The sequence below is a fragment of the Telmatherina bonti genome (genome assembly GCF_933228915.1).
Source record: "Telmatherina bonti genome assembly, chromosome: 3".
In the NCBI taxonomy this organism is placed as follows: Eukaryota; Metazoa; Chordata; class Actinopteri; order Atheriniformes; family Telmatherinidae; genus Telmatherina; species Telmatherina bonti.
This window is the reverse complement of record NC_136621.1, coordinates 30,223,549-30,280,230: the sequence shown is the minus strand read 5'-3', so window position 1 is coordinate 30,280,230 and position 56,682 is coordinate 30,223,549. Positions and strand designations below refer to the sequence as shown.

At 38.1% G+C, this 56,682-nt stretch overlaps 2 protein-coding genes across 2 annotated transcripts in view; one reads left to right on the top strand and one right to left on the bottom strand.

Annotated features, from left to right (window-relative positions):
- The window catches only part of aimp1a (aminoacyl tRNA synthetase complex interacting multifunctional protein 1a), a 10,590-nt gene extending 809 nt beyond the window's left edge, over nt 1–9,781 (top strand). Inside the window, exons 2-7 of the mRNA XM_079264822.1 lie at nt 2,044–2,174; nt 2,579–2,692; nt 4,483–4,644; nt 6,479–6,687; nt 7,922–8,090; nt 9,483–9,781. Of these exons, the coding sequence (XP_079120948.1) occupies nt 2,044–2,174; nt 2,579–2,692; nt 4,483–4,644; nt 6,479–6,687; nt 7,922–8,090; nt 9,483–9,649 (952 nt within the window). The 3' untranslated portion in view covers nt 9,650–9,781. The remainder of the gene's footprint in view (nt 1–2,043; nt 2,175–2,578; nt 2,693–4,482; nt 4,645–6,478; nt 6,688–7,921; nt 8,091–9,482) is intronic.
- Nucleotides 9,782–40,770: 30,989 nt separating this feature from the next.
- On the bottom strand, nt 40,771–56,462 carry dkk2 (dickkopf WNT signaling pathway inhibitor 2; the record flags this gene model as incomplete). Its single annotated transcript, XM_079264823.1, has 4 exons — nt 40,771–41,021; nt 42,603–42,734; nt 44,578–44,728; nt 56,271–56,462. 4 exons carry the CDS (start codon nt 56,460–56,462, stop codon nt 40,771–40,773), a joined length of 726 nt encoding a protein of 241 aa, XP_079120949.1.
- Between the last annotated feature and the right edge of the window lie 220 nt (nt 56,463–56,682).

Below are 56,682 nucleotides of genomic sequence, written 5' to 3'. Positions count from 1 at the left end.
TATAATGTTGCATGACTATGACAGGATTTCTGTCCTACATATCGTAGCTAAGTTTATGAATCAGATTGTTAGTAAAAACTGGGTAACATGTAGTCTCACCTCTGTTGTCCTTTCAGCTACTAAACTCTTTCCAGGTTGTATTGTTTAGAAATGTCTGTTTTTGCAGTGTAATCCCCCTTTCATCTTCTCTTTTTTTAAAAAATGAAATTAGAGGAAGATCATTAGATGTTATTTGGCTAAAATTGAAACAATATTGTTTTTTTATTTTTTATTTTTTGATTATATTTTCTTTTAGTTCTCGTACTATCTATTGTGTTATTTATATATCTCTTAATTGTTTTACTAACTGGTTGTTTTGGCTGATGGACAGCACTTTGTCCTGACTTGGTTTAAAGGGCTTTATAAATAAAGTTGAGTAAAATATAAAAGTCTTATTTCTTCCATATTAAAGCCTGTAGAGCCCTCTGATGCCTTCAGGTGGTGCTGGTACGCTGTACTCCTGTCTTGGAGTTTTTGAAAACGATGTTTTTGGCAGACTGGTTGGAAGATAATGTATATTTCTGCTGTGATGAATGAACCATTCAATGAGGAATTACTTGTCACTCAGTGGAAAATCTAGTGGCTAATTTGTATTTTAAATTCAAACTACTTGTGCATCTTCAGTCTAAACATTGGTATTTTGTTTGTTTAATTGAAAATTTTGTTAATTGTTGGCATGAATGAATTTGTGATATTGCCTTGCTAAGTTTGCGTAGATCTAAATTGGATATTAGAGTCCATCAAGCAATGATGGAAATGAAATGAGCAGACTTACTGCTGGTGAAAGGCCACACACTGTTAAATTTGTTAAAACATTCTGATATGTGCATCTAAAACCCAGTTCTGCCATGTATTCATGCTTCAAGCATAACTCATGGTCAATTTTCAGAGGAAAATCTGTTTTTTCATGGGCAGGTCTTGTTATTACTCCACCACTGGTGCTGTTTAAATCAACCCCCCCCCCCCCCCCCCCCCCCCCCCCCCCCCGAAAAAAAAAAAAAAAAAAAAAAAAAGAAAGAAAAAAACAATGCTTTGATCCTTAATTTTTTATCAACTCCAGCTCTTTTGTGTTTCTAATTTCCTCACTCGCCAACATTTTGTTTTCATCTTGGGCCAGCTGTTGTATTTCAGCGCCTCCTTATAATCTGTTTAAGAAGTTTTCTTCTTTTTGCCCCAGTCTTGTAAAAAAAAAAAAAAATCTTTTCTTTCTCCTCTTTTCTTCATGAAGTAATTTGTTGAGTCCAACGTAATAAAGGAGCATTAGTACGAAGTCAATCCGGTGTCCAGCTGAGAATAAAGTATTTCCTCACTACTGTAAAAGACAACACTTATCGCAGAATCTGTCAGCACTACACTGTTGCTGAAACTTTCATATTTGCCTGATAAAAATATTAGTAATTTGTAATCTGTGTTCCAATTTTTCTGAATATATATAGGCATCCCTGTCTCCTTCCATCTTGTGGACAGTGGAAGAATTTTACTTAGAAAGTATCTGAGTCAGGAAAGTGCACATTACAAAAAACTAATTATTGGAAACATTTTACAATCAATATTATGATTGTTATTTCTAGACCTAATACTGAAGATGATATAATCCTGGCACAGCACTCAGAACTGATGTGTTTCACCAAACACTATAATGTTCAGGATGCCATGTAGTCCTGCACACCAGACCTGTAACACATACCCCCACTGTGGAAATTATAGTGTTCCGTTTTTGTTGAGACTATGTGAGACCAGTTGACTGAACTCTGTGGTCATTTTGGAGGCTGTAGTTTGTGGTGGCGTTATACTGGAATGGCAACCTTGTAACTCAAATATATCTTTGTAAATGTTGACCTCTCTACTTTAGAGGATCATCCATTTTAACACTGTTGGTATTACACAAGATCCCTTACAGGAAGGAATAATGTCATTTCACTTGCATCACAATTTTACTCACTTTTCCACTCATAACATTCAAAATGCAGACAAAACACCTAATAAATGTATTTTTTTTGTCAGGTTTTTAGCTCGATCACTGGTCAAGATGTCAAGTCACAATCCCTTGTTAAGGCTGGAGCAGCGTGCAGCTGAGGCTGACCAGATCATCGAGTACCTCAAACAGCAAGTCCAGCTGCTAAAGGAGAAAGCCAGTAAGACGTGCACAGAAACAGTCATGTTTACATTTAATATAGCTGAATAGAAGACTTTAGTTTGATAAACTCCCAATGCAAAAAGTGTCTTTGCTTACTTGGAGTTTAATTTATTAAAAAAAAAAAAAAAAAAAAAAAAAAAAAAAAAAAAAATCAGATGATGTTTGGGGAAAAAATGGGAGTTCATGATTTCTTTTGAGTGAAAGAAAAAGGCTGTTTTCTCCTAATTTCTAGTTTGTTGTAAACTATCTGAAGTTTGTTTTTTTGACTTAGTGACCAACTATATTGTTTCTAGTTTTTTTTCCTGTCATTTGAAGTGAATTCTGAAGTAACGCCATGACACTGTGCTAGACTAGAAGCACTTTTAACATGGGCATTGGTAACGAACGTTTTCCTCATTACAGTTGCTCAGGCCTGCGTACGAGAGGAGAAGAAACTGATGATGGAGAACGCCAAACTAAAGAATGACATTGATGAGCTAAAAAGACAGCTGCTGGAGAAGGAAAAGCGGAGAGGAGGTATGTTCAGTTTTGTTCCAAGCAAAACATTTATTGCATCTTAATGAAGACTTTCAAAGTATACGTTGGACTATTTGATGTCATTTGTTGCTCATTAGTCTTCGTGTGGTTTATCTCATTAGTACTACGATTATGTACATTTTCAACTTTGCTCATTACAACCTGCTTTTTCTCATCTTTACTTAAATCAATCTTAGTGCTTCAGGATTCCCTGACAGGCTGAGCAGGACGAAATGAGAAAAACTTTTCATACCTCTACGAACCTTCGTACTGGCATTCAAGAGCAAACAGCTCATATCATTTTATGACTTATGGGAAGAAAAGGGAACTATTTTTCTTTGCTCTAACTGGAATGCTGTGGGAATGTGTTCCAGCACACTTGTGACAAAGTTTTTCCATACACTGTTCATCATTGTGATGTTTATTTTTGGGCTATCTTTTCAATTGCCTGAACATGGCTTAAAATAGCTGAATCCAGACATGGATAAATATGGGTGGGTTTCTCTTGATGTGTTAAAGATAAAAAGGATACGGCCATGTTGCCTTGGAGGGATTTAGAGAAACTGCCCTACAGCCAAGCGGTAAAGATGATTATCAGTTTTAAATAACGGCGGCTCCATCAGATTATGTTGTATGGAAGAGTGCTGTTCCAGTCCACAAGCTTAGAGCTGTATTAACGAGTATTTTTGCCTCCTTGAGTCGATCTTTTGTCATTTTACAAAGTTACTTATCCTATAGTGATTGGAAGTTTCCTACAGCTGCTGCAGCTTGATGTTTATTGGATGCAAGAGTTACACAGATGAAATTACACTTAAAAGACAAACTAAACACTGCCTCTGATGTTTCAAAGGTTCATTTGGTCGATAATATCATCAATAAATAAGTGTTCCTCCTATCAAAGGAAATACAATGTATATAAAACAAAGCCCTTTTTTTATTTTTTCACATAAAAAATGTTTGCTGGAAAACCAAACAAAAATGTAGCAACAAAAATGCTAAAAAAAAAAAAAATCTTTGCAGGTCTCGGAAATGTTTCACATTTATGAATCCTGTCTTTATGTCACTTCATAATGTTTCCAAATAGACAAATATGTGTATTGCCCAGCACCATGCCAAACTTCATTTCATGCGTTCTTGGACCCATTTTGTTTGCATTATATGTCATCTCAAAGAGAAAAAAAGAGCCTTAGTGTTAAAGAGAAAAATGCTTAAGAGGAAACTTAATGGGAATGTTGAGAGTTTTAAGAGCTTATTGCCTGCAATTTCAAGGTAAACTGGAAAGGTCCTGATCTCATGTCTCAACATAGAATTAAGGTAATTAAAAGCATTATGGCAACAGTGGTGTGCCTACAGACCGATGTTTGTCAGACACAGGCACTAGATTTTGTGGGAATTCAAACATCAGGCGCCTGAAATGAGGGGTTATTTTTCTCTACAGCCTTATTGTTCCCTGCTTTATGGTCCCATTTCCTCCTTTCCATCAACTTGGGACAGTGTGTCATTTTCCCATCAAAACTGTTTGGATCAGGGGAACAGTCCTCCCACTGGGTGTGTAAATAAAACTCCCCCTGTATTATTTTGTTGTGTGATGTTGAAGAGTTCACCTATGAGCAAGATGATGGGATAACAAAGATATCGTTTATGTTTTTTATTTGGAACGTCATGTTTTTCCCAGTTTTGCAGTGACGCTGTTGTCTTTCCTTTTATCCACACCAAATCAGGGATTTCTGTGCAAACATCAGAGTGCTTCATTGTTGATTAAGCTATGTCTTTTTTTGTTCCTTCTGCAGTACAAGATGTCGTCATGCCATCAGGTGATGCAAGTGTTGAAGTCTGTTCAAAACCCACCCCTCCAAAACCTTCTGGTCCGGAATCCCCTGCTACATCTGCTGCTGCTGTCCAGAGCCCCCCTCCCAAAGATGAGGGTAAAAAGAAGAAGCAAGACAAGAAAGGTGTGTGGTGTGGAAAAAATAAACTCAGAGCTACAATGATACTTATAAAGATTTTTAATATACAGTCATGGAAAAATATATTAGAATACCTTTGTTTTCCAAAATTTCATGTTCATTTTAATGTCTGGTAAAACTAAAGGTAAATTTGTTTGCAAAACAAGGATAATGTTCCATTTATAATGTTCTGACTTTGTGTAGTAGTAGTTTTATGCCCAACTACTTTCAGAATCCTGCAGAACAGTGTTGCAGCCCTTGCAATATCTATAGATATCATATGACTCTAGCATGTACCCAGTAATATTTCTTTGCTGTAGTATACTCTCCCACTGAAAGCAAAGTAATTTTATTTGTAAACAATAAGCCGTAAAAGTACAAGGTGCACAAAACACACCATAAAATCTGTTGTTTTTTGGGTTTTTTTTTTTCTCTCTTCTGAAAAAATCTGCAAAGTTGAAGAGGAAGGTCAATATTAAAGTTCATATTTTCAATTTCCTCTGTAACAAACATGCTGTATTTCTAATTGGGCAGCTTTATGGGATTTCACCACCAACTAAATCCATTTGGTGAATTGTGGAATGCTTTCAGCATTCTTTCAGCCAGTTTTGCATTAAAGCTATTATTCATTTGTGACCCATTTACCACACAGAACAGGAACATCCTCGGCATATAATTTAAATCACTTAATATGACATCCTGTTTTAGCCATATATATATTATTTATTGCTGATTAATATGCTTGCTGAGCTCATAAAGGCAACAGTCCATTCTGGATGTGTTTGTAAAGTTGTAATTCAGGAAGAGATTCTGACAGATTCATTGGACAGCGCGACAGTTCTCACATTCAGACAGCTAATGACAGACCCATCTGGCTTGCCATTAAATATCAACACCATGAAATATAGTGAAGGACAACGATATTGTGCTGCACTGATTTTTACCATGAGACATATGTGTTGTCATATTATCACAAATCCGGGGTCGGGTCGTGGGGGCAGCAGCCTAATCAAGGAAGCCCAGACTTCCCTTTCTCCAGCCACATTTGCCAACTCTGCGGGGGGGATCCTAAGGCGTTCCCAGGCCAGCCTAGCGATATAATCCCTCCAGCGTGTCCTGGGTTTCCCCCGGGTTCTCCTTCTGGAGGGACGTGCCTGGAACACCTTACCAAGGAGGCGTCCAGGAGGCATCCTGACCAGATGTCCGAGCCACCTCAACTGGCTCCTCTCAATGTGGAGGAGCGGCTGCTCTACTCTGAGCTCCTCCTGGATGACCGAGCTGCTCACCCTATCTCTAAGGGAGAGCCCAGCTACCCTGCGGAGGAAACTCATTTCAGCCGCCTGTATACGAGATCTTGTTCTTTCAGTCATGACCCACAGCTCATGCAGCAGAGGATGGATGAATGGATATTATCACAAATCCATCTGAAGCAATGCATGTTTATTTAGCTCATGTCTGGTTTAAAAATAATTTGTCTTTATTTTAATCACATGAAACCCTCATTTCTTTCATTCATGGAACAACATTAGATTCTTAATAGATGCCCTCTTTATAAGCTGACTTTAGTTTTTGTGATATTTGTTGCAAATGACAAATTATTTACAATTATTGCTTATTTCCGATATCACCAATAAACCCGTCGTGGATGTTTCTCTATGGGAAACTTTTTCCAGGCACAGGATGAGCTCTAACTGTTTGACTTCAACTGCCAAAAGTGCAACACTCCCGACTTTAATGTCAAGTTTTCATTCACCTGGACTGGAAAAATTTGAAAAAGTTCACAGCAAAGTCCATTTGCACACAAATATATGACCATTCCTTTTAATTTTTTTGGTGGCAGGAGGGGAGAAAGCAGAGAAGAAGCAGGCAGCACCCAGCCAAGAGGAAGCCAAGGTGGACGTGTCCCGTCTGGACTTGCGTGTCGGTCGTATAATCACAGCTGAGAAGCATCCAGATGCCGACAGCCTGTATGTGGAGCAGGTCGATGTGGGAGAAGCTGCTCCCAGGACGGTAGTCAGCGGACTAGTCAAGCACATACCTCTGGACCAGGTACACAGACTGAAATCCTAACAGGTTCAGACATAGGTTTTGTCAACAGATTGAATGAGTCTGTTCTTCTTACAGCTGACACTGATAGGTTTGGCATGTTTTATAAGGAAGAGAACTTTTAGGAGAAGTGGCCGTAGTGAAGAGGTCACGGTGGCATCCTGCAGCCAGCAGTACAAGCTGGCATTATATTCAAGCCATGGCTGAGAGGTGTTAACTGTGTATTTATGACCTCACTGATGGCTGGGTGCATTTCTCCACGAATCAAATGTTTTGGTACTCGCACAGTATTTACTTAGTGATATTTGTTCTGCTTTGGGACCTATATTGCGGCTTTCTGTGTCTAAGGCTTGACAGTAAGTCATGCACACTCCAAGTGCTCCAAGTCCAGTTTAAAATGCCTTTTCTGTGTCAGTATCAGCAACTCGGTCAATAAATCTATAATCAAATAGCTGTTTGACTTTCTGTTTGACTGTTTTAGATAAATAGTCTATTCATCTGTCAAGCAATGAGGAGTAAAATATGAGGTGATAAATCTTCGGTTTTATGTCTTCACAACTGAGTGTGGATAAATAATGAGTACAGTTACAAAAAAAAAACAAAACATAAGTCTTGGACTGGTTGATGATGGGATAATTGTTAGGACATGCTCCCACTGTGCAATTAAAAGATTGCTCAGATTGACCTATCAGAAATTATGTTCTTCCAGCTTGCCAAAACTGTCCAAAGTTGAAAAAAGAAAGCTGCTACCAAAAGGTTGTTGAGGAATTTTTCATTTATGTTGCAATGAAAGATGAGATTATTTTGTGATATCTGGAATACACGGTCTCCTGGAATGCTGAATTTTTCTTCTTCTTGGCTTTTAAAAATATGTTTATAAAGACTTGTCTTTGAAATGTGGGTGAGCCACGGAGGTTTGTGGGCCCAAAAGGCAAATGTTTTCCTGTTTGCTGCATGTAAATGAGTTGGATTCAGCATCGCTGTTGCTGATGAATTATGAAAAACTCAATCATTTCTTTTCTTTTAGTAGTTTAATGCTTGCACTTGAACTACATGTCAGCTTTCTCTTGAAACCTAATTATACATGCAGCCCTCGTAGATGTAAAGATACTTATTCTGGTATGTCATTTCCAACATGAGACTAAGAAAAAGAGCCTTGATAAATTGCTTCCTTCTCTGTTGATAAGAATTTATGAGTATCTAAAACAATTTGCCAAATTCTGTGTCTTCCATGCAGATGCAAAACCGCATGGCAGTCCTCCTTTGTAACCTCAAGCCAGCCAAGATGAGAGGCGTGGTTTCCCAGGCTATGGTCATGTGTGCAAGCTCGCCAGACAAGGTTGAAATCCTTGATCCTCCGAGTGGAACGTCACCAGGAGACAGAATTACTTTCCAGGGATTCCCAGGTGAGCTCCAACCTCGTCACCATCACTAACCTGTCAGAAACGTATTGATCAGTGGGATTAGAAGTATGCGTTGCTAAATGGACTCTTGGAAACTTCTTTCATTGTCACATTACTGCCAGTGACGATCTTTACTAGTCACTATGAATATTTTCCTCTGTTGTGTCCACAAAATGTCTCCATCTTTAAGAAATGAAGGAGGCCGTTGAGCTATTTCGCTGCCAGGAACAGCAGCAGCAGTTTGAGCATTCATGCCTCTGAAGACACCGATCATGACAGGTTTTTAGGTCCATCTCATCAGAGGACTCTTCACTCCTGGTTGCTGGTGGCTAAATGGACTGGGACTGCTGGTTTAGCTAGCTAATCAGCACTCATTGCTAAGAATGTAACCGAATCTTGCTGGAAAACGAAGTGCTCCAGTTGTCATCTAGCAGATGGAAGTTTGTGGGTGGAAAAAAAAGAACACAATTCAACTTTTTATTTCCTATCAAAATAGATATGAACCTGTTCAAATAAATGTCGTGGTCCTTTCCCATGAGGTATGGCAGTGGCCATATTGGAATTTCCTATAACAGCAGTGAAGAGGATGATATAATGTAGGCGAAACTCTGGTCCCACAGCAGAGCCTCCATCCCTCTGCGTTGCTGTTTGAGCCCAGAGCCCATTTTACCATTTGTTTTAAATACTGCTTTAAACTTTGAAAACAAAAAGATGGGAAGATGAAAAAAAAAGTAAGTCAAGCTGGAGGCACGCCAGGTTCTCTAGTTGTTTTTGTTGAAATGTGTTTCATTTTATTAAAACTGAGACTCTTTAAAAACCGAAGAATAAAAAGTGGGTGATGCACATATTTGTCATCCCCCCCCCCCCCCCCCCCCCCCCCCCCTTGCATTCAGGACATCTGCTGGAGTTTAGAATTGTACACAAGCTGTTCATTGAAGCCTCTTTCACACTTCTGATCTTAAGTGATTGTTGCCTCTTTTCTGTTGTAAAGCGGCAGAAATCCCAGCCTTGGGAAATGAAACACATTGGTGTCCCATGGACACATGTTCAGACTGCGAGAAGTGCATTTTTTAATGTTTTGAATTATGACAGAAGAACAAACAGCTGTATCAAAAGGCTGATGTTGTGATAAGACGCATTTTCATGTGGAAGACATAAAATTTTAAGTGTTGGTCTTTTTTTGTTTCGGATTTTGTATCGGCCTTGGAATTATTGCTTAATGGACTATTAAAAGCCAATGAGGAGGGACACGTGTTTTATCATCTGTGATTTACTGTGCAAGTTTATTAAAACTTCCACAGAAAGGAAAACCAGAACTGCATTTGGTTTAATGCAGCACATGCGACAACTAACAGAAGAAACGTGGAGCTTCTAATTTCCCTTTTTTACTTTCAGGTGAGCCAGACAAGGAGCTGAACCCCAAAAAGAAAGTGTGGGAGCAGGTTCAACCAGACCTGCGCACAGACGAACAGTGCGTTGCAACCTATAAAGGCGCTGCCTTTGAAGTCGCCGGCAAAGGAGTGTGCAAAGCCCAAACTATGAGCAACAGTGGGATTAAATAGAATAGCAGAGCTGCTTGAAATAGCTCAGCGTTTACTTGGCGGTTGTTTCCACTGATGACCATGATGCTGTTGAGCAATATGATGGCGATGAATGGAAGTAAATGTTGAAAAGATGTTCAATAAAGGTTGTGTCCCAAGAATCTGTTGGATGACTGTCACCTCTAAACTAGGACCAGTCACAGTCTATAAAGTGTAATCAGGACAGCTGGGTTGTGCTTTAATTCTCTGATTTAGTTTCTTCTCCTGAGGCACATTAGCTTGATTGTGCTTTGATTTTGAGGTTGTAACTGAAGGACATAACGAACTTGGTTCAAACAGCCCAACAAAAACATATCAAGTTCTCTGGCTCTTTGCGAAGATTATTTTGCTGGATCTGAGTCCAAGCCCTCAAATCTCCAGGCACACGGTCTTTATCTCCAAGCTTGTGCAGCGATCCTTCATTTTAGCATACTCTGGTAAAGAAAGCATTTTCTGAAAGCAGGAAACTATGCAGTAGAATGATAAATAAGGGTAATTGATACCGTCAAAACATGTCATCTCGCAGAACATCACACTGAATTCATCCTGAAAAGTTTGCACTTCAGTTCAAAGCAACATTCTTCTTGGATTGCTTTTAGTATTGCGGTGGGTAAGTGTATTCTTAAAACAAAATAAGGTTAATAAGAATGACAAATCAATCCTTTTCTGTGTTAAATGTCCTTCGTGACCTTTAACCAGTGAATGATGGGTTTACTACACAAAACAAACACTTATGTTTTATGATGGTGGAGACAAAAAATGAACTGGTAAGTTTAAAAGTAAACCAGGATATTTATAAGAGTTCATGCTGATTTGAAGCAATATGGTGAGGAAGCTCAAGCGAATGTTTTATCTGCATGTGGTATACAGGAAAGGCTAAGGAAGATGTTGCCATGGAGACTCATGTTTGCAGAATCATTCAAAGATAAAGTTTATGGGTATTAGCAAATATAACAAATAACTATCCTTTTTTGTTTTAAGTGCTTTTCTTGGTCTTTGAAGTAAGAAGTGAATAATCCTGCATTGAGCATCCATCCATGCTTGCTTCAAGCTATGATGCCTGTAGAACAAAAAGGAAGAAATATTCCACAAAAAGCATCCAGATACTTTGTCTTAATGTGTTACTCAGCAGCTCCATCCTGACAATCTGCTAGAACATAAAATCATGCAGCTTTTTGGCTTCACAAGAACAGAAAAAGGGCACAAATGTTCTGCTAACACCCACTCTCCTGTCTTGTTCTTTCCATCCAGTTAGTTTAACTGGATCAAAGTAAGCAACCATCACTTTGACATTTTTGAGGCCAAAAGGAATTGTGGGAAGGAATTATGTCACTTGTTTTGCTTCTGTGTATACAGTTCTAGATAATAAAGAAATCATTGGAGCTAGTATTACACCATTCAGATATTGTGATGGATACTATTAGTCATTTCACCCAGTTAGCCTACCTGAGTTGGTGCATGAACACCTGCCCGATAAGCAATGTTATCTGGAGTAAAAGTCACTGCAAAAAAAGCAGGAGAGGAAAAAAAAAAAACCTACAACCTGTGATTTAGGTTTAAATGGCACAGCTTCACTGGGCTTTTGCTCCAGCATACAAAACACTTAAACCCACAGTGTTCTGTTAGTAAGGATTTTTTTTTCTCTTGCAACCACAATGAGTGTTGCAATAAGAGTTTACTCTGAGACTTTTTGAGTTTGAGAGTTTAATTGCCAGCTAGACATGGAGTTTTCTGTTTTCATTGCTAGGAGGAACATCTGGTTTTTATCATTACACCTTTCAACCTCTTGAATAATTATAGAAGTAGTGAAATGTTGTCTCAGCCTTGGTTTTCTGAGGTAAAAGGTTTCAGGAGTCTCTGAACAGCCACCACATGCTATGGTTAGGCAGCTGTACCTTAGAAAGAGGATGTTTACAATGAGTGGGCAGTATTAGCTAATTAAATTTCTTCTGCTGACAGACAGCAGGATACAATATCCCCCAAATCCTCCCACACTTCACAGGGTATGTAGTCGGTGCAAATGAAATCAGAATTTGGTTCTGATCAATGATAAACAACCTACAAATGAAAATAATCAGCAGCTTTGTTAGCAGATGAGTTGCATGTTTTGGGAGGAAAACACTTGATAGCGCTGATGGAAAGACAATCCTCCACAGACGTATTTTGGCTGCAGTTGAAAGAGCAGCTCTTGTATTCTCCTCGCAGTGTGGTTTCATGCTTCACTGGCGTTCACGATGAACAAAATTATACACACTTCTTTTTCAATAGGGGGCAGGAGGAATGTAGAAGTTGTATGATGGGCCTGGCTGGACAATTTTAAAAGTCCTGTTGACACACATGACAACATTTCCTGTATGAGCCAAGTGATTATTTTGATTGGAATTTAGAGAGTTTGAATATTTTTGGACAGTTTCAGTAGCAGGATTAGACTCTTAAACACTGTTTTCACCACTTACAACTTGGCTAGTGACACCTTCTATCGTCAGACTGTGTAGCACTGCTTCACAGGTAAGCAGGGAACAGGATTGTTTTGGTTATCCTGCTCCGAGTGGTCAAGAAGAAATACCCAGGCTCAAATAAATGTGCTTCACAAAGAGTATAGCAAGATGTTTTGCAATCTTCATTCAATGAATCCTATTCTGCTACATGTCAGACATTTTACTAGCAGTTAAAAAAAAAAGCCTAAAGCACAGAAAATATAGTTTTTATATGGAGAAATATTTTATTAATCTGTATAAGGTTTTTTGGTTTTAACTATTAAATTGGAATAATTTTACTAGATTTATGCAGTCAAGTGAAATATCAAGTATCAGCACTTGATATTTTGTAAAAGAAGAAAAGTAATCTGTTCCTTCATAAGCTGAATGCAACATCTGATAAAAAAACACAACATGCTGCACTTTTTTTTTTCTCTAACAAAACCAAAACACAGAAGACTTGTGAATTTGTGTGTGAATTTTGGCCCACTCTTCTGTGTAATGTACCTTTAATTTATTAAGGTGTGGAGGCATTCATTCATTCACAATTCTAGGTCAAGTCTTGACTGGGTCATCATCGTGTATGACCCAATTTCAACCACACTTCAGCTGTCAGACACACGGCGTCATGTTTAACTCTAAAACATTTTGATGTAAAGGAATACACGTTCCATTCAATGACTGTAAGGCGTCCAGGTCCTGTGGCTTTAAAACAATTTAATTCAATTCAATTCATTTCAGCTTTTTCTGTATAGCGCCACTTCACAACATTTCAGTGCACTTTAAAGATAACTTCCTGCCAATTTATAGCAAATAGCCTAGTTAAGAGAAAACAAGACCAAACCAATCATCACCTCTTCACACTGTGCTTCACAGCTCTTTTGAGAAGGTTGTGCAGTTTTTGTTTGTTTTTATTAAACAGGGTGCCATTTGTCATGGCCAAACATCTCCACTTTGGTCTCATATCTCTAAAGGAGATTGAAGTATCATGAGCTTTAGCATTTAACCTGTTAGCTGAGACATGCACAGTCTTATAGCTCTTGTTTTTGGGTTTTTTGTTTTTTTTTTTGGCTCCTTTTGCAGCATTCTGAACATTGTGTGATCCGGCCTTTGGGTGAAGATTGTCTTGAATGTTTTCCACTTGACAATAATCTGATGGACCACAAATTGTTTCAAAATAACTTTATTATAATTATATGATAATAAATTCTCAAATAGCTTATATTTCATTTTTAGAAAAAAAGGAGAGAAAAAAACATTGAAAGCCCAGAACTATTTACCAACAGCTCATGTCTTCATATCTGTTTTTTCTCCACGGGTATGTTAAACATGACGTACGTTTAAAAATATTTTCCATATTTTTACACTGACAGAGTGAAAAGCTCCAAATCATATCGGCGAGTCTTTCTCTCTACAGAAAAATGTTACAGCAAAAACCACCCAAAAGTAAACCCGTTGTTTCCTCTTGAGACATGAGACACCTTGAGAATTGCTGTGCTGACCACAGGGGGGTGGAACCCACCATCAAATTCCACATTCCTGCAACCTAAAGAACAAGCTTTTACTCTGTATTGAAGAATTAAATTTACTTAATTAAGCTCAACTTTAAATTGATTTTTTTTCTTCATGTTTTTTTTTTTTACATTTGAGTCAATGTTAAGCTGATGGAAAATCCTGCAAATGCAGAATGACTGAATTCAGCAAAAACCTGTAGAGAATGAAGAGGAAGTATTACATGACTTTATAATTATCCTCCTGGACAAAGTGCTTTGTTTGTGTTTATCTGATCCATTTGTGATACTGATCTATACCGGGCTGGTGCATCCAGCAGTCCATGTCTTATCAATGAACCAAGTGATGAAAGGATATTTTTGAAACAGAAATTTGAGTTTTAAAAATGCTGTCAGGACAGCCTAAGCAAGGATGTGGCTAACCTCACTAATTACTGGACCTGTTGCCAAAGAATGAAGGCAGAAAAGGCTGCTGACACATGTGTTTTGAGTTGAAACCTTAGCTCCTATTCCCTCATTTGTCTATGGAGATGACTTTAAAAAAAAATGTGTGGATAATTGCCAAAGTGTTATTTGTTAGCACTAATTATGGATCAGTTTGGTAACATTGGGCTCAAAATGAAACTGCTCACTTAAAACTGACCTCAAACCAGCAACTATGGCAAAGACATTAAAATGTTGCTCGGGGTCTTGTGTCTGGATGAGCTCATTCATCTTTCAGCAGCCAGCAGGCCTGCAGAGACACTTCCACATGCCAAGGAAGATAAGACTATTGACAGAGAGAGTGTTTGCTGAAACTCCAGGAGAACGTCACCTCATTTGACAACACCGACTTGTCTTCATTTTCCTTGGTGCTTCAGTGAGTCAGTGTGAGTGTGTCTTAAGACCTCTTGGTGGAGCTGGAGGAGGGGAGTTCCCAGGGGGGAAACCTTTGAGGTGAGGAGGATAATTATAATCAAACAAGGACAACTCTGTCCCCCTGTACTCACAAGTGAAACCCAAGATTACAAGGAGGACAGATGTGATGACAAAATAGGGCTCCAAGTTGAGACCCTTACCTGTGATGATGTGCAGCCTCTTGCAAGCTAAAGGCTGATTTGCATACCACCAGTTTGGGTGACGGCTTCTTGGGTAAGATGGGAGATGACTGTCAGAAATGTTTGCTAAGGGTAATTTTATACACCAGCGAGTCTGTGAATGCACTTATTTGATTTACAGCACGAGAGTCGGACAAGGAGCTCTTGTTTTGCTGTGGTCGTTCTCTTACAATGTATTATCATTCAGAGAACGAGATCAGGGATATCCTTGGAGGACGGGGTCCAATACATGACAGCTAGTGACATGTAAATGCAGTCAATTATCATATGTGAACTGATATTGTGATATTAGTGAAAGGCATCCAATGTATTTATGAAAAATCTGTGGTGCAGAGCAGCTGTTTTAGTATAAACAGTGAGACAGGCATTGTTCGTGCCCAGTCTTACTGCTGTTGCCTAAGTGGATATTATGTTGCTGTTGTTTGTTCTTGTTGATCTGATTTACTTTTCCGGAGCGTTTGGGGAAAACCCCTCATTAATGGACAGAAGGGGAAGTGCTGATGCGGGATTTTAGCATCCTGGTGCTGAATCACTAAATGACCACATATGTACACGAACTATAAACTACACTGAGACCAGGCAGATCTCTACACTGGAAGTCTTCTGACATGTTCTGCAAACTTTTGCAAACATTTTAATCTTTGGTTTTTAAGAAAGTGCCGCTGGATACAAATTGCCACAAAAAGAAATCCTGAGTGGTAAAACTTACAGCTACCGAGCAACTTTCAGATGCAGATGTGAAGCAGGTGATCACATTTATGGCTGCCTTTCAGCTGTCTAGCTGAGCAGCTGTGGGGGTGGGAACTCAAGTCTGCACTGCTGCTCAAACACAGGATCAGACAATGGAAACACTGAGTGTAATGACTTCATTGACTTCTAATAGTCAAACTAAACGCTGAACTTACAACCCCTAAAAACATCACCTGAGCCATGCCGCTGACTCACACAGCTTTGTATGCGTGTCCTGGTTCCAAACACGACGCTGTGTGTGAGACGAGCATGCTGGCTCTGATACACCCCAGAGTGGAAAACACTTGCAGGCAATGACTAGGCCTTACAGATGCATTTTTAGAAATAATGTCATCACTGGCTGCTTAGCTGACCTTTTTATTTCCAATGTAGAATTAAATGTTCCACAGCAGTGTGATATGGATGTTTGATATATTCAGCCTGTTTTCTCTAATGTCCGCCCACGGCACACTGAGTGGTCCAGACTGAAAGATGGCAACACAGGCTGGATGGATTTGCCATGAAATTTTACACAGATTTATTTGAGGTCTAATAACTGTACATCCTCTGGTTTCTCCCTTCCTTTGACAATTAAAACCAAGGCAGTGTTCTGATATTTTATTTTGCTTATTTTCCACATTGCTATAGCAATGCGTCATCCTAACACAGTTGTTTTACCAGCTAAAGTAGTTTACATTCAAAAGGGGGGATTTGTAGACATTCTGAACATTCAAAATATACAGAACCAGCACCTGAACAAGCTCCAGTAAGTGATGAGAGAGGTCCTCTACAGGTGTCAGCAATTTGTATGGACCTCCTGACAAATCACAGACTGATCTCTTTGGTTCTCGATCGTATGCATTGCTTTTGTTTTAAGGGTGTTTGAACTCTTAATTGACATCAACTTGAAAGAAGACTAAGAGAAAGCTGGAGAATTCAATTCAATTCAGTTCAATTCAACTTTATTTATATAGGGTCAAATCACGGCAAGGCCATCTCAAGAAGCTTTACAGACAGGAAAAAAAAAACACAATCAAAGCCAATTCGTAATAGCCTATATAAGGAAACCAACAGATTGTGTCAGTGTCGCGGGTGTGAGAAAAAGGGCTGTAGGCCTCTGTATAGGAGGGGCCCCTAAAACAGTACAACTGCAGGACACCCTGCTATCAGTACTCTGATGTTGGCATTCAAACATGAGTACAATGTGCCCAACCTAAATTAGTACCATGGTACTATGACTTATACTTGTAGCACGTCAAACCAGCACATCACCTCAGTCAAACTCAGAGCTGCACATTGAATAATTTTTGGGAGATTTGCCAGTAAGCCTAGGCTCTGAATCCAGTTTAAAACCTGCCAGTCACGTTTGCATTATCAACTAGCTGCTGATCAAGAGATATGACCAGTGTCACGTAAGAGTATAAGGCCTGCCCTTCACAGATCTTATCTCACAACAGGTCTCAGATTATGTTGCAGGAGTAAACAAAAAATGTCACAGGGACACAGAGCTCCACACAGGTTGATTCATGCATCCCCACAATCCCTCACAATATATATATATATATATATATATATATATATATATATATATATATATATATTTATATATATATATATATATATTTATATGTATATACTATATATATTTATATGTATATACTATATATATATATATATATATATATATATATATATATATATATATATATATGTATATATATATGTATATACTATATATATATATATATATATATATATATATATATATGTATATATATATATATATAGTATATACATTACAATATATCTATTACATATATGTGTATATATATATATATTAGATAGATAGATAGATTGATAGACAGACAGATAGATAGATAGATAGATAGATGGATTGTGTGTGTGTGCGTGTGTGTGTGTGTGTGTGTGTGTGTGTGTGTGTGTGTGTGTGTGTGTGTGGATTGGATGCTTCTTTTACGTGAGAAAATTGGTTGCATGGGAAAGGACGTCCACTGAAGAGTCACACCAGCCCGTCCCATGGAGACACTTCAATAAACACACTGCTAAAAGAGAGGGGGAGTCAAGTTGCACTGTGAAGTATTGGTAAGAGAAAGGAGAAGCAAAAAGTATTGTGAATGCATTGTAGCCGCTCTGTTTTCCATCCCTCCCCCCGTAACACTGTTCTCCCCTCTTTGCAGACCGGATGCCCATAATTTCTCAAACAAACACAAAACAGCCTCAAAACAAAGAGTTGGAGACCTGATATAATAATTTGAGTTGGGTGAGGATGGCCAGGTCTCAGTAGTCAGTTATTACCTGAGGATACAGCAGGACCCTTTGGCCAAGTGTATCGGTTGATGGTCAATGGGGTCGTGACATGAATAAGAAACTATGGAAAGTTAGGGGGGTCACTTACAACAGCTGTCATCACTCAGCGTTGCTCATTTCGCCTGAGGGCTGAATGATGGTAGGATTGTCATTGAGTGATGGTTGACTCTGTGTTTGAATACTGAGCTCCTCTGCTATGCTAATCTCGGCTGGGATTCTTATACCTAAATATTTTTCAGATCTCTTCTTAGGTTTTGATTTGTATATAAATTCTGAAAACACCCACATCCAAAGTGAAATCCTTACTCTGAATCATCCACCACGCTTAGGAAACCAGAAGAAACTAAATCAAACTACAAATATCTGGGCCCAGATTAGTTTGCAAGAATTTTTCTGCATGTTCTCTTTATATACATAAAACCTGTCAAAGCAATCATGAAAGACTTTTTACTTATTTTCTCACATGAAAGGTGTGGGAATCATATTTCACTGCACATGCTTTAATTTTCCACTAAGTCATATTTAATAGTGAAACAATAAAGGTAGATAAGGTCAATACAATGATGTCAACATTTTGATTTTCACTCATTAGGTGGGGGGGAATGTAAAGTATTTCAGCATATTTTTTTCATCATTATTCCCCAATTATCAATGATTTATTCATTCGTCTTTACAAAAAAAAAAAAAAAAAGAATTAAATAAGTAGCCGACTGATGATAACAACACAGTTTGTGGATGAATTTTTTCTGTTCAGACCAAATCCAAGCTATTTGTTGTTCGCTGGACGACAAACTGTACCAAATCCATTGTACATACACGCTGACTTTAAATCCCTGCTGGGATTTTATCATGAAAGTGATATCTGAGCATATCCACGGCATAACCTTGGAATGTCTCACTAAAGAGTAAACAAGACTGTCAGGTATACTGTGCCAAGGAAAAGTAAAAGCCATCATGTGGCGTGGCTGTGTGTGGGTAGAGTTACCAGAGGAAACACCAAAACTCATTATTAACACGCAGAGATGCGTGCAAATGAAAAACATTTCACTTCAGCTTTTTCTCCAAACCAAACACAGAGGAAATCTATCATCAAAATGATTTAAGTCTCATTTGCTCACTGCCCGTGGGTGGCGAAAGTTTAAGTCTGTGAATCTCCAAATGTCATAAATGTTAAGTATTTCATGAGCAGATTATGTAGACACGAATCTTTCTCATTTATTATTGATAACCTTGCTCCAGTCACTGTGGATACTTAACATAGGGTTTTATTAACATTTACAAATGCCTTGCCTTTCATCATATCCAGTAAAATGTCTGGAGGCAAACAAAGTTGTTAATCTGTTATGACAGTGCAGGATATAGTTTCTGATAAAGGATGAGAATATCTGCCAAGGAATACATTAATCCTGCAGCGGGACACAGATCTATTACTTGAATGCGCCGGGTAAACAGAACCATGTTATTTCTGTTTCTATACAATAGGTTGTCATTCATTATTAGACTTTTAGTTATTACGATGCAAAACTTACATGGTGGGTTTCAGAAGGGGAGCAAATTGCCTCCATGTGCACGGGAGTCATAAATATTTCAAAAATGAATATTAAGGCAGGAGATACTGTATATCTAAATTGAGAACACCTAATCCAGAAGTGGAGGATGGCTCAGTTCCCCCTACTTGAGTATCATTCTGTAATCATGTGTCACTACATAAAGCAAGCCTTCATTTCTGCAACCACTCGTGTATATCAGACAATTTTATTGTGCTGACTTCAAACGCAAGACTCTTCCAGGGAGAAGCACTTCAAATAAGTATAAATCACTTCTTTTAAGCAGTGTGATGACCTGTAATGATACAAATGATACACAATGATTTTTTTCTGTGGCTTCAAGAAAAAGAGAACAAAAGCAGAAAAATGCAGCTCACGGAAAAAAGCGGTGAAACCTACAGAACTGATCAGATCATAAATATCTCATGGTACATGTGGTGCAGTTGTATCTGGACTACATGATCTGCTATTAATCTTAGCTCTATTTTACCTTTGATGTTTACATTTTTTTCTGGGATTTTGTGGCAGCTGAAAGCAAATAAAAAGCAAATGTTATGCAATCTTACATGAAAAAAGCAGTCTTGACATTTTAAGTAGAGTTTTCCATATGCGAGGTGCCACACAGGACCTCATCCACTGTCAGCCATGGCAAATGAATGTGTTGTGGCTGTTAATAAGTGAGTGAATGGGACATCATCTCCAGTTTGTGTGAGAAAACCTCCCTGCCAGCTGTTGATAAATGATGCTTCAGAGCTGCTTTTACATTCACACGAGTGTGCGTGTGTGTGTTTGTGTGTTTTTGTTTGCATGAGAAGAGGAAATTAGAGGCCAATGTAAAGCTGCAGATGCAGCCAGGGGTCTCGTGACTGGTTGCATGCAGGTTTTAGCGTGCACATGTGTGTGTGTATGTGTGTGTGTGTGTGTGTGTGTGTGTGGTGTCTATTCAAGTGGAGGAAAGGGTGGGAGGAGGTAGCTGTCTTTTTAAATGGCCAAAGAGAGGAAGGATGTCTCCAGCCTTGACTCTGGCGTCCCTTTGTTGTTCATGAAAACAAAACAAAAAGAGAGGAGGACAAGGGGAAGAAGAGAGAAAAAAATGTGGGGGCATGAGGGAGCGGAAGAGAGGAGGGAGGGAGAAAGAGGGAAAGAAAAAAAAAAGTTGAGCCAGTCATTGACAACAATGCAGTCTGCTCTGTGACAGAGACATGATGTCACATTAGTAGAGTCCCAAGTGTGGGGGTGGGAGGACAAGTTAGCTGGGTGGGGTCATACTTCTAGTTTCTTTCTCTCTCTCTCTTCCTCTTTTTTTTTCTTTTTTGTGAATGAACCTTGGGAAACATAATGAGGCAGGCTCACAGCTCTACTTCCGTACACTCGTCAATTGAAACAGTGAGATTTCCAGGTCGTTCATTCACGCTCTGGTCCCTTCTGAGCATAATGCCCAAAGAGAGAGAGGAAAGTCTGGTAAAGGATCGCCCCTCAAGGGACTGCCTCTGATTTGGGTGTATTTCTGTGTGTGTGTGTGTGTGTGTGTGTGTGTGTGTGTGTGTGTGTGTGTGTGTGTGTGTGTGTGTGTGTGTTTGGAGAGGTGGACAGATTACAGCTAGATGGGGAAAAAAAAAGGTTGTAATGTTCTCTGTGTGAGAATATTAAAAACATTATGTTGTTAATTTCCACATTTTCTACATTTAACACATTCTAGATGAGCTTACAGATTTTTAAATTCACTGTTCATGAAAATGTCATTTCAACAATTAAGTCTATATTTCTTCATGAAGATTGATCTGATTGAAAGCACTTATGTTGCATATTTATAGTTTTTACTACATATGGTGTTATAATTCTTGCATGTCCTGTGGTGGTCTAGAATACGTCTCATGTTCTCCATCAAAACATAGAAAGCATATAATTTTGGAGTTTCAACATTAATATCGTTGCCACCAATAGTTTGCTCACTTTTCTCAAACAACAATTATTTCTTGATTTCTAAATAAAATATAAAAACAACGTAATTTTAAGACAGTTCAACCAACATACCACATATAATCTTAGAATTGCATGGTGGTCTGATAGCCACTAACATAATGCTCTGTGCAGGTGGTTTCTCCTTTGTAAGATGTTTTACGACAGCAGACCTGAAAATGGAGAAGTTATTTTGTAGAAAAGTATGTTTTCTAACAAGCTCCTATGAGACATAATGCTTTGTTTTTATGGTTGTGAACAGCTTGTATTGTAAGGAATTTTAGAAGGCTGTGTGGATAATGTACACAACTAATTGTCTGGATCTAGCTGATGGATCAAGGTTTAGCACCAGTATTCAAGGAATAGGATGACCATGTTATTTTACATGCCTGAGCTGTAACATTAACCATGAAGATGGACATTTAAATACATCCACTGTCAGCCTTAAAATGAAGCTGTTTCAGTCTGTTAGACATGGGAAAATGGTGCGATCCACTCGTTTCATGACTATTTCACACAAACTATTTTTATTTCATGACTATTTTACTTTGCTCTTTAAGCTTATTGAGTATTGAAGAAAAAATTCATGTCTATTGATACAAATCAAATGTTTTATGTTTAGCTGATACATAGTGCTGTTGTTGGTGTTGCTAAAAGGGCAGTTTATTAGTTTATTAGTGTATTAGTTTATTAGTAACTAAATGATTACGTTGGAGTTATCAAGCAGTTTTGCTCACTAAGCCTAATAAAACATCAATGAAGAAAACACGTTCAAACAAGGGTTAACAGTAAAGCAAAAAGCAGATTATTAGTCATTATTTATTAATTAATAAATTTTATTGTGTCATATGCAAATTTATAATTCTGCACAATGCTGGTTAAGCCTACATTCCAACATGATGAATTAAGTGGTATTCTCTGAATGTTTTATTACATGGATAAGAAAAAAGAGGTCCTGTAATACATGATACAGACAAGTACATACCATGTTGCAGTGTGCACAGAGCAGAGGTGATTTTGTGGTATTGCTCTGTCTGGTTATTTTCTTTGTTGCTATATCTTTTAGTTTTATTTTTGTCCAAAGTTAGAATAAATAAAACATCTAAACCTACAAAAACTTTTAATGGCTTAACATATATACAATGTTATGAAATAATATCATGATGTCTGACAGTAATTGTACCAAGGAAATCTAGTCCTTAGATGCTGATGTGCTCAATTGCACTGCAGATCAAAATAAAGATGCAATAGCTGTCAAAATATGACCAAACATCAGCAGCTGAAAGTTTGGGGGGAAAAAATGTGTAAATTTTGTGTATATTTGTTGAGTTGCTTTTAGGATCCAAGTTTTTATTCCTTCTTCTCTGGTTTTCTGTATTCTTGTCTGCATGATGTGCATTCATGGATGGGGGCTGATTCTCTAAACTTAAATTGAAATAAATTAAAAATGATAGTTTTTGGCCAAACAAACTGTCTGCACGGACATGACAGTGTTATTAGTCCTCTGTCATCCGATTCCCACTGTGGGTGTTTTTTGATGGTATGTTTAAGTTTGACAAACAAATCAGTTGTGTCATTAAGTCAAGCTTCTTACAGCTGAGACTTCTTTCAAAAATAAAGCAGTTTCTCCCCCGGGCTCATTTTGAAAGAGCAATTCATGCTTTTGTCACAACAAAGCTAGATTACTGTAACTCACTTCACATCAGGTTGACCAGGGTTCCCTCCAGCGCTTCCAGTAATGTGCAGAATGCTGCAGCCTCCTTTGTAACAAAAACCAAGCAATGGGAGCACATTACTCCTGTACTGGCCTCCTCTCACTGGCTCCCAGTGACTTTTAGAGTTCACTTTAAGATTTTATTAATTCTTTTGTAATGTTTGAATTTTATGGCCCAGCCTTTTTTAACTGAGCTTCTGCTGCTCTACGCTGCATCAAGACCCCTCAGGTCTGCAGACCAGCTCCTGTTGGCAGTGCCTAAAACCAGGCTCAGAACTAGAGGAGATAGAGCTTTCTCGATGGCAGCTCCCAGACTGTGGAACAGCTTTCTGCTCTCTGTTAGGGCTTCAGGCTCCCTAGAGCATTTTAAGTCCAGCTTAAAAGCCCATTTCTTCTCCCTGGAATTTAAAACTTAGCTAACAGCATATCTTTGCTATTTTTATTTCTATTTTTTATTCAAATGTTTCCTGACTTCTTTTATTTATTTTTTTTTTTTACTTGGATTTTATTGTTGTTTATAACTGTTTTACTGTGTTTTACATGTTTCTTTTCAACCAAAGATATTTTTTCTTAATATCACTGGTATACTTTCAACTTGATTTTAATTTTGTTCTACACTTTGGTCAACCGAAGTTGTGTTAATGTGCTTTGAAAATAAAATTTTAATTGAATTGAACATGGTTAACTTCCTGCGATGGCATGGCAAGCTGTCCAGGGTGTACCATGCCTTTATCCCAAATACTGCTGGGATAGGCTCCAGTTTCCCTGCGACCTTTGGTCGGACTAAGCGATTAGGATGATGAATGAATGAATTAATGAATGAATTAAGCTAACTTCAAAATAACTTTTACAGAAAACAGAAATTGATGATTTATTAATTGACTGATTGATTGACCTATAACTTGTAATCACACCATAAAGGTTTTTTTTTGCACCAAGATTTGAGCAGTGACAGACCACTTGCTCCCTCCCTTATTGGAGAGGAAGTGTTTATAACACAGCAGGGTCATTGCATTATACTTCATATGTGTTTTTGCCAATTTGGATCACCTCATGAGTGCGCTGGCATTTTCTTTCTGACACACACTTCCAGCTTTAACTGTAAAAACCTTTAAGCTTGATTAACAATGCTGCGCCAGCTCAAACTGAGTCCAAATGTATTCAGTGCACAAGCACTGAATGAGTTTGGACTTATTCAGTGGCTGCTCAAGAAAAGGGAAAAAGAATTGCTTGGCAGCAGTACATTTCTATTAATAGACTCATTTAGCTGCAATACATGATCAGGCACAGACATGGATTTAAATCTCAAAGCTTTTTGTGAATAATTAGGACCAGGCAGGAAGAAATGGAGCAGAGTACTTGTACTTGTGATTCAAACCACCCATCTAACAACCATCAGTAAATACATTAGAGACTTGACCTTTCAGGAGAAATCATCTCAGGAAAGGTTTGGGTAGCATTTCCATCATGTATTCTCTCATTTGTGCAACAGAAAATACCTTGGGGATACTCTCGTTACTGCTTTACAGCAGCAACCTAGAAGTAATGTCAACACTGTGCTCAATTAGATGTACATGGAGTGAACGAAATGTTTAGCAAAGGCCAGGGCATCTCATGTTGTAAATAAATAGTCTGTAAGTAAGAACTTGCATGACTTTGGGATTGTGCATGTGTTTGTCTCATTGTCTTGATTGCTTACAGAGTCAGTTGGCTCCTGCTTGCTGCAAAGCTTTGGAACAAAATCATGGTAGGTCTGCTTGGAATATTCCACTATCTTCACCACGTCGCTGGGGGAGGGAACATAAGATTGATTGCTGTGGGTTTTTAAAAACAGAAAGACAGATGGACAGAGAGGCAAGAGATCATGGACTGAAGGACAGACTAACAGAGAAAGGATCCTCCATGGGAAGGTCCCAGTGATCGCTGGAGTTTATTATCTAGCTAGAGGAAATTGTACCCTTTGCCACCCACAAGCACTCAATGGCAACTATCAAGTTAAACTGCCAAAGTGAAACATTGTGACAAAGCCTCCTTTTAGAGATGAGGGAAGACAGTGAGATGAGGACGGGGTGGGGGTTAAACCTTGTCCCCTGGGAGTAGGAGGGGCAGTGTCACCGTTTTGAGCTGTTGAAAGGAGCACAATGATGCCCAGGATCAGGTTTGCCTGTTTGACAAATGGATCTCCTGCTGCGATCGTGGCGAGTGGAAGAACCCTTATCGGCTGGCAAGAACAGAGAATGGAGATAAACATATGTCCTGTAAACAAGTGTTTGTTGCAGTATGATAAATGACTAAAGGCAATAACAACTTTTATTGTCATTTTAACAATTTTCTGTCTTGATTGAAAGCCTCATAACTAAAACAACTGTTACATGTGATGTGATTTCATAGAAGTCAAAGGTGTTACCACTCAAACCAGCCTTTCATCTGGACAAGTTGGTGAAGCAACAAAGCAATGGCAGCCACATTCTGCCCTCACATAAAACAAAACTCTCATGACTGTTGACTTGCAAAGAGCCTTGACACAATAAACTCAGACACTGTTTGTTTGTAGTTTGTCACACTCAATGTCCGAAAAGTCAGAAAATCAAACAGAAGGTGTCACCGGCCCCTGAAAATGAACAACTCGTGTCAATCCATTGTGCAAATGTGTTACATTTGTTGAAAATGAAAAAAAAAAACAAAAAACATTTGTTTTCTTTTTGGTTGGTTATATAACAAAAAGTAAAAACATTGAATTAATTAACTTAGGTGATTTAAACTGTGAAACTAGAAAATATCTATAAACACCCTCTCCACCTGCTGTTAAAAAACACCAGGCTGACAGAGTTGGGGACATAAACCCAAACATGTTGGACCTCACATTGAGTTTGCTGTGGTTTTTATTGTAGAGAAGTGGATACAAACAGTGATTTAAGGAGGTCGGTATCAACAAATGACAACTGTTTCTGGCCTTGAACACAGTAACTCACCACACACAGGCACACTTTTTATTTTAAATCTAACCTGTTTTGACATATCTGGCCATGAAGCCAACACAGCCCTCACCTATTTACAAAAAGACACCCTTTGAACTGCAATGCCGCTATCCTCAACTTACTCTCACCAATAAAACCGCTCACAAATCTTCAATCCATGCCTTGTAAATCAGGTTGAGCGCTGATCAAAGCAGAGCTGTGAATCTTACATGACATATCCCGCATTCCTCACTAAACACATTCACATGCTGCTCTCAGAAGCGCAGCTCTTCTCTGCTGACCTCTCATACATTTCAGGCACCAAACTTTAATTTCAGACACAGATAGAAAGGCTGACAATTTATGACTCAGATTATGTATGTTGGTGTTTTTGCATGTTTTAAATGCACATTATTGTTAAGCATCACTCATTGGAGTTACAATTTGGAGGACTGTTACATAAAGCTAAGCAACTAGAGAAGCTTTTATCAATCAAAGTCTGGACTTCAGAATGTCTGCGTCTTTTTCCCGTGCGTAGTATTTATTGAATTTACTCTATAAGCTTGTAATATAATCATAAACTCTTCCACTGCAAGGCTGTCTCTTTTCTCTTCTGGCTTAATCTGCTTGATGGGGCTGACGGAAAAAAATACTTTTGGATATTTCATAACCACTGATTCCTGTTTATGGCTTGCAAGTAAAACAGACAAGTGACTTTGCATCGTTACTTAATAACCTATAAAAGAATATTTAAGGAGCTGCCGATGAGAATGTGCTTTGTCAGTGAGTAATTACTTAATATTAACCACCAGTCTTGAATTGAACAGCGTATGCTAATAAATGGGATTACTTTTTTCCTTTTTAAGTGGTTGCATAGAGGACCACTGAGCAGCAAATACTGTGCCTTCTGAAACAATTCAAGCCCAAACAAAATTCTACAAAGTTTTAAGCAAAAGTTGCCAAAAAGGAATTTTGCGCTGTATTATTCATGCTTCAAGCCAAGCCAAGCCAAGCCAAGCCAACTTTATTTATAAAGCACTTTCTGACAGTGCTAAACATAACATAATTAACATATTAAAACATAAAAGAATAAAACAGAAAACAATAAAACTATAAAGTTTAAAACCATAAAATATAAAAACAATGAAACAAATAAATAATAAAAGCAATAAAAGCAAACTTATTCTGGGTAAAATGCCAGTGAAAATAGGTGGGTCAGTGAAAATAGGTGGGTCTTAAGAAAGGATTTACTTCAGACAGTAGAAGCACTATTTTTCTCAAATAAGTAAATGTCCATGCTGCTACACATCATTGCTTTGAATTAGAAGTTCACTGGTTGAAACACCAGCTGAAGGAAATGAAGGAAAAACCTCAAATAAAAAACAGAAAAAAAACCCAAAACCTTTTGTCGTGCAAATTTAATCCATTTCCACCAAGAGCTCCACATACTTTGGATGGTGTGGACTTTGTACCAGAGAGAAAATTGAAGTTCATCGTTGACTCTTTCATATAGTCTGTAGTAGAAAACTAGACGGCAGACTAAGAGCTCCTCAAGTGGCGCAGCTCTTCTTCAAATCTCAGAACATGAATCGCTGACCCCGACCTGAGACGTTGTCAACAAGTATATTGTGAAGACAAAATGTGGTTGATGAGGAGCTGGTCAGTTTCCAAGGCAGACAGAAACTTGTAGAAAAGGAGAAAATGTGACGCTTTGGAGAAATTATAAATGATCCTAAGTAATGTGGTTTTGCCTGCTGAAGGTCTGATGACAGAATCCAAAGTGACAAGAGACCATAGGCCTCCAGGGCCTGCCAGCAAACTGGAAGATTTATCACAAGCACAGAAAGAACAATAGTTTCATGTGTCCTGTTTCAGGGGTGGCCGCCAAAACGTACAGCTTATTCTGGATAGGTAAAATTGTCTGAGTGGGTAGAATGAATTACTCAAGATCTCCCTGAAGTGGGAACGCTGAACCAGTTAGGGCAAATTGGTGACCCAGGTGGGTGGGTGGGTAGTCTCTGGTTCAGAGCCATGTAAGTGTCAAGAACTGCCAGAACAATGCATGGTGCTTCACTATCTAGACAGTATGGGGATATGTTAGTAGTTAAGCAACCTCAAGGCCTGATGTGGCATTTAACTTCTTAAACAGGTTCTTTTGGTTCATTGGGGTAAAAAAAAAAAGAAATGTTGATCCAAATCATCAAGCCATGTGTCAATCCCTTGAGGGTTAACTGATTGACTACAAGGAGTCGTCTGTCTCTTACATCATAAATCGGATTAGGAGACCAGAGAGAGAGGGGTGAGAAGTAGAAGGATGATTTTCATCATAGTGTTAGGAAAAAGCAGCTCATTTATTTGAGTAAAGTACAGAGTGGAAGCAAACTAAACCAAAGGAAACTGCAAAGTTTTTCCAAACTATCTACTTAATCAAATCGAGTCCTTGGTACCCTGATGTGAATGCGCTCTGTGTTTTGTCCTCTGCTTCTTGATTTGGCACATCCTAATGAAGGTTAATTCAGCATCTATCTTGTATTCAGTATCTTCTCCAGCCAGGCCAGTAAAAACTTGTCCAACAGTGTCTCTTGTCTTATCTATTGTTCTGTCACTTGCTCTTTTTTTTATCCTTCTTCTAATGATGTCCTCTTGCATTGCTTTGCTGAGTCCGCCATGGCTCGCATCCAAAGCAGCCAGAGCGTTGATATCCATTTGCCCGCATGTGATGCAGTCCTGCAAACCAAAACATAGCTCCAGGGTGAACCACATAGCTGGGAGGTGCAGTTTTTCACCTCCAGGATGCCACATGGCAATGAAAGCTCCTAGAATGTGCTGAGTAGGTGTTAGTGTTCCATCAAAAGGTACGGCTTTTCAAGGTAAGAAACTAATGTTGAATTGCTTTAAAATGATTGATTAGAATGACTGAAATCAGAGTGAATGTAAACCTACTTCTTGGGTGTTCATAAATATTTCACACATATGTAATATTAAAGGACTATTCTTTAAAAAAATAAAATAAAATAAAACAGCCAGGTGATGGTATTTTAATCATTTTTCAGTTTAAAATTAACTGTAAATCGATCGCAATGTCAGTTTTTTAATGAGCTGGCCTTGATGGGCTGAACTGAATGAAACACAGAGTAACTTGGAATGATAACGACTATTGAAGCGCTTATATTAGTCACTCTTGTTGTGTCCCTAGTGATAAAGTGATGCAACACACTTGGTACTTCCTCAGGAACTCCTACTAACTTCAAGACACATTGTGTTTGTAAGTGTGGAAGTAATTTGTGAGGATGTTGCAAACTTGACCTCAGTGTGATTCAGTATAATAGAGGGTCTTAGCTTGTTAGCTAATAAATATGTGTGCTTTGCTGTTAAATGTTACAGAAACTGAGTTGGTCATGTATAAACACATGTTTGGCAAAAAAATTATACATAATTACTAACTAACAACAGGTTCTAACCTTAAATTTGTTATATTTTAATCAACCTGACATCTTTTATTTGTTTTCTTGTTTCCTTTCTGTATTTACCAGGGTGGCCTTTCTCTCATAATTACTCTCTCTTTCAATTGGCTTTCCTTCCTGTGCTGTTTCCTGAAAAGAAAATCAATGTGTATACCCACAACATACTCCCTCTGGGCTTCTCATAAATTTTAACACGCCATAGTTTGGCAGACACAAAGCATAAGGAGGCCGCAACAGATGTTTCAAGACTGAAAAGTGAGAACAGAGCTATGATCCTAAAAACACATTGGAGATCAGCTTCAAGCAGGTGGAAATGGGTTTATTACAACAATCGAAATGTTGTCCTAAGACGTGAAAACTGAAACAGGCCGTTTGTTTTCGGGGCTTCTGAAGATACTGTGCTTTCATAAAAACAAAACCTGCCTGACTGTCTTACTGATCATGTTAGTAGTTGTTCCATGACGTGCAGCTTGAACAAATCTCCACCATACTGAAGGGATGAAGTGCCATATATCCAAATGTTGTTCCCTTCTTTGGTATTTTTATGATGGTGGGAAACACTGTCTCCCTATTGGTGCAATATATCCAAAAAGCATACAGATGGATTAGGATGTGGGAGCTCTGATGGTCATAGCGCATTACTCACATCACTGTCATATACGTCAAAACACTTGATGCCTTCTTGTGCCTTAAAATGTCTCAATCCGACCATTAGGATGAAAATATTTCATCTGAGAGCAAATGTAATCACTCTGAATCACTGTTGTCCTTTACCCATAAGGAGACAAGATGTCCCACACAAATAATAAAACCACTTGGTCACCATGTAATAATGGCTAATGTCTCAACCTTTTCCTTTAGTTCATTGCACATCTATATTTAGTTTTCTATAATGATGTGAGAACTTGTAAAACAGTCATTATTGAAACACATGTTGCCCGTTCAGAACGTGTGCAGGAAATATGTGTGTTAATTACATGGACATCTTGCTTCATATCCACATGGACTGTCCATCTGAAGCTTTGCAGGAGATAAAATGTTGTCAACCTCTTTGAAAATCCTCCATCTGTCTTTCTCACTTGCTTTAGATTATCATCCAATGCTCTTTGGGTGTATAAAATCCGATCAAATAAAAAGTAAAATAGCACGTGTAAAAACAGAAACCAGTGAGTATACTGTAGGTACAGACATTATGAAAGGGAATGAAAAGCTTTACATCTGGCACATCTGTCACATTCCTATCTCGACAGCTCACCCTGATTGTGATGGGAAATGTCTCTTTGTTATCTTCTGTAGCAGTTTGAGTCTTCCCAGATACACACAGGTGGAAGCTTTCAGCAGAAAAAGAATCGTGAAGCTAATAATACTTTGAAGTTACTTACTGGAAGAAATTAAGAAACTAGTTAATCAATACAAATCAGAGTGCCTGTTAATAGCATTTGTTGCCTCAGAAGACGTCTGGAAATTAACATTTTTATTTGAACATTTTCAGGACAAACAGCACAGCTTCAAAGATGCAAGATCAGATTCCAAAACAATGTGGTCAGACATAAAAAGCTGTCCAAAGAATTAGTATGGTGTCAAACAGCGAAAAATTACAACAGACCTGCAGCTGCCAACAGAATACATGCATATTGCATGTCTGGTTTTAAGGCGAATGTTTGGCAACGTCTCCCTCATACTCAGTAATGTGTACTTATACATTTATTTTCGAACCTGTAACCACTGATTTATTAGTAAGTGTATTGTGGAAACTTGAAACTGTGTGTGTGTTAGGAATGGACCATTCAACATCTTGCATTAGTTTCTTTGCAGATTTTGGACTCTAGATGTGTTTTTAAGGATGTGTTACAATTTCAGACAATATACTTTGTCATTTTACAGCCTTTCAAAGCAGAATCTCTTTTGTCTTAAAACACATTAATTAGATATTTACATAATTCTGTCAACATCAGACAAAGTGGCAGCAAGATGAAAGACGGGTACATAATCTACCAAATGTGCAATCAGCTGTAAAGATTACAAATGACTGGGAATAGGGACCATCTTGAAAAGAAAATGTCAACACATGAATGCTCCAATGAAGAAGTTAAAAGAAACTTCTGATGATATCAAAAGATGAGACATGAGTTAGTTATTAATTTGTCAAGTCTTGTCACAGTTTATCTGTGTGACATTTCATACGGTTTCATACGTCTGTAGGTGGTTGGGCGGCTGTTGCACACACTGTGGTATTTCTATCTCTGCTAATGCAACTGTATATTAACAGCAGAGCACAGACATTGAGACTTGAGAAAAAGCAGTGGTCGAGCCGGCATGGATCCAGGGACTGAGAGCTGGCAGAGAGATTTCATTTGTTCAAATAACCTCTGATGTGAAATGGCTCCTTTTTTCTCAGACTATATGTTGATGCAAAGGGAGGTCATGGAAAATAATAATTGGCACCATTGCTGTAATGATAAAAGTTAATTTTTTAATTGAAATCAAGTGGCCAAGCATCCAACAGCAGACAACAAGAAGCATTAAGACTTTGAAATCATATTACCAAATAAGACTGCAAGAAAGTGTAATAAGGTATAGATGGGTCTTGCGTCTCAAGATTTAACTCATGAAAATGTTAAAAAAAAAAAAAAGAAAAGAAAAAAAAGAAAGAAAGAAAAGACACAATAGAAGTGAGCATAGACTCAACTTTCACACATGTATTAGTGAGGAGGCAGAATGTAGTCTGTAATATTCTGCTGGCAACTTTTAAGGTTTTCCTGCACCAGTGAAACTGTTAAAAGGCTTTAGAAAAATACCAATAATCCACACTGATGTGACTTTCAGTGAACTCTCCTGGGCTGCAGTTTTTGTCTCCTGTTTTGCTCTGGGTGCTTTCGTATTGATGTGGCTTCCTGTGGTTCTAAGTGAAATAAACATCAGCTTTTAGTTTGAAGCCAATGCACTAAACTACCCAGGTGAATTTCCCTAATTTTTTTGTCTGCTGTGTTTCTCTCCTCTAAATTTATCAGTAAATAAGATTTGAGTTGATGACTGCAGCGGTAGCATTAGCAATAAGTAAATCAGTGCCACGTTGTCAAGCAGTAGCCAAGCGTTTTCAGTTAAGTTTGATTCAATTTCTTTATTGTCATTGTGTGAAAATAAAAAAAATCCTTCAGTGGGTCATAAAAAGGTATTTAAAATGAGAAAAGTATAAAATTACATTGGTAATTATAGAAAGGGAATTTAAAAAAAATATTAAATGACACATACTGCGAAAACCGCTCTTGAAAAGCGCTGCCATTGTGATAGTTTTAGTGGAAAGAATTGGTGTTTTCTTTTAGCATTCCTGAGGCATCACTGCTGAGGCACAAATACATGAAAATGCTTAACTGTTTTGCTTTACTTCACTTTACTCTCAAAGCCTGGCAATGTTGCCATGGCTACACATCTGAGGGATTTTAGATAACATTTTTGATGAGAGAAGTTAAAATTCTGCAGAGCAGAAACTTTACTACTTGCAATGCAATATAAAAACAATTTACTAGTCCTTTTACTCAAGTTTATCATCTGAACACCTTTACAACTGGAAAACATCACAGGTGTTATTTATTAAGATGTGAGCTTACAATTTTACCCAATGCACTATCAGCTGGTGTAAATTATATCGATGTAGCCTGTGTCTAACATCTTTCCTTGCAGAACAATATTATTTCTTTTATTGGCCCCTGGACTCTCGTAAGTCTCATCCAAGCCTGGCAAGAAAAGACAAAATGAAAAAAGCATTGAACATAAAGAGGACTATCCAAAAACTGTAGGCTTATTCCATAATGTGTAATATCTACATCAGTTTTACGGCAGGAAATCTTTTAAGATCACAAATGTAAAATTACACCGGTAAAAACACGACAATAAAATTATCATTTTATTTGTCTTCCTTTTTAAACTGAAATGTAATTTCATTTCTTATTGTGTGAAAATGTCATAAATGGGACATTACATATAAATATATGTTCAAAATCAACTGAGTGGATATCGTTGTGACTCTACAGACTCCTGAGTCCCATCCAACCTAGTGTTGCTCAACGAGTTTTTGCTTTTTTGTGCTTGGTTAGGCTTAAAAAAAAAGTGTATACATTATGTCACCAGACGCCTGTGCAATGAAGCTGGACTGTCGCTTATCCAGTTAACTGAAGGGTTATCCTTGGGTCTTCTGACTTACTAAACTGGCTCACTTCCTACAGGCTCCAGTTATGTTCTGGACAAGCAATCAATTAGTATAAAAGCACCACCTCCTGACCAATCAGTTCTCTTGGAATAAGGCATGTCCATTTTTAGAAAATTCTGTTAGAGCCCAGATTGTGTGAGGAGCGTTTAATAGAGGAAGAATTCTCAGAAATACAATCCTTTACACGAATCCTTGTCACCGACAACTTTGAAGTGTGCTCCACTAGGGTTGCATCTGAAATAATGAGGTTAATATTAACATTCACACATGGCAAAACTGCAGAACTATTAACTGTAAAACACAACTCACCATGCCATCACAGTGAGGAATTAATATTCCAACACAGAACACGTTTAGGCATATCTGCTCCTCCATGGTGAAGTATGCTGATCTGCAGGGTTTCTTCAGGCCTGTGATTGGTCAGACCCTTCAAACACCACCCCTTTTATGTGAGTGTACACTGCTCAAGATTATAAAAACACCAGATTGAATTACAAGGTGATGACTAGCTTTGTAGTAACACTGATCCTGTATGCACAGATAAGGGAACCCAGGTAACAGAGAGGTATCCAGGGCATGATAATCACACTTTTTACAGGCTTCTGATTGCGTCCCTGAACAAAACAGGTATTAGAAAATGCTATAAGTCATAATTTCTGTCCCTCTCTTGTCACTAATACATTGTCTACATTTGAACATGTGAAACTGGGCTGATTGGACTCTGTGACAGAAGGATTAAATATGAAAAAAAAAAGAACATCAATTTACGTTTGTTAATGTTAATGCATAACTTACTTTTTAAATTATGCAAGAATTTCTCTCCAGGACATTTCTTCAGTCTGACTACTTAGGATACAAACTAGCTATAATGTGGGACAAATAAAACCCCTTTATGAACCATAGTTGAAAAATAAAAAAAACAAAAAAAAGTTATCGCCTCTTCTGTCTCATCAGTTCGTCGTAAACTTGACCTGGCATCTGTGTCGCATGAGAAAGCATGATAAAAATCCCTGCTCCTGCTTGCTCGAGGAAAACTTTCCATCACTTGCCACAGTAAATGATATGAGCCATACAAACCCAAATTACATTTATGATTTACATGATGCAAACATGGGCACAAAATCAAAGCCTTCCACTGAATCGTTTAGCATATTTATTTAGCTGGCAGCTTCATGTGTAGTCAGACCTGCCTGTGTGAACTCCCTCATTTGTATTCGTTTGTATTTTTTGCTGACACACACTGGAAAGTGCAGACCCAGTGACAGTCACTCTCTCATTAGCAGGTTTTTCGGTGGAGACTGCAAAACTTGTGGGTGGCCTGGAACGGGAGAAAAGTACTTTCTTTCTGAATCTACCTCTTCTTTCCATGGAGACCGAAAGTCTCCAGTCACCCCAAATGTTCTCTTTCCAGTGTCTATGGAGATTAGAGACAAATAGCATCCAATATTTCAGCAAATAAAAAGCAAATCCAAACAAAGGTATGGTAGAGTTATTACTTTCAATCAAAAGCACATGTGGACAAAAAGTAAGTACTGGACATTCACTGCCATGACTACAACCTTCATGGGTTCTGCTCATAGTTTGGTTGTGGATACACTGCTGTGTTTGTTTAATTTAATTTTTTTTTTTTTTTGGGTGGTTTGTTTTATTTTTACTGTCAAAGAATGTGAGAAAGGGATTTATTGTCTCTTTATTCTTTTAAATGAATAAGGTCATAAAATTCTCACCAAAATGTTATAAAAAAGATTTAAAAGATTTCTTAACATGTAGCTCTGTTTCTAGCAAGTTACTTTTCTAAAAAGAAAATGCATAATAGTGACGGGATTTATTTATTTATGTATTTTTTTATTTACTATAAGAAGAAGCGAGGATAAGGAGGAGCTTTTCTCTGGAATGGGATCCTGCTGCAACAAGACACTATTTTCTTGTTCCTATAATAATGAATAGAAATATTAAACATCTGTTGAACACCTGTGCTAAATAAGACTCTCAGCCTTGAGTAAAATAAACCAATAAGGAATCTGAAAATTGGAAAAGTTTTATTCATCCATGACTTCTGCAGCAAAAACAAATTAAACTATCAATTAGATATTTTAAATCACAATTGTACCGTCATGAGAAGAAGCTGAAACGATGCATAAATGAACTAATTGACCACACTTAGTTCAGGTGGGTAGGATTTTAAGCTGTCACTAATACATAGCAGATCATGACATTTGCATGATCTGCTCCACTTTAACACCATGAGTCTCATTTTGAATACAAGCACTTAACAATTAATATGTCATTCCAAACCTATTGTACGCAATCTGACACTTGTCTTCTGCCCCCATAGTGGATATCTTTTACACTGCACTAAGTCTGACATGTTACATGGAAATAAATCACACATTTATGCATGTTTTTTTTTTCTTACATTTTGTTAATGTGTCACATAAATACTTAAGGTGAAAAAATGTTCTCCCCATTATCTCACAGATCAGGCTTTAAGGGATCAAACCAGTTAACTTGTTTACTCTACTTTTGTATTGTCGCATTAAGTTTTCTGTTGCGTTTAAATAAAAGAGCAGTTGCCACACTCATACATTATTCTGAATTAATAATAAAAATAAAAAAATTAAAAAAAAATTGAAACCAGACAATTTTTTTTATGAATTTGCTTCCCCAGTAATTTTAAAAACCATAGCCAGAGACACACTGGTATGATGTTAGCCAATCAGTTATAATTTATTGGTCTCTACATTTACAAGAATAAAATGATATGAATGAAGCACCACCAGTAGTTAAGCAGTTTTGCTGTGGTAGTCGGGCCTTAGGGACCATTAAAGCTTGGACCACCTTTAATAACAAGAGCAGAAGAGTGTGTAAATTACAAATGTTGCGACAATTCATAACACAATTCATGACACTTTAAGTTAAAGAAGAACAATGTTGTTAGCTCATAACTAAACATCATGGAGATCACTGAAGACAGAAAAAGCCCCCCCAAACTTTTATGTTTGAGCAGTTAACAGTACATCTCATGAGACTGTTCAGAAAAGATCAGTTTTGCAATGAGTTTCTCAAAGTGGCCTGTTAGCTTTGAAGTGGTGAAGACACTGATTGGACTGGCATTGCTAATGAAAATTTCCTCCGGTTGTATAAAACGTTATTGAACTTGCAACATGCAATAGATACATTGCATATATATATATATATATATATATATATATATATATATATATATATATATATATATATATATATATATATATATGTATATATATATATATATATGTATATATATATATATATATATATATATGTATATATATATATATATATGTATATATATATATATATATATATGTATATATATATATATATATATATATATATATATATATATATATATATATATATATATATATATATATATATATATATATATATATATATATATATATACATACATATATATATGTATAGCCTTGCGATGGACTGGTGAGCTGTCAAGGGTGTACCCTGCCTGTCGCCCAAAGCCAGCTGGGATAGGCTCCAGCTTTCCCGCGACCAATTGGATTAAGCGGTTCAGAAAATGAATGAATGAATGAATATATGTATGTATATATATATATATATATATATATATATATATATATATATATATATATATATATATATATATATATAATGGAGCGAGACATGATGTCCCAGATGTGCTCACTTGGATTCAGGTCTGGGAAACGGGTGGGCCAGTCCATACCGCCAATGCCTTCGTGTTGCAGGAACTGCTGACACACTCCAGCCAAATGAGGTCTAGCATTGTCTTGCATTAAGAGGAACCCAGGGCCAACCGCACCAGCATATGGTCCCACAAGGGGTCTGAGGATCATCTCGGTACTTCATGGCAGTCAGGCTACCTCTGGCGAGCACATGGAGGGCTGTGCGGCTCTCCAAAGAAATGCCACCCCACACCATTACTAACCCACTGTCAAACCGGTCATGCTGGAGGATGTTGCAGGCAGCAGAACGTTCTCCACGGCGTCTCCAGACTCTGTCACGTCTTTCACATGTGCTCAGTGTGAACCTGCTTTCATCTGTGAAGAGCACAGGGCGCCAGTAGCAAATTTGCCAATCTTGATGTTCTCTAGCAAATGCCAAACGTCCTGCTGTTGGGACGTTTGGCAAACGTTGGGCTGTTAGCACAACCGCCACCTGTGGACGTCGGGCCCTCATACCACCCTCATGGAGTCTGTTTCTGACTGTTTGAGCAGACACATGCACATTTGTGGCCTGCTGGAGCACATTTTGCAGGGCTCTGGCAGTGCTCCTCCTGTTCCTCCCTGCACAAAGAAGGAGGTAGCGGTCCTGCTGCTGGGTTGTTGCCCTCCCACAGCCTCCTCCATGTCTCCTGATGTACTGGCCTGTCTCCTGGTAGTGCCTCCATGTTCTAGACCAGAGGTGTCCAGCTCCGGTCCTCGAGGGCCAGAATCCTGCAGGTTTTCTATGTATCCCTGCTCAGACACACCTGATTCAAATGAATTAGTAGTAGAGCTTAATCAGTTGTGCATGTCATTGGCGGTTTGATCCATTTAGTGGAAGCTAGATGTGTTGGACCAGGAATACATGGGAAACCTGCAGGACAGCGGCCCTCGAGGACCGACTTTGGACACCCCTGTTCTAGACACTACACTGACAGACAGCAAACCTTCTTGCCACAGCTGGCATTGGTGTGCCATCCTGGATGAGCTGCACTACCTGAGCCACTTGTGTGGGTTGTAGACTCCGTCTCATGCTACCACTAGACTGAAAGCACCGCCAGCATTCAAAAGTGACCAAAACATCAGCCAGAAAGCATCGGAACTAAGAAGTGGTCTGTGGTCACCACCTGCAGAACCGGTCCTTTATTGGGTGTGTCTTGCTAATTGCCTATAATTTCCACCTGTTGTCTATTCCATTTGCGCAACAGCATGTGAAATTGATTGTCAATCAATGTTGCTTCCTAAGTGGACAGTTAGATTTCATAGAAGTGCGGTTGACTTGGAGTTACATTTTATGTTCAAGTGTTCCCTTTAGCTTTTTTTTTACAGTGCACATACATACACACATATATATATATATATATATATATATATATATATATATATATATATACTACATAATTATTGCGTATATTACTTTATACGCAATAATATCCAAATAGTTTTTGTTATTCACCACACAAATCCTTGGACTTGAAGCTGACAAACCCCTTGAATTTATCTCCATGCTCAATAAGAAAAGACTGTGTCGAAGCTGGCCTTGTGATGAATTTGTAACCCGTGTAGTTGAGTGCAGAAAGTGAACGGAAAGTTTAGTCAACAAAAAAAGAATCGACAATCAGTAACAAATAATGTGTGGCCACTAATACAAAATACATTCTTTTTATTCATCCAACATTGTAAATACAAATAAAAAGCAAAAACCAAAAGAAACAATTAACTGTATTCACACAAACATTAAGTGAGATAAACATCTTCACACCATTTACACACCATTTACACAGAATATTTGGAAAGTAAAGTTCTCTCATATAGGAGCTATCCTTTCAAAGCATCTGTCCATAAAAATCTGCCAAAGCTATCCATCCTTCTCCATTATTCACACACATGGCCCTCATTGTTTTCAATCAATCAAACAATGCTCGTTTCAGCCACCATTCCTCTTTCATCTACATCATTTAGCTGTACCATTTAGGATCCATATGTTATTATATGTACATGATATACATTGATTCTTAAATATATTGTTTCCAATCTATTTACAAGAAAAGAGCTTATTGATATTTCAGATGGTTACGAAATATATGAAGTTGGTGCTTAAAAACACATTTAAAGGCAAAAAGAGGCAATGTGGTATTACGGTGGTATTATGAGGAGCAGTTTGATAGACTATAAGAAAAAGCATTCACATCCAGAACAAAATAAAACTCCACAACATTACATTTAAAAAATGCTGAAATATCTAAAAAAGAATTAATACAAGGTTGTGAGTCTTTAATGAAACTTTGATCCAAACTGCAAATTTGCCTTTGAAAGCATCAGGTTTGTCTGGAGCGTTTTTGTAATCAATATTCCCACATCTCCATTTCTACTGGCTTTGCTAATGGAAACAAAAAAAAAAAAAAAAATCAGCTCCTTCATATCCTTGAATATTGTTCATGTGATTGGAAAAGCAGACCTTTCTCCATCTGGTGTCTGCAGCAGAGCTTTCCTCACTGCAGACTGTTTAAACCTACACAGTCGTATCGCGGCAGATCTCAGCTGTTCCCGACAGATAAGGTTTCCACAACAAACACTCTTCTTATCACTCTTCTTGTAGCTAAAACAGGGCAAAGAACTGATGCACCAGATGAAGCTCATCACTTCGGCATAAAGTTCTTTTTTACAAATATTTTATGTGATGCATCACATGAAGCTCTTTAAATGTCTTAAAGGCAATGGGTGCAGGTACTGATTGTAAATGTCTTGTTTCGTTGAATTCTTTGAGACTGCACATGAACAAGACGAAAAGTAAAATAGGCGAATTTGAAAAAAACAACATCAAGTATTGAAACAGAATATTAAATATTAAAGCTTTTACACTAACTGGTTTTGTTTAATAAAGAACATTTCATATCTGCACATGGTCTTTCTGTTTGAATGTTATTAATTGTGCCTTGATGTAAGACTACTATGTGAGTTGCATCCTTGTAAATAATCACATCACAGCATGTACTGGCTAACTTTGTGGCTCCCTGAATCTCATATGAACGTGTTTTATTTATATATTTAGTTTCTCAGCAAGCCCAGCTTACGCTAACTGCTCTCTCAAAGCTGTGAGGTGTGTGTTTATGTGTGTGCGAGGATGCATGTTTGAGGGTGGGCGCTGTACTGTACCACTCACAGCAAACACATTAAAGCATTCCCATTTATTTTCTTCTCTCTATAAAGCGAACTCCAAACCCACCGATCGCTTTTGTCTCTTGTTAGTCTCTGTCTTTTGCTCCTTTTCAATGTAGCCACAACCAATTCTTTAGAAAAAAGAAAAAAAGAAAACTTTCCCTGGCAGATGGAAACAGAGGCCTCGATGCTGACGGCAGCCGCCTCACTTTCAGATCTTCTGGCATATGTGGAGCCTGGACTTGGATGAGGAGGTGGCGTCTTTCCACACCTTGCAGGAGAGGCCCTTGGCGCAGTCGCAGCGCTGAAAGATTTCCAAGCCGTGAGAGCCTTTCTTTCTCTGCTTGGTGCACACCTCTCCCTGCCTGAGCACCGGTTTGCAGATTTTGTTCCAGAAATGACGGGCGCAGCAGTAGCCCTCTGTGCAATCGGATGAGCGCAAGCATCGGTCACCGTCATGTCCTTTCGGAAGGAAACGAGAGACACTAATGAGCAGACTAAACCAGCAAACAAAAAACCCCAAACTAGACATTAAGTTGGCACATGAGCACTTAGTAAAACAGAAACAAATGCTTCATCAGTCGCACAAAGGTCCTGCATGAAATTGTGAAGTTGTTTATCCATGAAGCATAAAAAAAGTTTGCTGTACAGCATTTAAATAAAGAAAGCAAAGGAACTGTAGGATGACTGTTCATTAAGCATTTCTATTTTCCATGTGGATTTGTTTATGTAGCCCTTTCCTCTCATTTGAGTTCAAATTGAGTTGTATGGGGGCAAGTTTGTGACAAAGGAAGCATAATATTAGACAACTAGCAAGCAGAAAGCAAACTATCTCAAAATTTCTAGTATATTAAATGTGTCCATCAACATAATGGACTGTAACAGCCATGATTTTTCTCAAGCACCAGCTTGCATGATGCGTGGCATGAAGAAATCAAGGTACAGGAATGGTTGTAAGATAGCCAAGCTGAAATTTCTCTAAAAAGCATGGCACAAATATTGTACCTTGGAGAATGGTGTATGTTTTTTCTTTTTGGATGTACTTTGGCAAAAATCAGTTCTGCAGGCCTATGAGGGCGAACACACATATATATGTTCAGCTGAAGATATGTGCCCATTGGAAACAGTCAATTAATAATTACTCCCAATGTTCATGTTTTGGCCTAAGGAAGTTGGAGTGCCCACCTCCACCCCTGCATAGCTTAGATTCCACTAGGAGACAAAAGTATAAACCATCACATCACCTTCCAGCCTACACTATTAAAGATATAGTCCATTAGCCAAAACCTTATGATTATTACAATGTAATTATATAAACTCAGTTGTCTCAGACAATTTTGCAGCTCTAGAGATAAACAAGGTCCACATTTTTTGCCTCAAGGACCATTTCTGTACCTTGCGGGGTACTTTTTGAAAAATTGTACCTTCGGGTAAAGAAATAAAACCTTAATTTCTTTTTGTGTACTGTTTAAGGAGTGGGAGTAAGCCAAGCATAAATAAAAGCAAATGGGCAAAATTTATTGCACATTAAAGCAGTGCTGTTACTTTACACTGATCTCAGCTTTGCAGCCTGCTGTCCTCAGGGTGCATTCAGAATGTCTCATTACTTTATGGAAAGCCCATTACATTAAGTTAAATCAGGTGACATGAACGACAAGCAGGAGTCTCAGTGAGTTATTAGGAATAAATGTGCCAGCCCTGCATACTGTGGTTTTTACTTGTGTGTCACACAATGTGTGCTGCTGTCAGTGAAACTGTTTGTATGGCTTCATGTAGGTGCAGAAACAGCAAAGACATTGTGGTTTCTTCTTGGCTCCCCACATAATGTTTTGGGCGCACCATCACCGACACATGAGCAGAGGGCCAATTATCAACATAGTTTGTGGACTGACATTGCCCATGAACTCTTGAAGACATGCAGAGAGTGAACAACAAGCTGATTCAGCCTCTGATACCAACTTCAGCAAAGATTACATCAAACAATAATCAATATGTTTCCACTGGATATGTTTGGAAATAGCATTTTACAAAGAAACATCTAACCTTTAAGGGAAGGTCTGGCTTTTGCTTTCCCATTCTTCCTCCAGTTGTGGTCTTTGGTGGAGAGTTTGTTGTGCTCATCTAAAGCTGGAATGTGAGGCGAGAGTACACTCTCTGACATGGGGACACAAGTATCTGCACATAAAAAGAGAAGTGACAGAAAAAAAGGTTATTAAAGTATTGCTATTTTGACCAATTCAAATGTCAGATGGGTACTTTGCTCTAGCAACATTTTAACTCTTCATTGGGTGAATGACCATAATTGATCATGTCATGGGACATACAAAATGCCTCTGCATGCTAGTCCATGAAATCATAGAACCCCAGTAAGTTCTCCACACCAGTCATCAAAGATCAGGCGACATCACAGCTACTTCATTGAGATTGCGCTTAAGCATCTAAATGAGAAAAAAAAAACTGTTAGAACTGACTATTTACTGGAGTATACCTTTTGTTGATTTAATAAAATGTTTTTGATTGTAAAAGTCTTGTAATATACGCCAATCCATTCTTTTCTGTGGTATGGTAGTACTCTACTCCCTGATCTGAGTCCTTCTACTTTCCACCTTTCTGTCCCATTTACCTGACTTTATGGCTTATTGGAATAAATACTGATACCTTTAAAGGTGCTCTCAGACAAGGATTGCCAATAGACCCGATTAGGGATTTGATTCAGTTGGGGGTTGCATTATTCTTCCAGTCTGATAGTGTGTTCACATTCCCCTTTTCAGGCTAAATGAAATCAGTTTAAACATGTCCCTCTCTCTTCCACTGCACCAACAACAACACAATAACAGAGGGAAAAGACAAATGCAGGTGAACTTTGGTCTCTATCACATAACAGGTAAACATGGAGCTGCATCACATCAAAGCAGGCTCAGGTTTCTTTCCAAACTTTAACTGAGTTCTTCTACATCTGACCGTGAGCAATTTTCCTCATCAAGTCCATCAAGGTGTTAAGTCCATTTAACGTCTCACACATGCAGACAATATCAGGTATTGATATGCACTATATTGAAATGCAGTTTTAGTGACTCCTTAATGTTGCTTTTCAGGAGATGATCATTTAAACTGTATGTTTACTTAAGCCTCAACGTAGCCTCGAGAGACATCAAGACTATTTAAACTTCTTATTTCTGAAAACACACGCCAACATGTTAACTATTGATGTTAAACCTCTGGGCTATAATGTCATACAAAAGTTTAGAAATTTCTCCTTGTTCAGCGTCTTTCACTCAATCCATGCTCTGGCAGGTTTTTCTTTGTTTTCCTGCTTCAACATTCCTGAATCAAATCAAGTGTATATAACAGCCCATCAAGTTCTGCACAATGGGTACGGTTACATGATGTTTTTTAATTCGTAGTGATTCGGAATTAAATAATTTGGGATTAACATATTCTCCTATGAGTTCACATGAAAATAATAATTCCAAATGGAGGTTTGCATGAAACACATCCTTACTTAATTCCTCTTTAGAGCGGTGTGTTGGGAAGGGTTCTGATTGGACAAAGGATGCACGTGACGTATGATGTATACCGGAAAATAACAAAGTTCGCTCCCTGCTTCTCGTTTTTTCAGTATTAACTTGTAAAAACTACTTAATAAGTACCAGTTTCGCCGCTATTTCTATTATAATTTTGAAGTAGCAGATCAACACGAGCATACTACACTTTTTGCAGCAACTGAGAAGGAGAAGAAAGAAAGACCACCAAACACTGGAGGCAAAACAATGCGCGTCATCGGGACAGGACAAGGTAACGAGCATGTGCAGAACGACCGGAATTAACTTAGCGGTTTACATGACAATACTATTATTATTATTAGTAATACTATTATTAATACTGCTGCATCTGATCTCAAACATGTAAGTTATTCTCCAACATTCTCCAACATCGAGGGAATAAAGCTCAATTTTGCACTGAACTCATAATAAAATTCAAACTTAAAAGAAACAGTGAAATCATCATGCAAACTCACAGCTACTGCAGTGGTTCCCAGGACAGCACATGGCATCGCGGTGGCAGCGCCTCTTCTTCTTGCGGCACGAGAGGCAGCGAGACGAAGCCTGTTGAGGGCTGTGGCAGTAACTACCCATGCCGCACTCCTTGTCATTACTGCATGGATACACCTGCTGAGAGAGAGCAAAAACAAAGTGGATTTATTTACCTGATTTAAACCGTAGAAAATCATAATAAAAGTCATGAGAAGACATCATAACACGTTGAAGTCTTCTAAATGCAGACATTCATTCTCAACTTTAAATACTAATATGCATATGGACGATGCCACCTTCCTCTGCATATTGTCCCGCACACTTCAGTACACTCGTAGGGCTTACAGATGTATATCCAAATACAGTAAACTGAGAAATACCCCTGTAAACCATTAGGGACAGTGTTAAACATTATAACTTATGGGCAACCAGTGAAAGGAACAAAGAAGGAAAAGACAGAAGAAGAAGACAGCAGAAATGGCAGAACTTGTGACAGTGGGGTTGTGCGAATCTGTACAAAACGGAACCCACATTTTTATGTCTCTATGGGTTATCATGATCTCCCCCCACTGTCGCCATGTTAGATATATTGCCTAAAAATAAAGCTGATATAAAGTATGCATGAGAGCGTGTGGCAGTGATGTCTGACAGTGTTTGTCTTGGGACCTGTTCTTGAGAGGCACAACTTTAGTTTTTTAGTGTAATCCGAGGACCCACCAAATATCACTGGCCAGATGAACTTCAGAATGATTTAAAAAAAAAAAAAAGTCTAAAATATATTAGAAACTACTTCACCTTTTAAACTAGTTAAAGATCATTTGTTCAGACAAATAAAAACTGCATCAAAATAATCCTGTGATGACCCCCTGTCTTTGACTATCACCCGGACAGAGAAGCCTGGAAAAAAGAGAAATTGTCTCAAGAATTGCACTAACATGATTAAAGTTCTTTGCATTTTAATGATAAAGTCCGGGTAGTTATTGACTTAATATTAAAGAATTAATAAAGCTAGATCATTTGTTCAGCCCAGATTTGAACAAATTTCATTGCAAGATTTCATTAACATAAAGGTGATAAGACCTGCAACTCAGAAAGCTAATAACCTGTCATGATGAATGATATATGACGAGAAGAGGGTGAGTCCAAAAACTTTGGACAAACTAGACAACTTTAAGTATTGAAAATGTTCAATCAAATGTAGCCAAGTTCAACAAGTGACAAAAAACATATATGTATGTCTGAAAAGAATAAATGGAATATCACTAGAATACAGAAAATAAACTTTTGATGTACTAAAAGGGAGCTGAGTTGGAGTTGGTTTGTTGAGGATAATAGTTCATTTTATGGTAACACAAATAACTATAAATAGCAAAAGATGCCTGGATGAAAATACATAAACAGTCCCAAATGTGTGTTTGCTCCAACACCACTCTTTACTCTTCAAAAACTAAGACTAGACAGAATGATACGCAGATGAGAAAAAGCTTGATGACTGTTGATCTGTGTGTTACTTCTTCTGTATTCGGTGGTGTTGGTTTGTCGGTCTTTTTGTTAAGAACAACAAAAAAGGTATGGATGGATTTTAATGACATTTGAACAAAATCTTAAAAATGGAATAAAGAACAAGTGATTAGATTTTGAGGGGGACTGGCTCTCCACCTAGATCCAGAATTTTTAATAAAAAAAGATTCTTTACTATGAAGATTTAGGGATATTTTTCCATTAGCACTTCCAACTGAAAAGTAATGCCTCTCACTGGCAATGATAGAAAATTACAATGGCATGGCAGAGTTCAGAGTTGTCTGAGTGTTTCATGTTACGGCAAAGTGTTGCTATTAATAAATTCTGTTTTGTGTATTTAGTTGGCCTCCATGGTGCTATATCTATACATTCATTTGACAGAATTTTACCTGCATAATCTGATGACTGAGGCTGCCCTAAAAAAAAAGATAAGATCTCCATTGTGACTGTACTTAAAAGGGTTGAGGTTCTACATGAGTTTTATGTTAAAAGAAAATTGTTGACCAAGAATTGCCAAAAGGGCTTAGAGTCCACACAAGTCATAATTTTGTTTCTAATTATTTGGTAAGGAAGAGTGTTCAACTGGGAGATGCACGTTTAATGTTCTCCCAGCTTAATTAAATAACCAACCAGCATTTATCCTCATCTGGAACTAAATTACTGAAGGCTGCTTCACATAAGGTATAACTGGTCAAGGTAGCTGATCACAACACAGCTGTACCCAACTTACACCTACAGATTTCTGTACTGTGCTTCTCTGATTCTAAATGCAGCTCTACCATATGTGGAACAACAAAATTCAGTAGATACATGTGCATTTGAGCCCTTTGCTCTCTACTGTCTGAAAATAAGCACACTTGGCAGACCTCTAACTGGATTTTTTTTGCTTCCATTCGTTCATATCCTCATTTCCTTACAAAAAAAGAGAGTTTGTGTGCAAGTGAAGTTATTACTGAACCCAGGACAGATTGGGCTGAAGAGCTGACTGGATGTATTTATTGTGCTTTGATTTATGACCATTGTGTATTATCAAAGAGGAAAGAAATCAAAGTAAATCTTATGCAAGCTAATTTATCTTTATTTTTAAACAATAATTGTGAATCATTGCCACTGGAGAACTATGAATCTTGTGTTTAAAGGAACCAGGCCAGAGAAATGTGTAATGATCCAACTAAGAGTTCTTTAATTGTTTCAGAGTTGGTTGTTACAATATAAAAACCCCAACATGTCTCTAACTTTTATAGAAATGTATCAAATTGCTGCCTTCCCCCCAGAACAGTTGAGTTCTTTCTGAAAATAAATGTTGCTTGTACAACTTTCACAAAAAAGGGCTCTGTTGTTTTAAAAGCTAAAACTAAATGCTTTCCACCCATGTTGTATCAACCCAATAGCACTACTTCGGTTTTTCCCAGTTCCCTCAAAGTGTTCAGAGATTTAATAAGACGTTACTCAGGGTAATTTTAGTGGGCAATCATACTTTTCAGGATTAACACGGCAGTAATTTCGATGTAGTATTTCTTGTTTTCTTTCTTTTTTTTTTGCCAAAAGTTTGAGAAGTACTGTGTAGTCTAAAAAAGACCTCACGAAGCCTTTAGGCGTTTTCCCTTTTGTATGCTGAAATCAACACAAACAGGGAAAAGAAAAGAAAAAGCCCCTTTAGCAAACACAACATCCACTGTCCTGGGATTGAAAGATATCGTGAAAGCTAACCCAGTTTTTCCACATTTGTGTACTCACTAGTGAGAAAGTTCGCTGGAACCACCGTCTGAATTTAATTCCTTTTGCATGCAAATCCTGTCGTTAGACTTGGAGCAGGAAGCAGCACAGTTTGGCATGAATGGTATCACAAATCAAATCAACTTTGCAGACACATAAAACAATCGCATGAATTTGCACTGAATTAATCAAGCATGAATGATGTTCAGAACAGCTGCAGGAAAGACAGACGAGATGATAAAACTCCAACCACAGCTGCACCAGTTGCTGAACATCCGTGTTTCATTTTAAGTCTTTCAGTTACATATCAGGGTGTGACAGATGATCAAAGATGTCAGGGATTTGTACAACACAACACCTAGTCATACATTTAAATTAGTAAAATGACTTGAAATTGAAATCTAACCGCCATACCACCAGCAGTACCACATCCTCGTTTAGCTGGCACTGCAGTGACAGATCTGATTAAGTGTGGCTTACCACTGACAAACATAGAGCGGTCGACATGAAAAATCTCAGTAAAATCATTAAAGCTACAACAAATTTGGGACTACTTTGGGAATTTAAAGGCTAGCAGGGATGAGAGGCCGTGCTGTACAGAAGAGAAACAAAAAAAAAAAAAACCAAGCGCAATTTCGAACACAAAAGTAACCTGCTATTTAAATCAGCAATATTCATATTTCAGCACATTAGAAGTTCTTACTCATTCGCTGGAGCTTCAGAAAATTAGACGTGTTGGATGGTTGCCACTCTGGCTTTTTCAGGCTGGAAACACATGGAGGCAGTGAAACAGCCAAAGAATAATGAGTAGGAATCATCCATCATTATGACAAGTTCCCTGAATGCAAATGCAGAACATGTTGATGAAAGTAACAAAGCCCTGATGTTTTATGGATCTGAAATAGTTTTTAATTAACATGAAGTTAATAGATGTTAAAGAGGTAATCAGGAGTCTTACATAATATACTGATGAGAAGAAGGAAGAAGCTAAGCCTTTGACAGAAAGTCGGGTCGGGGGGGGGGGTTCACTTTGTTTTAATTCTAAAATTTAATATGGTCCTTACCAGGTATGACGGCCCCACCACTACTTTGATTTTCTGTTGAGTGTTAAGATTACTTAAATACAGCAAAAATTAACTTTTTTCTTTTTTAAATATTACACTCTTCCATAATTCCACTGATTTTTTTAACTAAAGTTAAGCCAAAGGGGCAGAAGCAGAGTGTAAAAACTAAGCGCATCCCATGATATAATCATCTTTAGCAGCAATATCTTGAAATTGTTATTTTCTGTATGATGTCATCAGTTCCTCATTGTGCAGGAATTTTGTTGCACTCTTCTTAACAGGGCTCGTTAAGGTTTGCGCGTTCCTTGTTCATGTACAGACCTCTTAAAAGTCCCATCAAAGAATTTCAATCAGGTTGAAATTTGGACTCTTTTTTTTTTTTTTTTTAACTTTTTTGGGCATTCTGCTCCAGATTAGCTGCTGTGGTCAGCATCATTGTAATGTTGCATGACCTCATTTCAGTCAACTGTGACTATGACTGCTAGGTGTCCAGGTCCTGTGCTGGTGAAACACACTCAGCTCTCCACCACATTCCCTCATTATAAGTGTGAAGTGTTTGTGCTGATGCAGTTTGTTTGGGTCTCATCAAAAGTGTTTCCCCAACAATGATTCAGCCTGGTGCACCATTGCCATAGTAATATTGTTCGTGCCCAACCTTTAAAATGCAGACAATTAAATAGTGTCACATGGACAACGCCAAAATTCTTCGTTGCCACCTCCAGAAGTACAGCAGCAGCAGGCTATTCTGCCATCCGACAACAGTTAACACAACATGCAGAATGCAGTGACTAGAGGTGAACCTAATCAAATTTCCTTAGTTAAACCCATATTAAAGTAAACTTCTACAGCAGCTGACAAGACTGTTGTGTGATGAGTCTAGAGAGAGGACAAGTAGGTGCTGATAAGCTGTGTTAGATTTTACAAGTTGATTAGAAATTCCAAATAAGATATTGATGGTGAAGAGCAAACGAGATGTTATGATGCTAACTTTACAGTAGGCTAATTACATTGGCACTAGTTAGCTTATAACATTATCAGTTACAACTGTCCCACTCCCTCCCTTTCCCCCTTCCACTTTGTTGCATCTGTCTAAAGGACTTTATGCCACAAGTTATGTGGTTTGGTCAGATGCTTCTATGTAAACACAAGCTCAGCCATTCTTTCTTTTTAGAAAGATGAGACGTTCTCTTTGCAATCTGTCCCAAGAATCAAGCTTTATTTCTCTTGTTTTCTCAAGAAATTTAACATTTAACATAGTAAGGCCTGTAAATTCTTATATTTTGCGCTGTAATTTCTCTGGAAATTCATTAGTTTAACCTTGGGATTACGTTCAAGGCAAGGCATTTCCTAGGAAGATTGGCAACTGTCTTAAATGTTTTCTGCTCCTTATTTCTTTGTGTAGAATAATGGACTCCAAATTGTTTGGAAATTGTAACCCTTATAACTCATTCCAGATTTATGAGAACAACAAGATATCTCGACGGATAATCTTGATATCTTTGGTCTTTGGCATTGTGTTAACTCTCAGATAAACCAGCAAACTGCCAAATGAGGTTGAGGCACTGGTGTTTGGAGACAACCAGGCTGACTGCTCCCACTGCTTCCTGTCATCACAATAATTACCTACTGGCCCTGAAGCTACACAGACATTATGTTGGTCTTCCTCCCCTTAAAGAAGACAAATAATCATACCCCTTGATAGCTGCTGTAAGCCTGCTGGATATATTTTGTGAAGCTATTATTTCACAGGTCAAAAGTACAGTTAATAGTTTAAGAGTAATTAAATACATAGATGAAAATTATTGGTTTAAATAGCTGTATGGAGGATATACTATAAATATGCTGTGATCAAACTTTTTCTTGTCTTTTCTTTTCTGATGGTTTTTTTTTCGCCCTGCAGCAAAAAATATACTTTTTTCTGTATAAAGACAAACGAGTCCCACCACATGCAAGGTCACTTCATATGACCTTGTCTGATACAGATCTGTCTTTCTGGCAGTGCAGCAGCTACAAATCAATTACAGTGCAATGCACATATGCAGGAAAGACTGAAATAGAAGAAGAAAAAGACCTATTCTCACCTCTTCCATCACGGCCCCTGCAAGACAGCCCTTTGAAACCCAAACCTGACCCCCACAACCAAAGCTGATAATCTGGCCTTATCCTGTTATGTTTTAAAATGCCTCGTTTGCAACTTCTGAGGGACAGGGCTTCATTTGGATGCATCTTACTCATCTCATATCTGTTTTCTGTTGTTCCCTTATTTTTACCTTGGCAGCTTTTGCACATAAAAGCGTGACCTGGGATCCAGCACAGGAAGTGGGTTTAAAACTGTGTACTCTGAATCCTCTCTTGATATGCTGGTGAGATGATAAAGGAGGAGACAGACAGAGATCCATAAGGGAAGCCCCCGGTCCCGTCTTGTGCTGCGCTCGTGCTGGTAATGCACTGTTGCTTTGAAGAGGCGCCTTAAATGTGCGGGAGCAACAATATACAAGGGATTTACTCCAGGATATACAGAGCTTTGAACCCTCACTTCTAGTCTTTGAGATCCCTTATTTACCTCTGTACAGTCATTCCTGAGTGCTGATATAATTCCATGGACGTGTTCTGTAATGAATATAAATATCACTGAGAATGTCTTCACCACATCGCTTGAGTCTGAATGTTTAGATCTAGATACATCTATTCCTAATTAACAGCGGCAAAGAAAACAATAAATCGGTAAGATTTTCGAAGAGCATGTATGTACATTTAAATTATGTGTATGAATATTTAAATGGCAAAACCTTTCTGTGACCTCAGTGATTATAATAAAAGCATATTTCCTATATGTTAAATGAAGGATGGCTCAATGAGTTAAACTGGAGGTCAAACTTTAAAATGCAAAACTGTTGTGTGTTTCCAGCTTCCAGCTGAAAGTACAGAGCAGTGAGACAGCTGTGGATGCACTACAGGGTCATGTCAGGGTGATGTAAAAATGGGTAATATCTACATTTAAATATCTACAGTTAAAATGTTACAGTTTCAAAACACTCATCATGCATTCACTGGGATTTTGTGGCTTGTTTCCTAACTATGATGCTGTTTTTTTCATTATGTTACTGATCATTTATCAGCTTGTGATAACTGGAAAATATGCTGATGTTGGAAAATGTGCTCAAGACATTGTTGACTTCCACAAAACACATATGAGGGATAACACATATGGTGGTTGGCATAAATCTAAGGACTTTTACTGTTGTAAAAATGCTAAGATTGTTAGTTTGACCCCAGTCTTGCACAACTGTTTCAGCTTTTTTGCTTTCACTGTAACTTTTCTTCTTTTTTTTTTTTAATCAATTTTTTCCACAATTTAATCATCTCTACTTCAATACTGCCCTACTCTTGATGAGAGAAATAGCTTGTGGTTAGACAAGGTAAAAGTTCTGATATAATTCTGATCAACCCAAGACAGCCAACATCTGATGCAGCTCCATATTTAGCTGCTAAGTACTGAAAAAAAATTGTTCTGCCTTAATCAGTTAATGAACAAGCAGGATGAAATATTGAAAAAGCTTGTTAAGTGGTTTGATTAGTGCAGCACAGTCTCGTTCTAGAATAATATCACACTCTCCCAGCTGAATCAAGTCCCAAATCAGATCAAGTCTAGCAGACTATCCTGGTGTGAATACAACTTAACTACTGCAAATAAAAGTGGGACACTACATTCACATCCTAATGTAGCATTGAAAGAGCTATCTGTCTGTCATTTATTAACACTTTATTACTACAGCATATCTCTGAAAATCATAACCTCTTCCTGTCATCTCTGTAAATACAGTTATACAGTAATACTCCCCATTTTACAAAATAAAAAAACACAAACAACAAAATGGAACAAACACCGAAATGAGTTAAATGAAAATAAAATAGAATTTGATCATTTCTTAACACAGATAGGGTCAATCAAAAAGACAAACCTCTCTATCAGCCCAGACTACAGAAAAGCTGTGAACATGATCATTTCAGCCTCAAAGCATAATCACCTTTGAACTTATTCAGGCCACTCTGTGGTATCTGCCGAACTCTTCTCCTAACACTGCTCATTCACTGAGTGTTGTTGCCTTTAAAGCTTTAAAATATGACTTAGCTAATCATGCTATGATGGTCCATTTTCGATTCTGACAGGATCACCAATGAAAATACTAAGTAGAATGTCCTAAAAAGGTGTCCTCAGCATATGGCAAAGATTGCTTCTATGAACCATGACTTATAATATACCTTTTAACTACCTACAGCTATAAGTGCCTTCATTACACTGTCATTTCCAGTATGTAACAAATAATAAGAAAGAGAACTTTTCCTACACTATTCTTTTCTGCCATTAGGTCTTTTTTTGTTCATTTGTTTGGTTTTTTTGTTTGTTTGATTGCTAGTTTTTTTTTTGTTGTTTTTTTTTTTTTTTTTTTTTTTTTAAAGAAGCACAACAAGGATTTGGTTACAAATCTGTTCTTTACAGTCACATTTTCTGCTCTGTGTCTTATGATTGCACATGACCTTCAGAGCTTCAGCTCGTAACCTGAAGCTCTGAATGGTGTTAATGAGTGGCCGGGGCCTTAAGGAGTCAAATAAACAATGTCACTATATAAACAGACTTCATATGCCCTGAAAGCACAGACAGCCTGTATCAGATAACATAGGGATGACTGTGCACAACTCACTCACACAAACCATGTCTTCAAACACAACTTGGCGTCTCTCATCACGCAAAACACATGTGTTTATAGCCACATCACTTTGAGGACTAAAATCCTGAGTCTCCAAAATCTAGACCCTCCTTATGTTAAGTATACATTCTGAGCTGCTCTTACTCGATGGACACAAAAAAAGGCATTTCTTCAAAGAATATCAAGGCAAAGAGGAAAAGCTCTTGATGGTAATCTAGGAGATGTGTTTGCTGTAAAAGGTGTAATCCTGCCGAGTTAGATGTTCACGGCTTTCCACTCTCACCGCGGGGCCATGGGGCTGGAACCACCGCACATGAGGGCTCTAAAGTTTCCATCGTAAGGCATTAAAATTCTCTCAGGCTGGAAGACAAAGTGAAGCCAGTGTTAATTAGCAGGCACACATCTCCCTGGATTTTCTTTTAGTTTCTCTGCTCATCAAAAAAACTGAACAGTCATTTTTGTGTTTGGGAGGTTAAATAGAGAGAAAGGCTGACTTACAGAGCTGTTGTTCCTCTGTTTGTACTATCCATGAGCACTGATTGTCAAGGTCTGAAGTTTTGATACATCAGTTTAACTCTAGTCAAGCTGATATTAGAGGAATGAAACTTTCACCGCTACTGAACATGGAGAAATAGTTTAAACCTGGATTAGTTTGTAGGTTAATGTCAAACTTATCCACAAACCTTGTCAGCAGATAAAGGGAGATGAAGGCACATTAAGGTGTCGACATTTCTAATCTAATAGACACAACTCCAAATAACATCTGGTTTCCTGCAGCAGCCTCTTGTCTAAACCAGGGTAGCTGGATTGTCTCCCTCAATAATTTGCTATATTTAAATGAAATCAAATGAGGGCATTTTTTTGAGAAGCTCTCATCTAGTTTTGCACATGTTCTAGACTAGTATGAGGGAGTTTTAGTACCTCAAAGTGCCTCACGCTGCTGTTTATCCTCATGTAATAGTTCATGGTCTTGGTGGTTGATGGCAAGTTCACCATCACACTTTTTGCTGCAGATTTTTACAAGGCATCCTTATCTGTCAACCACTCCTCCCAAATCTGAACAAGCCGGTAATGTTTGTAACAAATCAGCATCAAGGTTCCCTTTAATGTGTTTACAAAAAAAGGAATTTTAGCTGGTTTTTTTTTTTTTTTTACGTCCTTCTTCAAAACTTTCATCAGCAGATTAAATGGTTTTGGATATTTTGCCCACTATGAACTTTTTTTTAAGAAAGAAAATGCCAGTGTTCTGTGCTTTGGATGTATTTGAGGGCTACTTAATTAGATAATCAAAGAAAAAGTAATGCAAAGGTTGCTGATAGCTGCTAAATGAAATCTACTGCACATTTTGCCATGGCAGAAACAGGAAGAGAGTAAACATACTATGTGAAATTTATTAATCTCATTTAAAGTCACTGCATGATGTAAGGCAGGAGGTCAGTGAAGCTTTAAAAATAAAGAATGTATAATATGCATAATATTTAACCCTATTCAGCCATTAAAGCTATTGGCCATCTTCATTTGGACAAAATACATCATGCCATTTTCGTGGTCTCTCCACACTCATATTGTTTCCCCTCAGTCCACTTTTCCAAACCACTCCAGATTATAGCAATGGCAAAGATGTAAGCAGGCTTTCAAATTGAGGTTTGGCAGTGTAGGTTGAGGTTGGATCTCCACACCCCACAAAGGAGAGAGTGTGGCTTTTCCATAATTCTTCTGTCTGAGCTGAATGCCCTTGCTCTCGGCACTACACACCTCACATATATACAATACTTTACCCCCATAGCAAATGACATTGCAGAGGGCTGAGACTTCACATAACGACAAGGGTATGTCAGCGGGCTGATGGACAGGCTGTCTGCTGTTAGAGATGTGATGGAGATGTGATAGTGCCATCTGCTGCTCAAAACGTTACAGGGAGGCATCTTCAGCCAGTCTGAGTGCAACAGATTGTTTATAAGAATTAGGTTAGATGTGATACTTTCCAGCAAATTAATATTTTACAAGAGAAATTATTTTTACACTAATCATGCCTAAGCGATGATATATAGCCTACAGGAAATGTTCTTGGCCAAGCAAGAGCAGTATTCTTGTCTAATTTAGTAAAGAAAACCCATTAATATGCTATTCACAGCTATTGAATTCCCTGTTTGTCGTCAAATTGAAGCATTGTGGCACTTTGTTGGAACAGCATGGATTGATAACTTTTTGAGTGGGTATTAAGTGGTTTGTAAGAATATCCCTCAGAGGCCCAAGAGAATCTCATAATCCCAGCAAGCGTCTGGACCACTTTAATGACACTTAGACCCAGACAGAAAATTACCCCAAGTGTTAACTTTTTCTCACATTTCTGCTGGCATTAATGATTTACTGTGGAAGTGCACAACACCCGACTGTGGCGTCAGGTTTGAAAGGCAATTAGGGTTTATGAGGGGTCCAAATCCTCGCAATTTCCAATAACGATTCACACATGAGAGGGAGCTTGTTTTAAGGCTTATATTTCTTTTTTACTCACTTGTAGTGAAAAAAAATAAACATTATGAAACTTTGATGTAGTCATAGTTTTATTAGCACTAATCTTTAGTTTAGTAACCAATTGCGTAAAGACGCGACGCGCGTCTCATTTCACCTTTTCCACCCAGTTTATGAGAAGAAAGGCGAACTTACCTGCGGAAAGATGTTGTGCTTCTTGGTGACAGCTGCAGAGCGGTTTGTAGCCGGTATTGGCGTCTCTTCCCAGTGGCCAGGCTTGATGGAGTTTGCTTTTGGGCGCGCCTCTGAGACCTGTGATGCCCCTGTCCCGAGAGAAGCCACTAGAAACATCACAGCGCAGCATCTATTCCAAGTTGAGACGAGCATCCTCAAAATAATGCCGACGTTATTTTGTGTTTGTCTTTTTTAAGAAAAGTGACTAAAACCTCCTGAAAAAGCCGTGCCTTAGTGTGGCAGAAGTTGGGTTTCTCAGTGACAAGCGCGCGCCCCGGCACTGTCCATGCGCCACGTTTGCCAGACTGCAACAGCGACAGTCAGTGATGATGATGATGATGATGATGATGCCAACTTTATTCTGCCTAAACGA